Source organism: Quercus lobata, chromosome 1 (assembly GCF_001633185.2).
Source record: "Quercus lobata isolate SW786 chromosome 1, ValleyOak3.0 Primary Assembly, whole genome shotgun sequence".
Classification (NCBI taxonomy): domain Eukaryota; kingdom Viridiplantae; phylum Streptophyta; class Magnoliopsida; order Fagales; family Fagaceae; genus Quercus; species Quercus lobata.
The window spans coordinates 44,974,126-45,046,214 of NC_044904.1; the positions used below are offsets into that span (position 1 = coordinate 44,974,126).

General features: G+C 38.0%; 3 protein-coding genes across 3 annotated transcripts; 1 reads left to right on the plus strand and 2 right to left on the minus strand.

Moving 5' to 3' along the window:
• Positions 1-52,827: 52,827 nt before the first annotated feature.
• LOC115954636 lies at positions 52,828-54,171 on the minus strand. Its single transcript, XM_031072551.1, has 2 exons — positions 53,990-54,171; positions 52,828-53,527 (listed from the first exon to the last, which is right to left on the minus strand). Exons 1-2 carry the CDS (start codon positions 54,169-54,171, stop codon positions 52,828-52,830), a joined length of 882 nt encoding a protein of 293 aa, XP_030928411.1.
• Positions 54,172-55,883: 1,712 nt separating this feature from the next.
• LOC115954647 lies at positions 55,884-56,540 on the minus strand. The gene has a single exon (XM_031072561.1). The coding sequence runs from the start codon at positions 56,538-56,540 to the stop codon at positions 55,884-55,886; it is 657 nt and encodes a 218-aa protein (XP_030928421.1).
• A 1,982-nt stretch (positions 56,541-58,522) lies between these two features.
• On the plus strand, positions 58,523-59,757 carry LOC115954653 (zinc finger protein WIP6). The gene is made up of 2 exons (XM_031072574.1): positions 58,523-58,912; positions 59,275-59,757. Exons 1-2 carry the CDS (start codon positions 58,523-58,525, stop codon positions 59,755-59,757), a joined length of 873 nt encoding a protein of 290 aa, XP_030928434.1.
• Positions 59,758-72,089: the final 12,332 nt, after the last annotated feature.

Sequence of the window (72,089 nt, forward strand, 5' to 3'; positions counted from 1 at the left end):
TGGTCATGGTGCAAAAAATGGTCGGAAAGGTGATAGAAGCGTTCTCGGACTCCAGACTGGTAGTAGGCCAGGTGAGGGGCAAGTTGGATGCTAGAGATGCAAGAATGCAGGAATACCTCGGTCAAGTCAAGCGCCTGCAATCAGACTTTGAATTTTTTAATTTGACGCATGTCTCTAGGAATGGGAACACACATGTGGATTCGCTGGCCACGCTTGCCACACTTCTGCACAGGACCTACCCCGGATGATCCTTGTTGAGGATTTATGCAAGACAGGTACAACCATAGAGGATATAGTTCGAATCCATCAAGTCAGAAGGAATCCGAGCTGGATAGATCCCATAGTGAACTTCCTCAAAGATGATATATTACCTAAAGAAAAATTAGAGGTTAAGAAGATACGGAGGAATACTCCTCGGTTCTGGTTGTCAGAAGACCACAAGCTATACAAGCGCTCCTACTCTGGGCCATACTTACTATGCGTACACCCAGAGGCATCAGAATCATTGCTTGAAGAATGACATGAGGGAATTTGTGGGAGCCACACGGGAGGAAGATCGCTAGGACACAGAGTGCTCACCCAGGGATACTGGTGGCCGAACATGCAGAGAGATGCCCAAGAATATGCAAAGAAGTGTGATCAATGCCAGAGATTTACCCCAAATATCCACCAGCTGGGGGTAGTCCTTAACCCCCTCTCCAGTCCTTGGCCGTTCACTTAGTGGGGTCTGGATATTGTCAGCCCTTTCCCAAAAGCCACAGGGAACAAGCGATACTTAATAGTCGGCACTAATTATTTCACCAAATGGGTAGAGGCCGAGCCGTTAGCTAATATCAGGGATGTGGATGAAAAGAAGTTCATTTGGAAAAAAATCATTATGCTCTTCGGAACTCCTCGCACCTTCATCTCAGACAACGGCCTGTAATTTGATAGTGAAACCTTCAGGAAATACTGCTACGACTTTGGAATCACAAACCGATATTCCACTCTAGCCTATCCCCAAGGAAACGGGCAAGCTGAAGCTGTGAATAAGGTCATAGTGAATGGGCTAAAAAAGAGATTGGATGATGCAAAAGGAAGGTGGGTGGAAGAACTACCACACGTCTTATGGACCTACCGAACCACGTCACGACGGTCAACGGGAGAAACCCCTTTTTCAATGACTTATGGGGCCGAAGCTATGCTTCGCCTGGAAACTAGCTTCCCAACGTTGAAATCTAGCACTTTTACCCCAAGGAATAATGACGAATTGCTAGGGAAAAGTCTAGACTTAGCCGAGGAGAAAAGAGAAAGGGCAATGATCCAATTGGTCTATTACCACCAAAAGCTAAAGCACGTGTACGATACTAATGTAAAACTAAGGCCACTAGGGCTAGGCGACCTCGTGATGAGAAGAATTTTTGGCAGCACTGAGAACCCTTCCTGGGGTAAGCATGGACCCAACTGGGAAGGACCATATCGCATCACCTTAGTGGCAGGAATAGGTGCTTATTATCTGGAAGATCTAGACGAGAAAACTGTACCTTGCCCATGGAATGTAAACAATTTGAAAATATATTATTATTAATGAAAACAGCTATGCCTGTGTTGCGTCCTGTGATTATCGCGCATTTGTCGACTCACTTCCATCTATACATGTTTTAAACAGATTCTAAATCCTGCATGGCTCATCGGACCACAGACTTAGGGGAAATTAACAACTTATAGCATCTATACAAGTTTTAAACAGAACCTAAGTCCTGCATGGCTCCTCCGACCACAGACTTAGGGGAAATTAATAACTTATGGCATCTATCCAAGTTTAAAACAGAACTTAAGTCCTGCATGGCTCCTCGAACCTCAGACTTAGGGGAAATTAACAACTTAGGACTTCTATCCCATTCTAAGGTATGTTCATAGTCAGGCGTGATAGCATTTATTGTTCTAAGTTCATTACACAGTTCTGTTTCTTCTCATTTATTTATTTTGGTAGGGTTGCAAACATCAACTAAAGAGACAATAGCATTAACTCGGAACAATATAATAAAATTCCATCAACATCAATCATAAAAAATGAAGAATGGAGCACTTGTATTGATAACCAAAAATAATACAAGAGGTCTATGCAAAAAGCCAAAGGCAATACAACTTTCGTTCGAAGCAAAAAAGATAATATTAATAGTAAGAACCCTAGGAACTAAGCCTCAGCAGGAGAATCACACTTCTGCTCTGGCTGAGGAGGAAGAGTATCCTTGGCCTGTGAATCTGCCCCATGGTCTTTAGCCTCAGTGATTGCCTTCTTAGCAGGATCCTTAGCCTTGAAGGAGGGTTTCTTTCCCTTACCCTTGCCCCTACCTTTATCTTCCTCCACATCCTCGACCTGGCCAAAGCCCCCAGCAATTTCAGCTAAGGGAATGGCATCAGGAACGGCCATAGGCTGCTCGGAAGCTTCAGCGGTATCGGCAGGGATCTCCCGGTTCTCTGGAGGGAAGAAGACACTCTCGGGCAATCTCAAGGCAGAATCTGCAGGGATCCCTGCAACATCAAGAGCTTGAGCCCATGAAATACTGTAGTAATCCCTGCATACTTCTGGCAGCTCCTCGGAAAGTCTAGCCTCAATCTCCTCTGCCCCCAGCTGGTAGGCAGCCCTTTTTTCGGCCTCAGATGCTTCCTTGGCTAGCTGAGCCGCTTCCTTTGCAAGCCGGGCCTCTTCTTCGGCTTTCTGCAATGTTTCCTTGAGATCCAACACGGTTTGCTTTTCAGTGGCAAGGTTGGTCTCAGTCACGTACAATTTTTGGTGTTGATCTTCGGCTTGACTCTCAGCGTTCTTCAAGGCAGCCTCAGCACTCCTGCAGCCTTTTTTAGCCTCTTTGAGCTTCTCAGATAGCTCGTTATGCTCCTGCTTAAGGGTTCCTAGAGCCTTCTCCACCTCAGCACGAGAGAGAACCTCGACGTCAGCTAACTTGCGATTGTTGTGGCAATACTCCTCGGCTACAAACACTTGCTGAGTAATCTGTCCAGGAAATGACAAAATTATGTGTTAAAACATGATAGGATCTAATGATCTTACCGAGGAGAAGATGAATTTCCTTACCATCGCAAGATCTCTCTTCAAGGATAGGAAGGGCTGTGAAAATCGCTTGTAAGCCTCCATGTCCTTGGGAAGGAGCACGGGCTACTCTAGGGCTTCAACTATATACCCTGCTCGGCCCCTGTTGTACTCTCGGACTGAAGTAGTATAAGGAATGGCGGCTCCGTCCATTTCGAGTTTCGGGCTCTAAGTACGCGGAGTAACGCACACTTCAGCTCGCTCCATCTCTTTTCGGCTCTCTACAGATGGAGCCCTTCTATCCTTGTGCTCCCGAGTTGTTTTTTGCTTTTTACCTCCCTGGCGAAGACCTACCTTGCCTTCCTCAAGGGACTCAGTCGGCCTTTTCTTCTTCAGGTCGGGATTAACTTTTAAGCCGAGATCAGCAGGGAGTTGTGGAGCAACGGGAGGAAGGATAGGGGTCTGGGACTTGGAGGGTACCTTTGATGATTGCCCTTTGCCTCGGGAAGCCATCAGCTCTTGCAAACTCTTTCCTTTGTTAGAGGCCATGTTGTCCACCTCCTCGTTTGAAAAATCGTCCGAGCAGGCAATAACAAGTGGAACACCGATCACGAAATTCCTATCCGGTTCTCCCTCAGGGTCTAAAAGCTCGATTAAAGGAGCTTTTGGGATATCTTCCTCAAAGTAAAATTCATCTATCTCTTCTTCTAAAGAGAGACAAGAGGACTCAGTCTCCTCCTCAACAAATGCGACGGCCTCAAGATTTTCTTGTGGGGGAGGCAGTGCGGCTAGTTGAAGGTTTTGAAGGACAGGCAAAACTACAGGTAAGAGGTCCCTTCGAGCCAAAAATCCTGGCTTCGACACGTCAATCTTGGCCAACCTTGGACTACCAGCTCTTATAGAATGGCCGACGTCCGTGAAAGCGCAAGATAAAGGCTCGTAACCTAGGATCAAATGAGCAGCACGCAGTTGCTCATCCGTGTGAACGAAGATCTCCGGCCTTAAGAGGTAGTTTAAGGCTTGAACGTTCATAAGACTCAGCCGAGGAGCAATATGGTGTCTATTTGTAAAACAGCCGAGAAGGAAATTTGTAGTTAAAAAAAAAAAATGTTTGAATCTTCAAATGAAGTTAGACTAAAGGGCTAAACTCCCTTCCCAAGGGATTCATCCTAAAGGTACTGCACCTGGTTCTCCTGCCCGAGTTGGACAATGAAGACTGTCGCTCCACTCCCCCGAGACAATTAGGAAGTCATTCTTCATACTCTTATTGGACTTAGAAAGACAAGAAATTAGCCTAACGACCTTGGACCGGGGTTTAAGGCAGTACCCCACCTTGTCAAGATGGTGGCACTCGTACAGGTGGACTACGTCGTGCCATGTAAGGCCTAAGCCCATCTGCTCGTTCAAAACATCTATGCTACCTAAAACCCTAAATAGGTTGGGAGTGCATTGATGTGGTGTCAACCTATGGTTAAACAGGTAATCCTGAATAATCTTATGCATGGGAAGCGTCATTCCTCCCTCTATAAAAGCGATCATGGGAATGACGACCTGACCCTCTTCCCTATCGGTCAGCACTCGTTCCGGAGGACAATACTCCAAAACCACCCCCTGCGGGATGTGATACCTAGCTCTAAAGGCCTCCATGGCAGCCGGAGTATCTACTAGACACTTGAATTTACCCATCTAGACAATCTGATAGGCCGAGAAGGAGGGCCGAGATGAAAATCGAGATTACGAAGAGGAAGGAAAACTTACGGGTACCCTTACAGCAATCTCTGAAGCAATTAGGAATCTCTTTAGGGAAAGACGTCTCACGAAAATGACTACGGAAATTCAAAAGGGCTGGACTGTTCATGAATATCTGGGCGCTGGAGTTCTCCGGACTTCTTATATGATAGTAGAGGAGAAAAGCAAAAAAGAGTCTCCTCAGGGTTTTATATAGCAAGGGGAAAAAGAGAAGGTCAATTCCCGCTCAAAGATCTAGAAGAAATGTCAACCGTTGGATTTGCGCTTCGCTGTTGGATATGGGAGACATAAAGCCGCCCGGATTAATAAGTAATGCCTTGTAACTTACAACACGTCAAGATCAACTGTTCCCCACACGCGCAAACCGGAAATTAATTGGTCCTACCCCTTTAAAAGTCAAAACCCCGCTTCTCTCCTCTGATGGATATAAAAAACCAGAGTTTTGAGGGGCTATTGTAGGGGCTACGGCCCAAAATAACGAGTTGGGCCTTGGGTCCGTCCGAGGAGGCAACGTGGCTTAGCGATCCATGTTTTAAGCCTTATCACGGGAGACAAAGAAAAAAGGTCCGAGGAGGAATTCCTCCTCGGACACTGAAAACCCGGAGCAAAGGTACATCCAAACCACTGAAGCCCATTCCCTAAATACGAGAAATGAGTGGAAACACAAAATATCTTAGCAAAAGCTTGCACCACATTGAATGCACTACAACCACCTTCCTGACCACATTAATGTGGAGAAGATCCCTGAACAGTGTTACCTTGGTCACCGCAACTCACAAAGGACTGAAAGAGGCGTCTGATGGGATGAGTGCTCAAGTGGAGGCTTGGATGATCAACAAGTGTAAAGCCCAGATGGCAAAGAGGGGTCTATATAATGTATAGAAACCCCCAAAAGAGAAGGGGAGATAAAAAAAAAGGGCAAGAAGACTGGGGCATGAAAAGAAATTCTAATGTATTGGTCTGTATACATAAATATAACTTTGAATCTCCTCGAACTAGAAGATTTTTCAACGTAATGGTTTATGTTCTTGCTCATGTGTACCTTTGTCCCATGCAAGTCTTTGTCTAACTTATTTAACCTTAGTTCTTAAACCCATACTCTACTATATTCATTGTGTTGGGCTTTTTGGATCAAAACTTCACACGATTGGGGTTTGGGCTCCAAAAATTGTCCCCCCACAATATATATATATATATATATATATATACATGATTGCAAGCTTGTTTTCTATGAAATGTGGGAGTTATATGATGTAACTTTTTAGGTAATAGTCACTTTCAAATTCATGTGATGAATTTTGTAGAAACTGTGCTTGATTTCTATTCACATATCACCTCACATGTATCTCAAGCTTTTGCTAGTTGCACACACTACACAAGTTTTTCTTTGCTAAACTTTGTACATGCTATTGTGTGAGATTTTGGTTTGGCCAACCAAGTTTGAAAATTCCTTGAGTTTTTTTTTTTTTTTTTGTAAAACATGTTTGATGCTTGAAAATATAAGGGTCTTGATTGAAAATCTTAATTTTGGGAAAATTGGGTTTAAAGTTGATGATCATTCAGTTGTTGCAATAAAAGTAAAAAGATACACAAGTAGGAGTGCTTGTACTTGCTGGAGAATCTAAGAAAGAAGGAGTCCATGGTCTCGAAACTTGCACGTGGTCGTGTCAGTAAGTTTTCTATTGGTGGGTAGCAATAGGATGTTAGTGGTCTAAGTCGCTATTGTAAAACTTCGATTCTTTCATAGTGGATTCTAGTTTACCTTGAGGATAGCTAGGTTAAATCCTCCCCAGGTTTTTACCGATTTGGTTTCTTGGGTCATCATATCTTTGTGTTCTTTATTTTCTGCACTTTACATTGATATGATTATATGATTGTGTTAACCTAGATTTGGAATTTTGACTAAGTAATAACTTGGCTTGTTAACTTGGTTTATCCAATTGTGTTTTAAGGGGTCTAAAAACGTACAATATTCATAAGTTTATGATAGTTTTGTATATTGATTAGGAATATTTTTACTAACTCCATAGTTACTCTTCTAAAATGTGCTACTCTTCCTATATAAGTTGGTCTTCCAAAAAGCACACACTAACCAAAAGTGGAAGACCAGATGCAACCAACATAGGCATATATCATGACCAAAAGCTAATGAGTAAGACCAAGCACACTGAACTCATGTTGCAATGCCAACGTAACCTAAAACTCCTATAAACACACGGCTGCCGGTAATGGGATAACGCTTATCTACTACAAATCGATTAAAGGATAACTCCTCACTCCCTACAAATCAACTATGAGATAGTTCCCAACTCCAACATGTTAGCTGAAGGATAACCCCATATCCCTACAATTCAGCTACGGTGACCATCCAAAAACCCCTATATAAACATTAAGACACTCCAATCTCAAGGTACGCAAAAAATACTATTAGAAACTCCTCTCCAAAAAGTTCACTATCAGTTTCTGACTTGCCTTTCAGAGGGTTTTACGCCAGCACCACACCAGTGCTCTTTGAAGGTGTTTCTATTTTTTACAGGTTCATTATTCTTCACCTTTCATTGAAGATTGCGGGTTTGGGTGATAGACCTACTGACGATTTTGAGCATCATCAGTTGGCACTGTCTATGGGAATTTCGAGTAATAAGCCATTGCTTGACCCCTAAGACAAATGGTCATATGTTCGAAACTCAATCAATGGCATCGGTCAACTTGGAAATTGGGAAATCCCCCCACCACTGTAGAGTGGCAACTACAAATGCTCTTGGTTGCAATTGAATGACTTACGCAGTAGAGTAAAGCCTTAATGCAGCAGAACCAAGTGCTAGAGATACGAGTCAAAAAATTGTGAGAGCAGCAGCTTGAAGCCAGCAACCACCAAGAGCGTAGTAACAATCACGAAACCAAAAATGACCACCATGAAAAGGATGAGGCAGAAAGCAACATGCCCAGTTGGTAAACCAAAAAAGAAGACGCACCAACTCGCGTTCTAGATGCAAGCAACATGCGATGGAGGATGAGATAAAGGCAATGAAGGATAGGATGGACATCATGACGAATATTATGAAGGGACGAATAGCCACACTAGATGACATGGTACATCGCACTGATTCCCCTTTCATAGCACAAGTCACATCTTGCCCTTTACCACCTAAGTTTTGGATGCTGTCTTTGGAATCTTACAATGGGGTGAAAGATCTACTTGATCATCTTGAATCTTTCAAGACTCTCATGCACCTCCAAGGTGTCCCTAAAGAGATAATGTGTAGGCTTTTCCCTACTACCCTAAAAGGGTCAGCATGAGTTTGGTTCAGTAAGATCAAGCCAAACTCCATATCAACCTTAAAAGAGTTGAGCAATAACTTCATCACCCACTTTATTGGGGGACAAAGGCTCAAACGCTCGACACACACATTAATGCAGATCAATCAAAGAGAAGACGAGAGCCTAAGGTCATACGTCACTTGATTCAATAAAGAAGCCCTGCTGATAGAAGAGGTGGACAAGGCTCAAAAAAGGAGAATTTCTCTTCTCAGTCCAGAAGAATAAGCCAAAGGCCATGGCTGATATACTTTTTAAAGCTACAAAGTACATGAATGCGGAAGACGTGCTTATTGCCCGAAAGGATGAAAAGAGTAAAAAGAAAAGAGAAAACACAGAAGATGCCCGATCTAATGCTAGGAAGAGGACCTCCCAGTTCGAAAGGAGGAAGGATGACATGAGGACAAGGCCTCCCCCTAGACAAATCATCAACTTCACCCCCTTGAACACTCCCCTAGATCAAGTGCTGATGCAAATTAGAGAATATCCAACACTCAAATGGCCACAAAATCTGAAGGGAGACCCAAACAAGTGATCTAGGGATAAGTATTATTGTTTCCATTGTGGTCATAGACACGATACCTCCAACTGCTACTAGTGAAAGAGTTAGATCAAAGCCCTAAATTGCAGCGATTTATCAAAGGCAAGACCGATAAACAATTGACTCAAGGGACAGAACGCCCAAGGAGAGTGGAGAAGCGACCTAGAGCACCCCTTAGAGATATAAAAGTGATTGTATGAGGCTCGACGTCGGGTGGAACTTCTAAGACATCAGGGAGAGCATACTTGCGCATGGTACAAAGTGTTCAAATTACAGGATGACCTCCCAAGCAATGTAGGAAGGAAGACTCTCCAATTACTTTTACTGAAGAAGACGCCTAACGGCTCCATCACCCACATGACAATGCCCTAATGATCACCCTAACAATAGCTAATTACACCACCAGACGAATTTTAGTAGACAATGGAAGTTCCATGTATATTCTTTATTACCTAGCATTTTAGTAGATGAAAATTGATAAGAAGCTGCTCAAGCCAACAGACACCCCATTGGTTGGCTTTGGAGGAATGAAAGTGCACCCAATGGGAACTGTCACCTTACTCATTACCATAGGCACCTATCCAAGACTGCGAACAAAGGAGGTCGACATTCTAGTAGTCGACTGCTCATCTGCCTATAATGCTATAATCAAAAGACCAACTCTTAATGTGCTAAGGGCTACTACTTTAACATACTACCTCCTAGTCAAGTTTCCTATAGAGTATGGTGTAGGGGAAGCAAGAGGAGATCAAGCCGTCACAAGGGAATGTTATGTAGCCATGCTCGACATGGACACATAGTTGTCCACCATGATCATTAAAGACCGAAGATCAGTGGTACAGCCAATGGAGAAACTGGAAGAAGTCACTCTGAATGACAACCACCCGGAAAGGGTTATACGCGTGGGAACTCATGCAATGGACACAACTCGATTGGAACTAGTACTCACCCTAAAGAGTAACATCGACGTGTTTTCATGGAGTCATAAAGACATGCTCGGGGTTGATCCTAGAATAATGGTTCACAGACTCAATGTATCACCATCTTTTCCTCTAGTCCGACAAAAGAGGTGTGTCCTTGCCTTCGAGAGGAACGAAGCCATAGTTGAAGAAGTGTAGATGCTACTAGCCGGAGGGTTCATCAAAGAGGTTTATTATCTAGACTGGCCCTCTAATGTGGTGATGGTCAAGAAAGATAATGGTAAGTGAAGGATGTGCACAAATTTCATTGATCTAGACAAAGCATGCCCGAAAGACAGTTACCCTCATCCTTGTATAGATCAGCTGGTAGACTCTACAGTTGGTCATCAACTCTTAAGCTTTATGGACGCTTTCTCAAGATACAACCAGATCAAGATGCTTGAGTTTAATAGAGAGAAGACGCCATTCATCACTAGTCAAAGACTGTTCTATTACAAAGTCATGCCTTTCGGCCTGAAGAACGCCGGGGTTGCCTACCAATGGCTTCATGGTTTCACAACAATGCATTGAAGTTAATCCAAGCAAGATTCAAGCCATTTTAGATATGGAACCTCCTAAGAGCATCAAAGAAGTACAAAGCTTGAATGGAAGAGTAGCAGCCCTCAATAGTTTTCTATTAAGAGCAACAGATAAGTGCCTACCATTTTTTAAGACATTGAAGAAAGCCTTCAAATAAACTGACGACTGGCAAAGGGCTTTTGAAGAACTGAAGGCTTACTTGTCGTCTTCTCCCTTACTCAGTCCATTAAAACTAAACGATGAACTTTTTCTCTATCTGGCAATATCACTTATAGCCGTCAGTTCAACCCGGATTAGAGAAAAATAAAGGATACAGATGCTTGTGTACTACACCAATAAAGCTTTGAGGGGAGTTGTGGAGAGATACCCCCTATTGAGAAAATGGCACTTACTCTAGTTATGTCTGCCTGCAAGCTCAGGCCGTACTTGCAAGCTCATACCATAATTGTCCTGACTAACAGACCATTAAAGAAAGCCATGAATAGCCCTGATGTGGTAGAAAGAATGGTCCTTTAGGCCATCAAACTGAGAGAGTTTGATGTCTAGTACCAACCAAGAATAGCAATCAAGGCACAAGCTTTGGCAGACTTCGTGGCAGAATTCACACCCACTGAGGATGTAGAAGGTGTGGTATGGAGGGCAACACCATGAGTCGTCAATATTAATAGCGCTTCTAACAAGCACGTTGGTGGAGTTGGTTTTATACTGAAATCACTAGAGAATGATGTAATAGAGTGTGCTATGAAGCTTGATTTTTAGACAACGAACAACGAGGCTGAATATGAGGCACTCCTTACCAATCTCGACTTGACCAGAGTTGTCGTAGCATCGTCAATTGTCATCCGCTGTGACTCCCAAGTGAATACTAGACAGGTCAATGGAGACTATGAGGCAAAAGGAGAGCATATGAGGAAATATTTGAACCTTGTGAAGTAGCACGTGGGTTGTGACTCAGGTGTAAGATTCATGCAAGTCCCAAGAGAAGAAATTGTGGACGCTAATCATTTAGCCAAGGCTGCTTCGGCTGAGGGCATGATATTGGACGAAAGAGTACTCTCTTTCGTACAATATGCACCTGCCATGAACTCGATAGAAGTGCAAATGATTCCACCAGGGGACAACTAGATTGTCCCTATTATCTCTTACCTAAAAGAGGGACGACTCCCTGAGGATCATTTCAATGTAAGGAAGGTGAAGATTCGGGAATCTCATTTCATCTTGATAGGAGACATACTATACAAGAGGAGTTTCACTCTTCCATACCTGAGGTGTTTAGCCCTGGACGAAGCAAATTATGTAATGAAAGAAGTACATGAAGGGATTTGTGGTAATCATGAAGGGGCCTACTCCCTTATTCAGAAGCTCATGTAAGCTAGATACTACTGTACTACTATGTAGAAGGATGCCCAGTCTTGTGTTAAAGCATGTGATAAATGCCAACACTTCAGTAGCATCCCTCAACAGTCATCGAAGCAGCTCACTCCTATGACATCTCCATCGCCTTTTGTGCAATTAGGACTAGATATAATGGGTCCACTCCCAATAGCAATACGGCAGCTCAAGTTCCTTGTAATTGGCATCGACTACTTTATGAAATTGGTAAAGGCTGAGCCCTTAGCTATCATCACAGAAAGGAATATTAGGAATTTTGTATGGAAAAACATTGTTTACCACTTTGGAGTACTAAGAGTGCTGGTCTCCGACAATAAAAAGCAATTTGACAATGAAGCGTTTCGAGACTTCTATCAACAGCTGTCGATTAAGAATAACCACTCCTCACTGACACATCCTCAAGCTAATAGACAGGTAGAACTAGCGAGCCCCTTACCCAAATTGATCAAAACTCGACTCGAGCAAGCAAAAGGAATATGGCCAGGAAAGCTCTCGAGTGTCCTCTGGGCGTACCACACAAAAACATGGACTCTTATCGGAAAGACTCTATTCAAACTTGTGTTCAACACTAAAGCAGTGATACTAGCAGAAGTAGGACATACCAGCCTCAAAGTGGATCACTACAATGAGGAAAGCAATGACAACGAACTAGGCATCAACCTGGACTTGCTAGATGAAATTAGAATAGGTGTAGAGCAAAGACTGGCTTGGTGTCAGAACCTTATGACCAAGCACTACAACAAGTGGGTAAGGCCAAGATGCTTTAACATAGGGGAGCTAGTCCTAAGGAGAGTAACCCTCGCCACCAAAGACTCGGAATAAAGGAAGCTAGGCCCAAACTGGGAAGGACCTTACAAGGTCGTCAACTGCTTCAGTAGAGGCACTTACCACCTAAAGACACTAGACGGGCGGAAGCTACCTCACCCATGAAATGCCAAGCATTTAAGGAAGTATTATCAGTAGGACATCTCCTACAACTATGCTCATGTTAATTTTGTCTTTTGTTCCTTTTTTCGTACGTTACTCATGAATGTTAGGATTTGACATAATTTCTATTTCAATAATACTCATTTACTTTTGAGATTTGGTTTTATTTCCACATGAGATCATCTTTTGAATAGAATTATTTTTCGCCCCTCATGACGTATGAAAGTAGATGACCAAAGTCGCCTATAGATGGACGATCCCAACACTAAGTCGCCCACGGGTGGACAAACGACCAAAGTTACTTACGAGTGGATGGTCTAAACATTAAGTCACCTGTGGGTGGACAGATGACAAAAGTTTCCTATGGGTGGATGGTCTAAACATTAAGTCACGCACGAGTAGACATACGACCAAAGTCGCCTTCGGGTGGACAGATGACCAATGTTGCCTACAAGTGAACGGTCAACATTAAGTCGCCTACAGGTGGACAGACGACCAAAGTTACCTACAAGTGGGTGGTCTAAACATCAAGTCGCCTACAGGTGGACAGATGACCAAAGTTGCCTACTGGTGGACAGTCAAAATTAAGTCACTTTGGGTGAACACGCGATGAAAGTCGCCTACAGGTGGACAGTCTAAACATTAAGTTGCCTATGAGCGAACACGCAACCAAAGTCCCCAACGGGTGGACAGTCTAAACATTAAATTGCCTACAGGAGGACAGACGACCAAAGTCACCTATAAGTAAATGGTCTAAACACTAAGTCATTTAAAAGTGGACGAGTACGAAAACTTACTCCTAAGCACCACTAAAAGCGGATGACTAGCAAAGATGGACGAGTAAGAAAACTTACTCCTAAGCACCACTAAAGGCTGACAACTAGCAAAGGAGGGTGAGTAGAAAACTTACCTACTCCTAAGCATTACTAAAAGCTGATGGATAGCAAAGGTGAACGAGTAAGAAGACTTACTCAGCATCATTAGAACCTGACGAGTAGCGAATGTGCACAAGTAGCACTTGGTAGGCCAGGATAGAACCATTACTCTTAAGAGCCATTGATTTGGATTTGCTAGTCTTAGGTAGGTCCAACTCATAGGATTGAAGTGATCTTACAAGTTCATCAACAGGGATGGAGTCCATATCCTTGCTCTTAGTGATGGCAGTCACCTTGGGTCTAAAATCTTCAGTCAAGGATCTAAGAATCTTCCTAAAAATTTTAGATTGATCATAGATTTCACCTAAGTTATATGCAGAATTAACAATATCATTAAGTTTAGCATAGAATTCATCAAAAGATTCATCATCAGACATCCTAATGCTTTCAAATTTTGAAGTTAACTGTTGCAATTTATTTATTTTGAGAGCCTTTGTGCCTTCATGCACAGTTTGGAGGATATTCCAAGCAGTATGAGCAACCTCAACATTAGAGATTCTCTTAAATTCCTCCATAGAAACAACGTTAAAGATAGCATTCATAGCTTTGCTGTTGAACGGGGCTGCTTCTTTTTGAAAAGTTTGCCACTCACTAACAGAAGTAGTGGGCTTCTCCCATCTGTATTCGACGGAGTTCCAGACTCTCTCATCAATTGATTTCAGGAATGCTTTCATTCTTACTTTCTAATAAGCATAATTATTCCCATCAAAGTAAAGAGGAATAACAAGAGAGTGTCCGTGTTCCATGACAACAGGGGTCAAGGATCAGCTCAGTAATCAAAAGATCAACAATAAGAGAGCAACCTACTCTGATACCACTTGATAGTTTTTAGATCCCTTAAAAACACAATTGGATAAACCTAGGTAATTAGCCAAGTTGTTGCTTAGTCCAAATTCCAAATCTAGGTTATCACAATCAAACAATCATATCATGCAAAGCAGCGGAAAGATAAATAACACAATGATATAATCACTCAGGAAACCAAACTGGTAAAAACCTGGGGAGGATTTAACTTAGCTATCCTCAAGGTAAACCTGAATCCATTATGAAAGAATCGAAGTTGTTCAACAGGACTTAGACCGCTAACATCCTATTGCTACCCACCAGTAGAAACTTACTGACACGACCACGTGTAAGCTCCGAGACCACAGACTCCTTCTTTCTTGGATTCTCCAGCAAGTACAAGCACACCCGCTTGTGTCTCTTTAAGCTTCTATGGCAGCAACTGAATGATCATCGAGTTCTTGAATGAAACTCCTTCATGATAATCCTAAACTTGTGTAAAGGAAAGCTCCTCACAGATCTCACAAGAGATTTACACAAACAGCAATATGAGCAGCACTAAAACGTGGCTAGAGTTTTCCTTATATACCTAGGGCAAAAATACAAAACCCGAAATGTTTTAAATAAACTAGGATTGAGTTGGAATTCTGCAGAAAATGCATTCTGCCCGAATTTCAATTGATCGAGCCTAAGCTTCGATTGATCGAACCAGGCCGAATTGCACTTTTAATTCTGCAACAACTTAAATCCAACTTTACATAAACGAACCAACTTTGAGCAAGTCTAAACACGACTAAACATCTTGTTTTGATCATGGTTTGCCGACAATACACATTAGAGTTCTAAATACGTAAGATCCTAAGTCTTTAGAACCTAACAAGCCGGTTATCTCTTTTGGGCTAAAAAAGCTTAAAGCTTTTGGATTGAATTGGTAGCAAATCGAAGGTGATTGATTCATTGATTCATTGGGGTGAGTTCTTAATCTGATACTTCGTAGTTCATAGTGTTACTATATGCTTCAATGTTGAATTATTGTATTGTGAATTATTTGATGTTTGGTGTTTTTTTTTTTTATTGGTTGGTTGGTGGGTTCGTACTCCAAATAAATTTTTAAAGAATCACATACAAAAATAGGTTGTGGAGGTTCAATGGTTATATATAAAGGAAAATCATAATGTTAGTTTTTCCCAATTAAATAAAACCATAATATATGATGAGAAGAAGGAAAGGGAAAGTGTTGTCTTCATAGTGATTAAACTTTGTTGCATTTAACAGATTCTAAATATTTGATACTTGTGACTTGCCTCAATGGCATTTAAAAACACTTCGCCACTGTCATTTACATGATAGAACTTTCATAATTTTTCGCTTGAAAATAGAAGTTTCATGCTATTACTATGGTGATATGATATCTTTGGAAATTAATCAGGACATTCTTAAAATCTTTGGTTTTCTTTAGTGTGGCCCATTGATATATTGACTTTTGTAAAGCATATACAGGTTTTGTGTGTTGTGCTAATCTATAATTAATGACCAGTATGATCTTTTTCTAAATAAGGTCATGCACAGTGGATTACAGTTATTAAACCTAAGTGTAGTTATGGAAGCAGGGTTAAACTTTTCTGCTGGTTGCTTGTGATTCATGGTGTAGTTTGATATTATGTTTCCCATGTAAATTTAAAATTTGTATCAGTTCAGTTTTCATTCATTTCTGTAAAGCTTTGCCGTATATTTGAATTTAAATGACTGATAGCTTTCTAACGATTTACTTATGGTGAATCTTTCTTGTGTGCAGATATGCAATGCAGTTGCAGTGGCTAAAATAATGAATGCTACCTTAATTTTGCCAGTGTTGAAGCAAGACCAGATTTGGAAAGACCAAATATGAGACAGCTTGATTGATATTGTTATACATTTCTATATCTAAAACACTCACCTATTCACATAATAAGTATAGATAAATAATTGGAGTGTATAATCCTGATGGTCCCTGTTTCTGATATATGTCATGGGAATTGAAACTTACAAATTTCTGCTTCAATTTTTTTCTGATATATATGTCATTAGAGAACTTTTGGGATTGTAATATCACGTTTATATGGAAGTTGCCAGCAAGTGATATGCGTTGGCCTTGACTTTTTTTTTTTGAGTACTTGTAATGAGCACCCCCTATACCCAGCTTTTGGATCATGGCTAGAAATAAAAGCCTAGAACAAAAGAAGAGTAAAAAATAAAAATAAAAATAAAAAATATTAAAAGGCCAATTTCTTAAATAAGTTATTGGGTTTTTATTAATTACTTTAATAGCTTAGTAAATGGATTATATGAGTTTGATAAGATAATTTGAAGGATCAAAAACGAAGGGGTGCCCATAAAACCATTTTGTATTGAATTTTCTTCTTGGTTGAGGATTTTGGATTGTTGAAGCTTGTGGCTTGAGTTTGTACCAACGCTCTGTTTTGTTTGTGTTTGATTGGGGATGGTTTGTAATTACCAAGTTGTAGAATTTTTTTTTATAGATGGGGTTGTTCCAATTTATTGTTGTTGTAATTTTTTTTTAGAATAAGAGCTTTTCTTTGTTTGATTCGCCTTTTGTTTTGTCATTGTTTGTAATGGGTTTTATCTTTGGATTAATTTCTATTATATTTTCTATAGAGATTAGTGGCAAGGTTGTTGCATGTGTATGTCTCACTCTTATTATTATTATTTTGCCAATCCAGCGCTTTTTATTCTTAGGTCCACTTTTTCACATCTACTTTCATGTGATCAAAGTAAGTGAAGTTGGTGAAAGAATTAAGGTACGTACCATGTTGCTGAAATTTTTGCTTGATTTTCCTCCATCAAATGCTAAGTTGCCAAAAGATTGGTATGAGGCTAAGAAGATTAGTAAGGATTTGGGCTTGAGCTATGAGAAGATTCATGCTTGTCCTAAAGATTGTATTTTATATTGGAAGGAGAATGCCAACCTTGAAACTTGTCGAAACTATAACCTTTCAAGATGGGAAAGTAATGAGTCTAAAGTTCAACAAAGCACTAATGTTTCCTCCAAGAAAAGAAAAAGGAAAGCTACAAAAATCCTACGGTGGTTCCCCTTAAAGCCAAGATTGAAACGACTATTTATGTCTCCTAAAACAGCCAATCATATGAAGTGGCATGCCAATGGTCATGTGAATGATAGGTTAATGAGGCATTCTATTGATTCTAAAGCTTAGAAATCATTTGACTCTAAGTACATAGAGTTCTCCTCTGAGTCTCGTAATGTGAGGCTTGGATTAGCAGCTGATAGATTCAACCCGTATGGAAATATAAGTAGTACTTATAGTACATGGCTTGTCATTTTGATCCCATATAATCTCCCTCCATGGATGTGCATGAAAAGGTCTCCTTCATGCCATTATTATTGATTCTTGGTCCAACCTCGCCTAGGAACGATATAGACATGTACTTACAACCCCTAGTAGAAGAATTGAAGAAGTTATGGGATGTTGGAGTAGAAACGTTTGATGTGTTTTCCAAAAAATCATTCCAAATGCATGCTGCATTATTGTGGACCATAAATGATTTTCCTACATATGGTGATATCTCGAGTTAGAGTACCAAAAGTGCTCTTGCATGTCCCTCTTGTAACTATTATAGTTAGTCTCATTGGTTAAGATATGGAAGGAAATTTAGTTACATTGGACATAGGCGATTCTTGGATAGTGATCATAAATTCCGTAAGCAAAAAAATTCATTTGATGGGCATGTTGAACAAGATCAGCTCCTATTACAGTATCTAGAGGGGAAATCATGTTATAAATAGATTCTATAGTCGATCGTGTGTTTGGGAAGAAAACAGTTAATTTCCCAATAAAAGAAAAAGAGGGGAGGAAGCCTTAACTGTGTGGAAGAAGAGAAGTATATTTTTCACCTTGCCTTATTAGGAGGACCATGTGTTGCGTCACAATCTCGAGGTGATGCATATTGAAAGAATGTAGTTGATAATATAATTGGCACATTGTTGAACTTGGATGGCAAGAAAAAAGATTGAAAGCACGTCAATACTTAAAGGATATGGGTATAAGAAGTGAACTTCACTTGGAAAAGGTTGGGAATGATCAGACACGTATGCCACATGCCTGCTACCATATGAATGCTAGTGAAAATGATGGTTTTCTGCAAGTTTTGAAGGATGTAAGAGTGTCAGATGGATATTCTTCAAACATCTCACGTTGCGTTAAACTTAAAGAATGCAAGATTAGTGGGATGAAGAGCAATGATAATCACATCTTAATGCAGCAATTTTTTCCGATAGTAAAACGCGAATCTTTACCCCCTGAAGTGAGTAAGTAGGCATTTAATTGACTTATCTTGTTTCTTTAGGGAGATATGTTCCAAAGTACTAAATGTGGAGGAACTTAGGGCTCTTGAGAAGAGAATTGCAGTGACATTGTGTGAGTTGTAAAGAATATTCCCTTCATTTTTTCTTTATAGTGATGGTACATCTAGTTATGCATTTGGCTAACGAAGCCAAAGTTGGTCTATAGTATCCCTTAGAGAGGTACTCATATAGTAACTTGGTCTATTTGGTTTTGTTTACCTTATCAATTTCCCATTGTTGATCTTGGGCTTTCCAATAGGTACTTGTCAAGGCTTAAGTCTTACATGCATAATAAAACTTATCTAGAAGGCTCCATTGCAAAAGGGTTTATAGCAGAGGAATGCTTAGCATTCTACTCATGCTATTTAAAATTTGTTGAAACTGCATTCAATCAGCCAATAATGAATGTCGAGGAATCCATGGGTGCAGTGGTGAGCATTACACTAGATTCAAATTCATGGATCCAAGCACATCGTTATGTGCTATTCAATTGTGAAGAAATCACTCCATTTCACAAGTAAGTAATATGTCATTGCGTATCCTTTCATGGCATTCAAGTACAATACTCTAACTGAACACTAACGTGTTTGTCTACATAGTGTACACATAGTGGAGATCAAGGCTAATCTCACTTTTCATGTAATCAATGATATTATTCAAAAGCAACACATGGAAAAATTTTGCAACTGGTTTAGGGACTATGTAAGTAAAGAATATGTATAAAACTATTTTTGGTTGTAACACTTTAGATAGCATACTTATAATAAACATCATTGTCTATAATAGGTGATGTCAATGGATGTATCTGAGAAAAGGAAACTCTCTGATAAAGTCATATGGCTTGCTTGATATCCAGATAATGAAGCAAAACAATTCAAGCGTTACGTTATAAATGGTTTAAAGTTTCGCACCAAAGACTCTGAGGCAACTAGGAAAACTCAAAACAGTGAAGTTTGTGTTGTTACTGAAGGTGGTGCTACTTATTATGGTGTACTAATCGATATTATTGAGTTGAACTACTCTAATAAGTATTGATATGTACTATTCAAATGTTAATGGGTTAACGTTATTAGTGGGAGAGGATGCAAAAAAGATGAGTTTGGATTTCTACTTGTCAATTTTTCACGATTGATAAACACAGGTGATCAGTTGATTGACGAGCCTAATGTATTAACATCTCAAGTTTTACAAGTGTTTTACGTGGAAGATGTGAGACATAAAGAAGATTGGGCGGTGGTGGTCAAAACAAAACCTAGGGAGGTGTTTGACGTTGGTATTAATGCTTCACATGATGATGATGATGAAGTGGGTACCTATCTTGAGAATGTCCCTTATAATATAACTACTGATGATGCATGTGATGATGCAAATGACAACCATGCTTGGGCTCAAGTTAATGAAGAAGAAACCATTTATGATACATCATTGATCAGTGAGGATGAATTGCTTGAGCAAGAATTTATCGATGATGAAGAGCTTAGCGATGATGTTTATGAGTCTAATGATGATAAGTCCAATGATAATGACTTCGATGATGATGACTGTAACGATGATGAGTCCAGTGATGATGAGTGTAGTTAATTTTTTTGTTATCACTCATTATATTTTGCCTTAATTATTAGAGTTTCAAAACTTCTCTCTGGTTAGTTTCTTCTCCTTAAAATTATATCTCAATGTTTGTGTGTTTTTTCTTAAAGAATTCATTATGTTCTAATACAATTATTTGAGATTTGGCTGTGTTAAGATTGGACTAATTTTTTGTATTGTTGGTGCATGTCAACTATTGCATAATTGGCTTCCATGGTTTGCTTATCCCTTGGTTGCTTCCATGGTTTCCTTCTCTCCCTTTTTATTTTCAATCTTTACCTCAATTATCAAAAACCCATTTGAGTTTTCTCTCATTTTATTCGGTATTTGCAAAGTTTATTAGAACCCCATTTGAAATTTTGTACCTTTTTTTTTGTTGTTGTCTTTCTTGGTGTCATTGTGTGTGCAGGAACAAGTTGAAGAGACTTATTCAGTGGTGAAACCTGATGCTGTTCAACGTGGACTTGTAAGCTTTACTTTAATTTGCTTGCAATTCTTAACAAACCTATGTCTAATTTGGTTGCTGAGAAAGCATAGGGGAAAAGTCTAAGACTTTACATTATTTGTGACCTTAGAAGACAAAAACCTCTAATAGATTGAGGCATTGAGCCCAACTACTTGTCTTGATTGAGGGAAATTAATAGTTTCCTGGGAATTTTTTGGCTTTCTTTATATTTTGTTTTTGAACTCTTTTTTTTGTTTTGTTTTGGTTGATGTTGGTATTAATATCCTTTCAAAGTTGACTCTTACCTTCAGCATTAAAATGTGACCCAAATAGATATAGCTTCTAAGGAAGTGGGTGGTAAATTATATTTTGTTTGCTTAGGGAGCCTATTGTCTTTTTGCTCTTACAACAATTTTAATCTCACTTTCATATTATCAAAAGTCAGAACCTTTAAAAACCTAGTTTAACTCTAATTGCCCTTTTATTATTGACTTTCTTAAACAATTGCTGGTTGTTGGAGTTGTTTTTTTCTTTTTCATGTGCTGGATTTATACTTGTCAGTGGAAGTAGATATAGCTTCTAAGGAGGTGGGTGGTCAATATTTGATTAGTATAATTTTACCTATATTTGATTGGTTTCCTGAGAATTTTTTGGCTTTCTTTGTTGCCATGAAAAGTCCTAAATCTCTAAGCTTTTCTTGTCATTTTATTCAATCCATTTATATGCACTTATTAAGTAATCTTGGTTTGTATGTAGGATGTTCATCCGATCCAACAATCTCCAACTCTCCAAAAATCATCAGCTACATCTCATCAACCAAGCTACTTATAAGTTTTATGTTGGTGTTTGATGGCTTTTTGTGTACAAAGAGAACAACCACATTTTTTGGAAGTGTTGAAGAATTTGTTTAAACACTTTGGAACTTTGACTGTGGTATTAGCTTGGAACTTCGATGATGGTTATAGACAATGTTATGTATTTGATAATATATTTCTATGTTAATATAATGTTAGTTTGGAGATATTTGTGGTGTTGTTAATTAGTTACATTTGTGGTATTGTTTCAGTAGAACTAAAATTATTACAAGTTGTTTGTAATAGGACCGTGGTTTTAAAACCCAAGGTAAAAAAATAAAATAAAATAAACCTATTCCTAAAGGTCTAAAATTATGTTATAATTGGAGACCTATAGTGGCGTTTATAGCCCGCCACAAAAGCTTCAAACATATAGTGGGGGGCATAACTGCAACTAAAAGGTGCATATGGTCTGTTGTACATAAAGCCCTACAGCGGCGCTTATTGCCCACTGCTAAAGGTTGTCACCTATAGCGGCACACATATCTCACCGCTAAAAGGTCGCTTGACCCGAATTGTAACCTCATATGGCGGCAATTTTCAGCCCGTCGCAATAGACCAAAACCACCGCAAAATGGTAGATCTATTGCGGTGCTTTTGTTACCACCGCAATAGATCTATAGTGGCATTGCAACAATGGCAAGAAGAACCGCCGCAATAGCACCCATCACTAAAGGTCAAATGTACCTTTAGCGGTGGTTTTAGCCCTCCACAATAGTATGTTTTTCTTGTAGTGCCAACCCCTACACATTAGTTGAGGGATAACGCCATATCCCTACAATTCAGCTACAATGATCATCTGAAAACCCCTATATAAACACTAAGACACTCCAATCTCAAGGTACACAAAATATACTATTCAAAAACTCTTCTCCAAAAATTTCACTATTAGTTTCTGACTTGACCTTTGGAGGGTCTTAAGCCAACACCACACCGATGCTCTTTGAAGGTGTTTCTATTTTTTGCAGGTCCACTATTCTTCACCTTTCACTGAAGACTACGGGTTTGGGCAATAGATCTACTGACGATTTTGAGCATCATCATATATTATATTGGTGACCCATGTAATTGAAGATTTTGGGTCAAAAAATTTTTGATATAAAAATTTGTGCATGATTTCATTAAGTTCCCTACACATTTCATTTGAATATAAAGTTTAATTCTAAAGGGGCCATGTACATGGCCTTACTTTTTCAATGGGAATATTAAATTCTAGGTCTAGAATATTTTGTCTACTACCTTTCTCATAGTGATATGAGTTTCGATCAATGCAAGGAAACATTATTGGTTAGAGAAACTTTGCATCAATGCATGGAAGAAGGCAACCCTTGACTGGCCCCCCAATTTTTTTTTTTTAAAAAAAAAAAAGAAATTAGAATCTATGCTAGGAATTAATTTTAGCAATTTTATTCTATAAAAATTATACTTTTCCCCCTTAACAATATCATTAATTTATTTAAGAGTAATGTTATAGCCACAAATTTCTCTACATTATTTTTACAAACTATCAGTAGCAAATTTTTATTAGTTCGCATCTAGACCCATCACTTATACCTCTTTTTTACTTACCAATAATCATTCACCATATTAATAATTTGTAAAAAAAAGTTTGTAGCTCTAGCATTTTCTTCCTTTTAAAAACCATAAAAAATCTATAAATTTAAATTTTAAAACAAATTATACAAGTCCAAAAAAATTAGCCCAACAACAAAAATTACCAATAGTGAAACTAAAAATAATTAAGTCCAATCAACCAATTTTACCCAAAACAAACAACTCGGTCTTTCTAAAAAATTTAAATAAAATAATTCTATCCTTACCCAACAACACGCATCAAAGTCAAAAATATCATAAAAAAATAAATAAATAAAGACTCGATGGCTAAGCCACCGCACACAACCAGTAGCAGAGTCACCCCCCTAAGTATAAGTCATGGCTTTGTCCCTGCATCAGTGTCAAAGTGTTACTAGTCCAGCAATTATCCTAGTGAGTTAGTTTGTATAATTCAATAATCTCTATCTTTTGTGGAGGATATTAAGTAATTTCCATGGTTGATTATAGGTCCTATTTAAGAGTGTTTTGAGACTATTTGGAGGGTGTTTCAGTTGGACTTTTAGAGGGATTCAAGTGCTATAAGTAATTATGAATGATATGCACAAGTTTTGTTTAGTAGGTTCTTAAAGGTCAAAGTTTTTAAAAGTTTTGCCATTACAACAAAATGTATTTTTGATGACAAATTTTTTTCCTCACCAAAAGTTCTATATTTCATCGCCTATGATTTTTGGCGACAAAATTTGTTTTTTGGGGACGAAATTGGTTTCATCGCATATACCGCATTGCCAAAAAGGCCCGACTATTTAAAAAAAAAAAAAAAAAAATTGGCAACAAAACCATTTCATCGCCTAATGTTTTCCTCACCAAAAATACATTTTGTTCTAATGTGTTTTTAAACTTACTTTTTCTAAAGTTTATCAAAAGCATTTTTATATTATCGAAAGACAAACTTCGACTTTTAAATACTGTTTTGAACATCTGCATCTTATTTAAAAGATGGTTTCTAAACTAAATATTTTTAGAAGAGAGTCGAGTTTTAATATTAGTTTTTTAAAATGGTTCTTGTTCTTTAAATTTGTTTAAAACCATCTGATTTCAAACTCATATTTCGACTTTCCAAATGGTATTTAAAATGTATCTTTTAGGAAATTGAGTTTTCAGACTTACTCAAGAATTGTAAAAATATTTATATAAATCCTCAGTTCCTATTCGTTCTCTAAGAGAGACAAGCATCCTTTGATTTATGTTCAATTCAATATTATGATCTTCAATATACCTTCATATTTGGAATGATTGTTACTATTAAGTAAATTATTATACTTTTGTATAAACTTTTCTTTTATGATATGTGACTCAATTAATGTTTTTAAAATTGATCAACTATATTTGTAAGCCTGCTCATAGGGTTGTATGTGAGACTAAGTGTTGAGCCCTCACTATCAAGGGTTAGATGTTGGCATCTGCACACAAGATCGTATGTAAGAATATGTGATATGTGTATATGTGACACTATGCTCTGATCAATTATATGTTTGTGTTTTCGAATGATTTTGGTATTCAATCACATATGTGTTAAGTGGTTCATTATATGTTTTAGATATATCATTGAGTGGATTAATTTGTGAAATCTAAATACTAATCCTTTGCTTGACTCTATTCTACTTTGTATTGTGTATAATTGCTTAATAGATGTGTGGCTCACCCCATCGATTGTAATTTTTAGATTATGGTTTTGTTAGAAAACAGAACCTTTGGATTGCTTCATAAGGTACAAGGTAGAGTTTGGGAGTTTTTGGGCAACTTCAGTAATGATTGGTGCCTTACAAAATTTTAGTTATCTTTATTTTGTTTCAAATTTAATAACATTTGGAGATTATTTCCAATTGTGTATGTTTAGAGATTGTAAGTGGTTTATTAAGAGCATTGTTTATTTGGAGTCTTATTGAACTTTGAAATGAGTTATGTTTATTGAGATATGCAAGATCAACAAGTTAGTCATGCATTCAAATTCATGTTCCATGGATTTGGGTTGTGACACTTAAAAAATGAGTGATATTGGTCCCTTTGTCAAGTTCTGTTAGTTTCTTTGTCTATGTAACCAAATGGAATAATGATGTGGCATTTTTTTAATGAGGTGGCAATAATCTTTATTTTAAAAAATTGAGAAGTGGTGAGAAATCTATGGCTTGAACTCCAACGGCTCAAACCATATGCAACTATGCATGGGTATGCGAATTCTCTTTGTCTAAGAAGTGCTGTAGCTGGGTATTATCATAGTTGTTGGGTTAAAATAGATTTACCCCATTTACTTAATTCAACTACCCAAGTTGATTAATTAGGTCAAATTACATGCAAATCGTGGAGGCACCAACAAATCACTAAATAAACTAAATTCAATGGAAATTAAATTGACACAGTGATTTGTTGACAAATGGGGAAACCTCTTGAAAGGCGAAAACCCCACCAAGTGAATTTAAGATCACTACTCCCAAGAATTCACTAATCAATAATCAAGTGGCTACAAGTATGAGGAATCTTACCACTACTCTGGCCTATCCCAAAATATCAATCCATAGTTGAACCATCGCTTCAATACTCAATTGAATTTGATCTTGTAGCAGGCTTCTTTGCTTTGTACAAATCTTCAATCTATGACTAACTCCTTTGCACAGATCTCAGTACGTGACTAACTCTAGTAACTTGATTGATTGTTGTTGGCTGCAAAGTTCTTCACTTCATAAACGATGAAGATTAGGAAGCACTTGATTACAAAACCTTAAGGCATACAAACGCAATAGCTTCACACAGAGTATATGAATTCTAAGTCTCTGTATTTGTACTTAATGACTTTAAAATAAGCCTTATATATAACTAAGGTTGAAGAGAGAGAAACCCTAATTATTCAAGTCATTATGGGCCAAATTTAAGATCTGAGAATTCTAAAATCGTAATTCTCGATAAATCGAGCTTGTGTCAAGATTCTTCATAAATCCTCGATAGCAGCTAGTGTTGAGCTTTAATGATAGTTTTTTGTCACTTGTTTCTTGGATCAAACTTCATGTCTTTAATGATACCACCTGATATGTTTGAACAATAAACTTCTTGATACATTAAACCCAACTTAAATCTACCCAATTATAAATAAAATAAATTTTGTCAAAAAATTGGCCAATTACATAGAAAATATGACCCTATCAGTAATGTCTTTTTAACAATGGCTAGTCCAACTTGTTGATATCTCATTGTGAATCTAGGTAACAGTTGTAGATCAATTTTTGGGAATTGTATTTTACGAGTTTTGATTTGGGGAAACACACAAATAGATACGGGTCTTCCCTAGCCAATTTGTAATTTCTTATGTGTATTTTTTTTAATAAAATATTTGTCTTGTTATTATTCCATTAGATAGATAAACAAATAAACTAACAAAAATTGAAAGAATAACTAATAATGCTCATTTTTTAAACTTTAGAGACCAATAGTACTCACTTGAAACTTCATAGACCAAAAACGCTCATTGAGTAAACTTTAAGATTAAAAGTGTATTTTGGCCTAAAATTTTTCACAACGGCATATATGATCACAATTGACTTATAATAAAAGTTATATTAGTGATAGAACTCATATGAAAATAATATTGTTCCTAGTTATAATTTACCACATTAACAAATCATGAAAAAACTTATATTATTAGCATTACTCTTAAAAAACTATTTCACTCTATTTATTTTAAAAAATAATTTTACTCTATTTAAAGATTCAAATATTCTAAAAAGATAAATAGGAAATAAAAAATTTTAATTATAATTTCAAAAATGTTGAAGCAAAGAATAAAAATGATTCAATTTGAGAAAAAATGGGGGCAAATTAATGTTCAACTTCGATCAAATATATGTTTAATATATGTTTTTAATTTGATTCTCTTTTAGATTCGGGTCAAAAATCAAATCTTGACCAGAAAATGATCCGAATAAAAATCAAAGAAAATGAATGAGTAAATTAAATATTGTTGCTGTGACACTGGCACTTGCACAGTAAGTACACTTTGACCTATCATGGGGGGAACGGCCATGAAGTCTCAGATTGCACTGTTTTCTTTTGTATGTTTCCTTTCTCATACTAGACGAAGAATTGGCAATCTTATCTTTGGCTTTCCCACATGCAACTCACTCATATACCAAATCCACATACCAAGCCATGCATGAGCTGCAATTATTTTGCACTTTTTTCTAGCACGTGTCATTCGTAAGAAATATTAGGAATCTAATGGACATACTATTTGATCATAATTTTTTTTTCTATAAAAAAAGGGACATACTATTCAATGGGAATGGATGGAATAGGGATCTCTCTCTCCCTCCCTCCCTGCACTTGAAGAATAATTTCCTTTCATTTTCTTGCCTTATTAATTTTTAGGAAAATTTCACTTTAATCATTATGTTATAGGGTGATAACAAATTATATCATAAATTTTCAAAAGTACTAATTAAACCCTAAACTTTCAAAATGTAACAAATTAAATTTTGAAGTCAATTTCTTGTAACAATGTGTACTTAATGTTAACTATTAAAAAGAGAAAAAAAAAGGGAGGGAACAAGATAGTTCACACCATTTGTGGGTGGGGGGGGGGAGGGGGGTGAAGTGAGAAATATTGTATTTGGATAAAAATATAACTAAACATCATAAACTTAAAAGCTACAACAAAAATTTATTCAGTAAAATGAACAGCGTGTCAATGCCTTGGCTGAGCTATTGTTTATCAGCAAAAAATACATCTCTCTCTCTCTCTCTCTCTCTCTCTCTCTCTCTCTCTCTCGTGCGCGCAATTTAATTTGTGGTTTGAGGTGACGAAGTGGCAATTAGATCGTCGTTAGCTACAAACTTTAAAAGAAGGAAAATATTAGAGTTACAAACTTTTTTAGAAATTACTAATATAGTGAATGATTATTGGTAAGTAAAAAAAATGATATAAGTGATAGGCCTAAATGTGAACTAATAAGAATTTACTACCTCAGTAAATTAATAAGTATAAACCAATAAAGTGTCAAATATATCAAAAAATTTAATAATAGTTCACGGTTTGACCTCGGTTGAACCTTAAAAATTTTAAATCTCTCTCTTTTCCGGTTCATTAAACAGTTTGAATTTTAAAACCATGTATTTTTTAAGAAAAAAATTGAGCAGATCACCCCCATCCAAGGTCCAAACTTGGCCTCCATAAGAGCACTAGCATTGGGGGTGTAAAAACCCCCAGTTGCTATTTTGCCATCTAAATCCTTAAAGTCATACCACATCCGAGTATGCAAATCCAAAATATTTTGCATCCTAGCTATAGTAATGTCAAGTTGTGATTACAACTATTTTGTGTTGGCTTTGATTCCATGCCAAATTTGATTGTAATTATGTTCAATCTTTGTATCATGTATTTTATGTGGATTTTATTTTAAGGGTTGTGTGTGAGAGAAAGTGTGAAGACTCAAGGCAATTAAAGACTAAAGAAGTTTTCGCGGGTAGCTCACGAGAAGCCTTCCCGCGAATCGAAGCATGTGCCTAGCACATGACTAGAATGCAAAGAGTCATGATAAGATAGTGATAACTGGTTTTCACGAGTGTCTCATGGGTAAGGCCTTCCCGCGAGATACCCGCGAAACATTCTATTTTGCTATTTTTTCATATCTGATACACTATATCTCTACCCACACTATATATACTCACATTACCCACATATGTTAGGGAGTGCTTTTAAGAGAGAAAACCCTAGCCACTATCCTTAAGAGTGAGAGATTGTTATACCCACAATTCTCTACACAATCCATTGTAATTTTTCCTCAACTTCTACCTCTCCATTTCCAAATCCTTGAGAGGTTAATAGCCCAAACACTTACTACACCCATTCTGAGTGTCAAGTGAGATTTTGGTGCTATTGGGAAGCATTGAAAAAAGCCAAGTTTTGGCGGATGCAATCGGGCGTATTGCGAGATCCGAAAAGCTAAACAAGACACGGTTCTGAGAAGCCTTGTTGGGGTAGGAGCTTGGAGGGCTTAAGTGCATTGGATAGATAAGGCTTGGAGGGTCTCTTGTTATTCATGTATCCCAACTTATTGTCTAATGGATTAATTTACAGTTAGAAGGGCGATGAAGAGGTTTTACGCCGAGTACTTCGGTTTCCTCTTCATTAACAAATCAGCGTGTTATCTTGTGTTTGCATTCTTCTTCCCTACTCTTTTAGCTTTCCTTTTACTGCTGTGTTTTGATGAATATGGCTTAGAGTAGTTTTATTGTTTGTTCGCTTGCATTTACTCTATTCCTCACTTAGTTTAAGTTAGAGTAAAATCAACCGAACCGTAACTTTTAATTTGGGGGTCTAAATAGCTCTTGTGTTTTAACACATAATCGAGCTTTCAATTGGTATCAAAGTGAGTACACTTGTTGCGGTTTCATTACCTAAGTGTGATCCTAGACCCCTTTGTGATGGATCGATCTCAATCGTTCAATGCTCCACCATTCTTTGATGGGAGCAACTATGCATTTTGGAAAGTCCGTATGAGGGCATTCCTGTGTGCTATAGATGAGTTAGTATGGGATTGTGTCGAGAATGGGTATGTTAGACCCATAACACCTAAGTCCGAATGGGACAAGGCAGCTCTTGCTTTGGCAAATGCCAATAGTAAAGCAATTAACGCTATTTTCTGTGGTGTGTCTACTGATGAATTTCACAAGATATCGCATATGGAAATTGCCAAGGAAGCTTGACTGATTCTTGAGACTATCTATGAAGGTACCAAGAAAGTCAAGAACACAAAGCTCCAAATGCTTACCACTTGATTTGAAGAGCTCAAGATGGGTGACAATGAGTCATTTGATTCATTCTATGGGAAGCTCAATGAAATCATAATTGCCAAGCTCAATCTCGGAGAGAAGATTGAGGATGCTAAGGTGGTGAGAAAGATTTTGAGGTCCTTATCAGAGAGCTTTCGTGCAAAGGTCACAGCTATAGAAGAAAGCAATGATTTTGATGAAATTAAGATCCAAAAACTCATTGGATCTCTCCAAACATATGAGCTTAGACTGCCTTCCCACAAGTTGAGCAAATCACTTGCTCTCAAAACTATCAACAAGCGAATGGATGACTCCTTCGAAGAAGATGATGTGGAGAAGGAGGTAGCATTCCTTGCAAAGAACTTTCGAAAATTTTTGAAGATCAAAAATAGTGGAAAGTCGTTCAACAAAGGAAAGTTTTCATCCCCTAAATGTGACAGGAAGGAGTTCAAGAAGAAAGATGTGAAGGATTCTCAAACCCCTCAAGGAATCGTGTGCTACGAATGCAACGGTCATGGACATCTTAAGAAGGAGTGCCCAACTATTTGAGAGGGAAGGGTAAAGTGTTTGCCACTACCCTTAGTGATTCTGAAAGCTCAAATTCAGACACGGAAGGAGAATGTGATAGTGAAGGAAATTATAGGGCCTTCATGGCAATTACCTCCGTTGATTCAAAGGATGATTTGAGTAATTTGGTTGATGAACTTGGTGATCTTTCTAAGGGTAAGGAAATTGAAGACTCGGAAGATGAAGATGTATGCCAAAATGAAGGCGAGAACAACCTTCAAGAAGCATATGATTCACTGCTTGAAGATTGTGGCAAATACGCCAAGGTTGTGAACCTTGCTGTGAAAAAGATGAAAAAGATTGAAGAAGAACATAGGTGTATATTTGTGCAACTCAAGGAAGCGAAGTGTGAAGTAGAAGGACTCAAGGGAGAGTTGGTTAAAGCTTACTCTAAGATCAAGTTTCTTGAACTTGAAATTATCCAAGCTAATGTCAAGGTTGAGCGTATCTCCACCAAGAAACTTGAAAATGTGCTGTCCTCGCAAAAATCGTCACATGATAAGATTGGTTTGGGCTATAGTAGAGAAGGAAGATTTAGTAGCGAACCCAAGAGGGAAGTAAGGTTCATATCAGCCAAGAATGAAGAGAAACTCAAAGACGTGAAGCCTGAGATTAAGACCCCTACTGCTGTAAAAAGAACAATTGGTGCAAAACCAAAGGAAAAAGGGAAGTCATTACCCAAAAAACAAAGGGGTCCTCAAGTGAGGCATGTGTGTTATCATTGTGGCATACAAGGGCACACAAGGCCAAATTGTTTCAAGCTTCATGCACTCAAGAAGGCTGACTCTATGCATGGCCAAGAAAGTTCAAAGAGAAGACCAAAGGGAGCATAAGCTAAGGGAGATAGTAAGGGACATCTCATTGGAGACGTTATGGAAATGTTGAAGAACATATCATTATGCGTTGCTAGTTTCACTCCAAGGTTTGAAAGTTATGTTGGTCGTACACCTCCGTCTAAGGCTCTCACCCAAAAAACTCATAAAGTGTGGGTAAAGAAGGGTACTTATGCATGATCACTCTTTATGCCCATGCATTAATACTTCTGATGTTTAGGGTCATAGGTTCATGCATCATGACATACATAATACTCTTGTGTCATTGCTTCCGGTTTATAGCATGTTTCTTTTACAAGTTTTGCTTTGTACTTGTTGTTTTGTTGATCTTACTTTATATGTTCTGTTTTTGAATGTGTTGAAAAATTCAAAAATCCATAAAAATTGAAAAATCTCTAAAAAGATTGATCACTAGTGTTGTGTATATCACATGTGAGTTTGACTTAGTACCTTTGTACTAATGGCGTAGTGCATTTATGAGCTTAGCTTGTTTTGTATGCCCATCTATCTTTGTGGAAGAATCTTGAAATCTATGTGTGACTGTTATAAATCAATCTTCAAGTTTGTCATGAATGATTGGTCAATAGTCTTGATGATTTTGATACATGCATAGACTTGTGCTTATATATCTTCCCACACATACTAGTATTTGACTAGGAAAAAGGGAAAGCGACATGTATTGAAATGTATGGTGCCCATAAAGCCAAAGGATTATTCTCAAAATTGAAATATAAAAAATTTCAGGCACCGATCTCAAAATGAGATGTATTGTTCAAAAATATTCAAATGTTATGAATTGAAAAGAAGCCAACTGAAAAAGCTTCAAAGATTTTGTAATCATTTTTGTGGGAGGTCATATATGTTCATTTTTATAATTGAGATAGATCACTTGACCTAGTACCAGTTGTGTATAACTTGATTAAATTGATCATTGAAACTTCACTTTGGACTATGGACTATTCCACATTTGATACTCACACATAACACACACAACTTTTGTTCAGTGAATGCTTATTTCATTTATGTGATTGTACATGATCAAATGTGATGTATATACTCAAATGCTTGTCAATCAAACCCAAAATGATTTTTGAGTATTTTATATGTTTTTGAAAGTATTTTTATGCTTTCATGTTTTATGTTTTTATTTAATTGCATTTTTCATGTTTTTCATCAAAAACTTCTTCAGAGGGATTTTGGCGAGAAGCTCGCGACTATGGGTTAAGGCAAAATAGTGAAAACACAAAATTCAAACAAAAACTTTTGTGACTGTATCACGACTGTTTTGTGAGTAAAGTCTTCCCGCGAAAAGTTTTGTGCTTCAGAGGTGTTTTTCGCGAGTAACTTCGTGAGATGGTAACTCACGAAAAACGCGTGTTTTCAATTTTATAGGGCTGATGTGATAGATTTTCAAACACATCCTATTTTCCCTCACTTTGCCTCCCTCATGCCTCTCTTAACCCAAAACCTTATTTCACTAAAAAACCCAATCAAATTTCAAAAGAAAACCTCCTCAAATCTATTCTAAGGTATGTCTATACAATCTTTTCTCTTTATTTCCGTAGATTATGCAGAAAATTTCTAGGTTTTTCTTGAATTGGGTATTTTCGAAAAAGGGTTAGGAACCTATGATTTTGTGAAATTTTTTTTCAATTTCTTGATTGGGCTCTATCCCATTTGATCTGTTTGTGTTTGTGTTGGCCCCGTGTGGCAATTTTGACATGTATTTTGGCAATTTCCACTCATGTTCATGCATTGCCCACATGTTAGTTGTATTGGTGCATAACAAGTGTTTGACAAAATGCTCAAATGACACTTTTGTGTTGTTTTGGACTCCAATGAGTAACAAATTTTGGGGATTACCATGATTGAACTTGTTTATCATGTTTTGATCATTGGTTGTGTGTTTTACACACTTTGACCCAATTGTGCTTAAACATGCCTTGCTCATGCATTTCATAGGCATACCTCATGCACACTTGATGCACACACTTGCATTTGTCATGTTTTGCATATAAATCATGTCAAATATTTGTTGCTTACATGTTTAGCACTGTTTACATGATTTTGTGACTTTGTATATGTTCTTTTTAGGACTTTGTGCTTACTGTTATGGACTAACTTGGATCTAATCAAGTCTGCGTTCTTGTTGCTTTGTGCTTCATGTCTCTCTTTGCAGATGTCTCCTACTAAGCACTCTATCACCAAGAAATCCTCAAAGCGTCCATGAATGGACTCAGAGAATTTTTGAACCATTGAGGCAAACAAGGCTTACAATAATTTTTACAAAAAGGCAACAATCATCATGGAAAGGGTGGTAAGAATGGAAACTCTTGAAAATACTACCATTCGTGAGATATTCAAGGAGAGAACTTGGACAAAGTTGCTGAATCCAAGTGGAAATGTCTATGGTGAACTCATAAGGGAGTTCTTCGCAAATGCCACTGTGGATGGAGATCACATCAATGGATGGGTACAACAAAAAGAATTCACTATCATAAGGGATTCCATTCAAGAGTTCTTAGAAGTTCATCCACCATCTCAATCATTCTCCATACAATATGATGATCGATTGGATTCTCTTGAACCAATGGTGGAGCTTCTTGTTGGTTCTCTTAAGAAGAAGTCAATGAACACCATCCCGTTCAATGCAGAGATGAGGACATTGGCTTATGTCATGATTCACAACCTCTACTTAGTGACGATCTTGAGAACTGTGTCCGCACCAAAAACCATCTTCCTTTATGATCTTTACACACATAAAGAGATCGACATATTTGGACACATATTTCTAGTCTCATCATGGGTCTCATTGCAAAGACAAGACTGAAGGTTCCAAGCGGTCATACCATTGTGCCAAGAAACTATCCCATTGGTGCTAACGCAGTAACTCGAAGCAAAGCACATATCACCGGATCAAGAACCAACGTTTCTCAAATCCCAAGGGATAATGTTGAGGAAGAGGGTGGAGACACTGAGGAAGAAATTAATAGGTTCACCTTAGCCCCAAAGGGCTCTACATAGCCATCTTCCCAAGCACAAGCACGGGGGCTCGACCGCCTTGATCACCTTATTGCTAGGATAGAGCCGATGTATGGCATGCTCAAATCCCATGTGCAGCACAACGCAGACCAATTTGCATATATCCAGGGCCAGATTACTGCATTATCATCATAGATTGAAGACATGACGATGGTGCAAGGATCCGACTCAGAATCTGAGCAATTCTAGCTCCTTTGGCCATTCCGGTCAAAAAGGGGGAGAAAGTTTTGAAAGGGAGTAGCACATTTTGAGGGGGAGCATAGCGTAGCACATGCACATCATGGATATTATTGGTTCATTTTGGTGGTCAAGTGGTTTAGTGGTTTCATTTTATAACTCTTGGTTATTTACATTGCTTTCTTTTAAAGCTTTAAGTAGTATGGTTTAAAAAATTTCAGTTTATATTCAATACTTCCTTTTATATTCTTACTTTATAGCATTTTTTTAAGTACTTTTAGTACTACACACTTGTGCCCTTGTTGGATCTTGTATCCTTGATGCAAATACTTCTTGTATTTTTCATTGGTTGTGTGTTGGACATGCAATTGATTTCTGCATTGTTCTTAATTGCATTGCATGTCCGAATGATCATTTACTAGTTAAATGCTCATTGTAGTCATTCTTTAATGACTGTTCTTGTATGATCAAGATATGCTTAACTATTTATACAGTGTTTATTACCTTGATCACATTTTACTTGCTTATATACGTACCATGTATTCAACTTGTCATAAGCTTAATCAAAGTTTTGTTTATGTGCGAGTGTTTCAAGTTACAGGTATATACATGCAAGTGCTTCACAGCTTCTAAATTAGGTGTGAGTGAGTTTTTCCACTGTTTCCAAACTCATGTTTAAGTCTAGAGTCTGTTTTAAGGGTTTTGTCACGGAATAGCCAAAGGGAAGATTGTAAAGTTTTGATTTACAACTATTTTGTGTTAGCTTTAATTCCATGCCAAATTTGATTGTAATTATGTTCAATCTTTTGTACCCTGTATTTTATGTGGGATTTTATTGTAAAAGTTGTGTGTGAGAGAGAGTGTGAAGACTCAAGGCAATTGAAGACTAAAGAAGTTTTCGCGAGTAGCTCGCGAGAAGCCTTCCTGCGAAGTGAAGTATGTGCCCAGCACATGACTGGAATGCGAAGAGTCATAACAGGATGGTGACAGCTAGTTTTCGCCAGTGTCTTGCGGAGAAGGCCATCCCGCGAGATACCCACGAAACATTCTGTTTTGTTATTTTGTTATATCTGATACACCCTATCTCTACCCACACTATATATACCCACATTACCAACATATGTTGGGGAGTGCTTTTCAGAGAGAAAACCCTAGCTACTATCCTTGAGAGTGAGAGATTATTATACCCACAATTCTCTACATAATTCATTGTGGTTTTTCCTCAACTCCTACCTCTCTATTTCCAAATCCTTAAGATGTTGATAGCCTAAACACTTACCACAGCCATTCTGAGTGTCAAGTGAGGTTTTGGTGTTGCTGGGAAGCATTGGAAGAAGCCAAGCTTTGGCGGATGCAATCGGGCATATATCGGATCTGAAAAGCTAGACAAGACATGATTCCGAGAAGCCTTGTTGGGGTAGGAGCTTGGAGGGCTTAGGTGCATTGGGTAAATTAGGCTTGGAGGGTCTCTTGCTATTCGTGTATCCCAATTTATTGTCTAGTGGATCGATTTATTGCTTGGAGGGCGGCGGAGAGGTTTTACGCCGAGTACTTCGGTTTCCTCTTCGATAAAAGATCGGCATGTTATTATGTGTTTGCATTCTTCTTCCCTACTCTTTTAGCTTTCATTTTATTGCTGTGTTTTGATGAATATGGCTTAAAGTAGTTTTATTGTTTGTTTGCTCACATTTACTCTATTCCACACTTAGTTTATGTTAGGACATATGTGATTCACTTATTAGGAACATATGTTACTATTTTATGTAATTGGCTAATCCTTTGACAAAACGCACTTTACTTGTAATTGGGAAGATCTAGGATATGTTTAATACTTTAAGAAATTGTGTTTCAAGATCAAGTGTTAAAGTCATGCAAGTCTATCCAAGAAACAAGCTGAAGAAGTGTTGTTCATTAAAGCTTGACAGTTAGCTCGATAGGTAGCTATCTATCGAGACCTGTAGAGTTGTTAAAGCTCGTAGCTCAACAGCAGCTCGACAAATAGGGTATTTGTCGAGGTTTATGAAAAACAAAATTTCAATTCTGTTTTAACTCCAATCTATGATTATGTGTTTGGGCTTTTTTTTCTCGCAACCCTAGACATATAAAAGGATTATTTTAAGGACCGTCAAAGAGTTCACAAGTTGCACAAGTGTTAAGAAAAGTTTGTTTAAGCAAATTGTGACCGGAGACAAAATTTGCCCTAGTTCATCATTCTTGTGAAGAAGTTGCTGTGTTTGTGCACCGTAGGGTTTTATGACCAAGCATCCTCTTGATCTTCATCGTTGGGATGAACTAAAGAACTTTGCAACCAACAAACTTCTCTCTAGTTGGTGATTGAAGTCACGTACTAAGATTCGCACAATTGGTTAGTCACATATTGGGAGCCGTGCATCAAAAGGAGAATTTTTTACTATAGAAAAAGTCCAATTGGGTATTGGGGTAAGGGTTCAATTGTAGGTTGGTATAAGATACTATGATTCCTTTACTTATAACCACTTGTTGTGATAATAGTGAAATTTTGGGAGTGGTGACCTTAAAATCACTTTGTGGGGTTTTTGCAGTGTTGGTTTTCTCTATTCGTAAACAAATCACCATGTCAAATTTATTTTTTGCTGCATACTTAGTTTATTGGTGATTTGTTTGTGCCACCATGCGTTTGCATGTTAATTAACTTAATTAATTCACTTGACTAAATTAATTGGTTAATTTATCATAAGGGGTCAATTCTTTTTTGGCCTATCAAGTGGTATCAGAGTAGGCACACTCTGATTAGGGTTAATCGTTGCTGTATTGATCCATTAACCCCTATTTTGTCATGGATAAAGGATAGTCATTAATTATACCTCATTTATTTGATGACACTAACTATGCATACTAGAAAGTACGTATAAGAGCTTTCTTGCAGTCTCTAGATGAGAAGGTGTGGCAAGCTGTAAAGATAAGCTGGACCAAGCCAAAGGAAGCATCGGCCGATTGGGATGATGCCAAAATCAAGGTGGCAAACTTCAACAGTAGGGCATTGAATGCTTTATTCAGTGCAGTTACTAATGAGGAGTTCAAGAAGATATCCTCTACTAAAATTGCTAAGGAGGCATGGACCATCCTCCAGACAACCTATGAAGGAACTAAGGCTATCAAGGATTCGAAATTTCAGAGGCTCACTACAAGCTTCGAAGAGATTAAGATGGAGGAGGATGAGTTGTTCGATGAGTTCTATGCTAAGCTCAAGGACATAGTGAACTCAGCCTTCAATCTTGGGGAAACCATTCCTGAACCCAAGATTGTGAGGAAAGTGCTCAGATCACTGCCCGAGAGATTCCATGCAAAGATCACGGCAATCGAGGAATCAAAGGATATTGACATGATTCCTTTGACAAAGCTGGTTGGCAATCTACAAACCTACGAGCTAGGGTTAACTAGAATTGGCAAATCGAGTAAAGGCAAGAGCATGGCACTGATGGCCAAGAGCAATGACACGGATGAGTCTTCAGACAATGAAGATTCTAAGATGAAGTCCTACATCACCAAGAAGTTCATGAAGAATGTCAATGGGAAGGGCTTCAACAAGGACCGTAGGCAATCCAATTCTTCTCAGTTCAAGAGCTAAGACAAAGGGAAGAAGGATGCTAAGGATGGCGGTCAGTACACTTTTTCCACAGGACCTAAGTGCTTTGGATGTCAAGGTTTCGGTCACATGAAACAGAAGTGTCCTACATATCTCAAGAGCAAGGGTAAGAGCAAGGCACTCGCTGCTACTTTGAACGACACTAAGCTTGAGGATGATTCCGACAATGAGGATGACAGAATCCCAAATGCCTTCACTGCCACTGTCAATCCTACTAAGGGGATTATTGAAGATGTGGATGAAGAAGAGGAATTGGTGGAGTCCAAGTTTGAGAAGATGGATGATCAAGATGATATCCATACAGCCTATGAAAAATTATACAAGCTTTTTGAGAAATATGAGAAACTTTATAGGCTGACCACCAAGAAGTTCGGTGATGTGGAACTTGATCGTGAAAAGCTTTCCACAAAGTTTGATGAAACTAATCAAACTATTGGAGCACTGAGGTTCGAGAACAATTTCTTAGCTGAGAAGACTAAGAAGCTTGAAGCGGAGTTGTTTCAAGTTAGAACTCAATTGGAAAGGACTTCAAGTGCAAAACTTGATGAGATGCTCAGTCTTTAGAAATCTGCTTCTGATCGAACAGGTTTAGTGCATGGTCTTTCTTCTTCTAATATTGCTTCTACTAGTACTGCTGTTTTTGTTCCTCCTAGTAATAATGTTATTAAGAACAATGATGTTAAAATTGATATAGCTAGTGAGAACATAGACAAAGGTAAATCTATTTTAGGAGAACCCCCTAAGTAAGATAATAAGGAAGCTAAAAACTCTAAGGCTAAGAAGACTAACTCTCAAAAGCTTAAACAGAAGAAGCAACATCTCTATCATCATTATAGAGTTGCCGGTCATACTAGACCAAATTGCTATAAGTGGTTAGCCACTCAACAGAGCAACGGCATGATCGCATCTGGAAGTCAGAATCAACTTCAATCCTCTCTTGCTCCACTTGGAGATCTTCTCAAAGCCCTCATATTCCTTTCGAACTTGAACGGTTTCAATTCTTCCCCCTTACCGCCGGTTCAAGGGTTCACTCAAAGGAAAGCTTTTTCCAAGACGTGGAAGGAAAAGGGTTTCAAGTGATTCTATCACTTTTCTCTTTCTCTCTTCTTGTTTTTGTGTGTGCATTGCTTGTGTGTTTTGCTTTCAAGTTTTGAGTCAGTCTAGTTTTATGCTTTACTTTGTTTAACATGTTTTTGTTTGTTTTCAATTTTGTTTATTTTTTTTTTAATATAAAAATAAAAATAAAAATTAAAAAATTGAAAATCAAAAAAATACAAAAACAGTGTGTGTTTTGTGTACATTGGTACTTGTATACCTTGGATGACCATTGAAACAAAGTTTTCTAAACTTTGTATCTCTTGTAGTTTAGATGAGCATCTCTATGCACAACTAAGCAAGTGAGTTTTGTGACTCTTGTTTGTGATGAGTAAGATTAAGTAATCTCTTGTACTTAACACTCATATCACTCTTTTTAACAAGAAGAACTAGAAAATCCTAAGAAAAAAGCATAAATAACCATCTCATCACTGTTGCCCGTCAATCATGAAATGACATTTATGTGCTTCGGCATAGCAAAATTGGAATGTCAAAAGCTTAACATAATTGGGAATTTCTTTTCTATCTCTTATATGCCCATGCATGATTTGCTTAAAAAGAAAAATATGCAAAGAAAAATAAAAAGCAAAAAGATCAAAATGTTTTAAATATGATTGCAAGCGTGTATTCTAGGAGATGTGGGAGTTATAGGATGTACCTCAAAGGTGATAGTCCCCATCAAACAATTATGATTGTGTGTGAGTTAGAGTGATTTTCTCATATCTTAAATCATCATAACATGTATACACTTATGCAATCTTGCGATATTTTTTACACACAACATGTAATATTCTTTGCTACTCTTGATACATGTGCAAGTACAATGTGAATTGGCCATCACAAGGTTTACATGTGTTAATGTATGCTCACTAAACTGTCTTGACTTGTTTTTTAAATATAAAATTGGTTAGACTTGTTTAGTGTGTGTGTGTGTGTGTTTTTGGGATCTATGTGCTTAAAATTGTTATTGAGAGATGATTTTGAGAGCTTAAAATGTTGATTGGATCCTTGGTTGAGTTGCATGCTTGATTGCATTCATATTTGTGTTTTTCCCTTCTTGAAAAACTGATTTTAAGCAATCTCTACACCTGGCTATTGCTTGCTCACTCCCAAGTGCAGGAGATCGTAACAATATAATTCTCGAAGTACCGAGGTCGAACCACAAGGAGCAGGGTAAATTCAAAGACAATATAATTAAATAACAATTTGGGTGAAGAAGAAAAATACTTTTGCTTGGTGATTGTTAACAAGAATAATAATAAAAACTTATCTAAATCAATAATGTAAATACTAGGGCATCGGGGTGTTTCCCTATATCGATATGAAATTCTTTATGATCTAAAAAAATATCTATTTCATAGTTGATTGTTCTTATACAATTAAAAACTTATGATTCGGTTGAACTGAGACAATTCAAGAATGCATGATAACCTCGATTAATAATGCAATTAGAAAAGTTTTCAGAAAAACTCATTCACTTTAAAACCTGATTTCTATTTGAAACTATTAGAAATCCATCTAAACAATAAGAAAAATATGATTGAACTTATTGAAAGCATGGAAGAACTAATACATCAAAAGAAATCTAATTGAACAATCAAATATGTTGTTAATAAAATCCTAGAAAGAATCACATTGAATATTCATACCGTATAGAAAAAACATAACCCCTAGCCCTAGCAAAGAGTTTAGGCTGCCATTAGAGAAAGAAAAATACAAGGTCTTCTCTGCCAAAATTTGTTCTACCAGCCTCCCTTTTAACCCTAATGTAAAAAGTGTCCAAAGAAAATAAAACTTTTACTATTTTAATTTTCGACCAAGTTTACAGCAGTAACTTGTGAGTTAATTTTGGCATTCAAAATTTGAGAATTTCGAAAAACTCAAAACTGGAAAGTTGTAGATATTGAAGTCACAGTTCCAACCCATCTAGCCTTGTGTCAATTGGATTTTTGAGAAGAGAGATACGCCCAAAATATTGATCAATGCTCAAATCAGATTTTTCCTTTTCAGATTCTGCCTCTTTGATTTCTTTCCTTATTTGAAGCTTCCAATCATGGTAGACAATCCAAGTACTCCAGCTGCACCTCCTTAAACATTTAAGTATGGTCCTTTAGCTCCACTTTAATTCTAGTTTGGCCTCCATTCCCTCACAAATTCCTGTAAACTCATCTTTCTCACATGATTTCCTGAAAGTAGAAAATTACACACAATGAATAGCATCTTATTCAAGAAATTATGTAAAAATAAACAATAGGGACTAATGCAAATCATGGATTAATTATACAAATTAAGCATAGTAATAAGGAGATAACGCCCATATAAATATATAACAAGTATATATTTTAAGGCATTATCAGCTATCAGTCGAGCTCTTAAGCTGTTTCTTATTGCAATCTCAACACTTCCTCGATAACTAGGTGGATCGATCGAGAAAGTTCCTGGATCCTCGATAGCCTCTTGACAGCTACATCTGTCAACGTTGTTTTTCTCAACACCTTCCTCGACAGATGTCTCGACACCTCTCAACGCCTCTATCTGTCGAGATTTACTAACCTTCTATATAAAGGTCCAGTGCGATCCGGTTCTTATTTTTCTCGATCTCTCTCTCGATAGCTTCGTGTTCTCTCCTCCCAAACCTCTCTCACTCACTCCAAAATTCTTCCTTAAGGTTTCTTTAAGCTTTTACTAGTTTTTCTTCACTTGGTAAGCTTCGAATCTCTCTTTTATTTATGCATTTTCATGTTTTGAAACCTAGGTTTTGAGGTTTTTGAAAATTTTTGGGGTTTTTCAAAATTGATAAAGTTTTGGTGAAATTTTTGGGTTGGGATTTGCTTATGTGATCTTAAAACTTCATGCATTGCATCTCATGTGTATTATAATAATATTATCATGCATTTAGATGTGTGCAAATTGATTGTGTGCTGGTAGGATTGGATTGGGTTGAGCCCATGATGCAAATTCTTTTGCATGTCACATGTTCATGCATTCCCCATGCATATGTAATCCTTTTTTCAATATACTTGCTATATTTGAAATGTGTTGGGATTTTTCTGATTGTCTCTTTCTCTCCCTCTCTTTTTTGTTTACGTTAGTCATGTCTATGGCACCTAAGCGTAAGTCAGCTCTATCCCAGAACCCTTTGCATTCTAGGACATCGTCTTTGTCTTCTGATCCTACTCCTCATATTCGGTTCAGTGATGAGGATGCCTGAAAGGACTTCTCGGAGAACTTTTCGAATATATGTGATTCACTTGTTAGGAACATATGTCACTATTTTATATAATTGAGTAATCCTTTGACAAAATGCACTTTACTTGTAATTGGGTAGATCTAGGATGTGTTTAATACTTCAAGAAACTGTATTTCAAGATCAAGTGTTAAAATTATGCAAGTCTGTCCAAGAAACAAGCTGAAGAAGTGCTGTTCATTAGAGCTTGATAGCTAGCTATCTATTGAGACTTGTAAAGCTGTTGAAGCTTGTGGCTCGACAGATAGGGTATCTATCAAGGTTTATGAAAAATAGAATTTCAGTTCTGTTTTAACTCCAATCCATGATTATGTGTTTGGGCTTTCTTTTCTCTCAACCTAGACATATAAAAGGATTATTTTAAGGGCCGTCAAAGAGTTCACAAGTTGCACAAGTGTTTTGGATTGGGATTTGCTTATGTGATCTTAAAACTTCATGCATTGCATCTCATGTGCATTATAACAATATTATCATGCATTTAAATGTGTGCAAATTGATTGTGTGCTGGTAGGATTGGATTGGGCTGAGCCCATCAAATTCTTTTGCATGTCACATATTCATGCATTCCCCATGCATACGTAATCCTTTTTCAATATACTTGCTATATTTGAAATGTGTTGGGACTTTTCTGATTGTCTCTTTCTCTCCCTCTCTTTTTTGTTTACGTTAGTCATGTCTATGGCACCTAAGCGTAAGTCAACTCTATCCCAGAACCCTTTGTGTTCTAGGACATCGTCTTCGTCTTCTAATCCTACTCCTTCTCATATTCAGTTTCGTGATGAGGATGCCCGAAAGGACTTTTCGGAGAACTTTTCGAATATATGTGATTCACTTGTTAGAAACATATGTCATTATTTTATATAATTGAGTAATCCTTTGACAAAACGCACTTTACTTGTAATTGGGTAGATCTAGGATGTGTTTAATACTTCAAGAAACTATGTTTCAAGATCAAGTGTTAAAATTATGCAAGTTTGTCCAAGAAACAAGCTGAAGAAGTGTTATTCATTAAAACCTGACAGCTAGTTATCCATTAAGACTTGTAAAGCTGTTGAAGCTCGTGGCTCAATAGTAGCTCGACAGATAGGGTATCTGTCGAGGTTTATGAGAAATAGAATTTCAGTTCTGTTTTAAATATAATCTGTGATTATGTGTTTGGGTTTTCTTTTCTCTCAACCCTAGACATATAAAATGATTATTTTAAGGGTTGTCAAAGAGTTCACAAGTTGCACAAGTGTTAAGAAAAGTTTGTTCAAGCAAATTGTGACCAAAGACAGAATTTACCCTAGTTCATCATTCTTGTGAAGAAGTTGCTGTGTTTATGCACCGTAGGATTTTGTGACCAAGCATCTTCTTAATCTTTATCATTGGGATGAACTGAAGAACTTTGCAGCCAACAAACTTCTCTAGTCGGTGATTGAAGTCGCATGCTGGGATCCGCACAATTGGTTAGTCACGTACTAGGATCCATGCATCAAAAGGAGAAATTGTCACTACAGAACAAGTCCAATTGGGTATTGGGGTAAGGGTTCAACTGTAGGTTGGTATAAGGTATTAGGATTCCTTTACTTGTAATCGCTTGTTGTGATAATAGTGGAATTTTGGGAGTGGTGACCTTAAAATCACCCAGTGAGGTTTTTGTCGTATTGGTTTTCCCCATTCGTAAACAAATTACTGTGTCAAATTTATTTTCTACTGCATACTTAGTTTATTGGTGATTTGTTTATGCTACCACACATTTGCATGTTAATTAACTTAATTAATTCACTTGGTTAAATTAATTGGTTAATTTATCACAGGGGGTAAATTCATTTTTGGCCTATCAGTTTAAGTTAGAGTAAAATCAACCGAGTCGTAACATTTAATTTGGGGGTCTAAACAGCTCTTGTGTTTTAACACATAATCGAGCTTTCAAGTAAGGTATATGCAACCTTACTATTCACAAATTGTATAAATAAATAATATTATTTTGTCTCCCACTTCACTCTCTCTCCTCTGACTCTCCCTCTTCTCTCTATTTCTCGGTATCTCCCTCTTTTCTCTTCACTGTCCCTCCCTTTTATCTCTTTATTTATCTCTTCTCTGTTCCCGCCTCTTCTATCTAGTCTCTTTATTTCTCTCTAATCTATCTCTTCTCATCTGTGGTGGCATTTTGATGGTGGAGTTAGGTATTAATGGATGGAGTTTCAGTGGTGGGTTTTGTTTGTTGGTCTATTTGAGTGGTGGCAAGTTTGTGGGTTTGTTTCAGTGGTAGATCTCGCATCTGTGGGTTTATTTCGCCATCAGTTTGTTTCGATGGTGGTGGGTCTGTATTGATGGTAGTGGGTCTGTTTCATCTGTGGGTTTAAATCGATGGCTGGAGTTAAATTATTGGTGGGTTTGTTAAGTTTGTGGGTTTAAATCGGTGTCTGTGGGTCTGTTTCATTTGTGGGATTGTTTGGTGGTGGGTCTATTTGGTTAATCGGGGTTTGGGGTGGTGCCACTAGGTCTGTTTGGTTGATCAGGGGTTTGGGGTGGCAGTGGGTGGTTTTTTTTTTTTAGTATTCTGTATCGGTGGTGGGTGGTGCATTGGGTTGCTCTATGGTGGCAATGGGTGGTTGAGAGAGAGATAGGAAGAGAGACCAATTAAAGAGAAGAGTGAGGGAGTCAGTTTTTATATTATTTTATTGTGTAGTTGATATTATTTTAATGGGTTAGATGTAAAAATAAAAACTGAGTTCTATAGTGTATTGTAAAGTGAGTTGGTATAATAAATAAAATAACTTTTTAGATGGTAAAGTAGAGACTAATTTACAAACCCGCATACTAGTGCTTTAATGTTATACCACATAAGAGTCCGCTTTTACTAGCAAGATGTACTCGATGTTTCATTTCCATTATTTATGAGGAATCTTAGCTGTCACATTCTACACTTTTGAAATTCATGAGATAGGATGTTCTTCTAAAAAAAAAAACAAAAATTCAGATGAGATGTGGAGCTGTGTGGTTAACTTTATGAAAATATTATTAGCTACAACGTTGTCACCCGACCGGTTTCTTATCACATCAACTAGGCAGCATAAAAAAACTAGATCAAGCCCATGCTGTGAGAAGTTATTCTGTGTTTCCATTGTTGGAAAAACTAGTTTTGCATCTCATACAAAACACATAGCGGAAGCAACAATCACGGATCTACTTCATTCATGAGAGATAACATGTAACCTTGAATTTTAGAACAAAGAATAGAAAGTGTACCTTGATGCTGTGAAATTCAAAATCAAGACTTGAGAATACCTTTCATCTTCATCTCAATTCCACATGGTGCCCGAGAAGAGTGGTCTCTCAATTAATCTTTTTGTACGTTGATTCTCAAAGAAAGTTCTTCTTCTCATTGTAGAGAAAAACTGCTTTCTTTTCTTTTCATCTTATGTACATTCTAACTACCTTGGTAGTTATTTTATTTAATAACTCTTATTAAATAAAACTGATTATCTAATTGGCTTAGCCTTTTGGGCCTACCCAATTGGACTTTAGTTTGTGACTTGAGATGGGACCAAATGAAACAAATAAGACTCTAGCTCTAATGGGCCTTGGGCTTTTCTATCAACTCTTGACAAGTCTAAAGTTACCATTAATTATATTTAATACCACTATATAAATATAATTGCACTCTAGGCCTTATTAATAAATTATATTCTAAGACTCTAATAATATCATTTGACCCCTCCATGAAATATCCATAGTGAATAAAGTCATAACAAACTGTTACTTTGTAAACAACTATTTTATCCTTGAGCACCTAGTTTAATCTTTTAGTTATACATATTTATTGAAATCCAATTTCAATAAATATAAGTTTTAGTAACTCCTTACTAAAGTGGGCGCCTTGAATAACTAGTTCCCATTAAACTTATCTAAAGGGATATTTCATGTCTCTACAAAGAGATTATGGATTTCATCTTGAAAATATGTGTTCCCTCAACACTACATGTGGTTACCCAACATACTAAGGTTTTGACCATGAATATTAGATCTCACTCCTGATATATCAAAGTAACCTACATTTCATGATCAGGTTCACTACCCTCTCAAGATTAAGAGTCTATGAAATTAGAAGTCATGAGATTAATTATTCAGGTGACAGTTGTTGATTGAATAATTAATCTCACAGTGGTCCAGTTCAATATGTCTTAACTCTTAAGACACATCAACGCATCAACTAGAGGTCTCTACTTCCATGATCAAGACAAATCATCTTAGTTGATGTGTTATAGTCTTCACAGATGAAACGCCCAATTTTCATCACCAACTACGAACTACATTTTAAGTTTACAAGGAACTTGTGATTTATATATTCTGTGACTAAATCACATAAATAACATACAATACATCTCAAGGACTATGATAATATCCCATTAGTTCATTTATAAATAGTCTCATATAATTAAACAATTTAATTATTTATGACATGCCACTAAATTGGATTTTAGGACATGAATCCCAACATCTGTTGCATGTTTCTTCTCCCTCACATGAGGGTAGATTCCAGGGGTCTACCCTCATGTGAGGGAGAAGAAACATGCAATGAAAACAGGGTGATTTTATCCCTGGAATCTACCCTCATGTGAGGGAGAAGAAACATGCAATGAAAACAGGGTGATTTTATCCCTTCTTAACAGACCTTTTGAGTTGGAGTATCAGAAACCAGCACATTCATAGGATGGTATATGATATATGGAGAGCAATCCAGCAAAGCTTTGAGTTTCTGCCTATGTACTCTCTATGTACTACAATATTCAAAGAAATGGCCCACCAACCGTTTGGTTTAATTAGCTCATTAATGTTGTCCCTTCAATTAATATAATGCCATTATAGGATTTGAGAAAAGTGATAGATGTTCAGAGTAGTGTTGTATTAATTAAAAAAAAAAAATTGTAGGGTTGGAGCTGTAAGATGAAGAATCTGTCACACATTTCTCTCACCTTTTTGCCGTACGGTGAGAATGTTCACAAAATATATAGAGCCTTGATAGCACTTAGAAGTTGGCATGACTATATATAGTCTATAGTGTGATTGTTGAAAGATTATATATATATTGATGATGCCGTAAAATCACCAGTGAGCTACACGATCCACGCTCGCTCAAACTAACAACCTGCAAGAAGAAATAAGTGATCTCGCCAAGGGCACCGGTGTGGTGTCGGCCAAATAACCTCCGACAGTCAAGTTAGAATTGTTCTCAACTCTAGAGTGCTAGAGAGGATAAATTATGTGTACCTTGATTCGCGAGGGTATTGAGGCTTTTATAGTAGTAGGTTGACCTCTCCTTCTTGATGTGGAAGTCTTTTCCTTATAGGAATCCTCTTGAGTAATCCCAAATGTGATGGACAAGACATTTCCTTGTAGAGGGGATTAACGCGTGTATCTTCCAGAATGCTCTTTGCGCTAGGTTTCTGATTTCCTTGGAGACTCTACGTGTGCAACAAGAATATGGAACTGCTTTAGGCCCCTGGGCTCTACTGTTGCCGACCCATGGGCTCGGATCCGTCAGGCCCAATGTGGTGAAAGTCCATTGCACTAAATTTTGCCCCTTCAGTTGCCCCCTTCACCCTATGGGTCCGTCACTACTTATATGGACGGACCCTTAGGATGACGGTTTGGTATTATTTGGGGTTGACGGTCAAAGAAAATTTAGGACGGCGGTTTCAGATTACTGAAGTTGACGGTTCTCCAGGAGAAGATGGATTGCGACTATTTGATGATAGGTTGTCAAGCATTTATGAGCATGCGTGTCGCTTTTCGATTGGATTTTCTATTGGATCGAAGCGTTGCTTCGTCTTCCGTGCACTTGAGGTTCATATATAACCACTTCTCAATCCTCATTTCTTCATTTTACAGCCAAAACACATTGTCAGAGCGCCACCGGAAACCTTGTCAGAGCCATCCGTCGCCCATACAAACCCGTCAACCATACAACCGTCGACCTTCAGTTACTTCAAAGAACGGTGAGTATCGCTATTCTCATTTACAAGTCTTGTATTTGGCAATTATATTTAGCTAGATCTACACAACCGTCAATACTCTTAGACCCGTCAGTCTTAGGTTTTACCGTCAATTGTAGGAAATGTCTAGTGCGTCAAGTAATCAGTCAGTGGTTTGTGACGGGACGGAATACGAGAAAGTATACCCGTCCGGTCATAAAGACCAAGAGAGTCCTGGCGAAAAGAGGAGTCCGTCCGCCTCTTCCTCGTCCTCAACAAATGAGGATATGGAGAGGTTGAAGTAGAAGAAACGTCTGTTGACGTTGAGGATCTACCGACGGGACCCGTCGTCTGTGCTGATGGACTTAGGGAGTTCATCATGCTACCAAAGTGGACGGTGCATAAATTCAATTCCGTCATTAAGGAGAAACATTTCAGCACATTTAGGGTTAACTTTCAAATTCCAGACTACATTCCAATCCATGTACCCTACGTATCAGAGAAATGCTATTACGACAGGGTAGAAGGTGTCGGAGTGTATGAACAGATGCTGAAGGCGGGACTTAGGTTTCCGCTAAGTACATTGCATAGAGAGCTTTTAAAATATCTGGGTCTGTCCGTCAACCAGATATCCCCAAATGCTTGGAGGGTCTTCATAGCCATGGAGATTCTCTATGGTACAATGACAAACGGTGCACGGAGGCTGACAGTGCGTGAATTCCTTCATTGCTACCGTCCAGACGAGATTGACAGGTCAAGGGAAATTTATAGTTTTGCCAGTAGGAGCCTGTTGCTGAAGGTCATTTTTGAAACACCTGATTCAAATAAAGACTGGAAGAGTCGTTATTTCTTCCTAGAGGGTGACGGATGGATGAGCCGTCCAGGAGAGACGGAGTTTATGCCCGTCGACACAACTTGGGGGGTTTTACATTCATCTCGTATGCATCCGTCACTTTTGCTTAATATTTTACATTTGTCTGCTATAGTTGTTTTCTTTAACCGTCTATTTCTTCTGCAGGTAGACGGCGCCCCCAAGTCAATATTGAGGAGTTTAGTTTCCTAGAAAGGATTTTTCAGAAGACGAAGCCGGAAGAAAGGACTTGGGCGAAGTTGGTAAATCTGAAAACAATCCATTGGTCTTGTGACGGTCCCGAACCTACCCGTGAAGCCATCAGATACGACGAAAGAGTTCGCAGACGTAAGTCCGTCATCTTTTACTTCGCATAAATAGTTTTAATTTATGTAAATAACTTCATCCGTCCTGTATTACAGAGATGGACGACGCAAAGAGGAGGGCACTGATAAAATCACAGGCCGCCAAGCAAAAGGAGTCGGGCGAGGTTATGGTTCCTAAGGGGACGGTGTCGTCGGTAAAGAGGAAACAGCCGTCCAAATCTGATCGTCCACATAAGCAACAGGAGGTCCCTTTGGAACCCGTCGTGGGGTTGATGGCTGAGGGTGCGAAGACTGTCACCCTAGCAAAACAAGGGTCTAGCAAGGGCTTAATGAAGGCCCCGTCCACTAGCCAAGAGAAGCCTCCTCCTCTTCTCCATGACGACTCCAAATTTGTCTTGGAGAAACTTTCATCAATTATTTCCTCGGAGGACTACGAGGACTTGGGCAATCATTCGACGAAGGCAATGGGGGAGATAGGTCTCTTTGCCGTTGCACAGGTAACTTTTATCCGTCGATTTGAGTTCGTCTATTTTGCTTAGCTTTTTGTTTAAAACCTTTTAACTTGTTTATTTCAGTCCTTGATTATGATGAAGGGCCTAATGGACCGGTGTCTGAACCGTGAGGCAGCTCTAGAACATGTACGAGCAAAGGCAGAGCAGACGGAGGATGAACTTGGTCAACTTCATAAGTGGAAGTCTACAATGGAGAAGAAGTTTGACCTTTTAGAACAGGCGAGAAAAGAGCTTGAGCAGAGGACGGAGGAAGCTGGGAAAGCCTTGGGAGCCAAAGAAAAGAAGTCCAAGACTTGAAGGAACAGCTCCGTCAAGCTAAGGAGGTTGCGGTCCGTGAATACCGTGATTCCAACGCTTTGTTGGGAAAGCTGGGGGGATCGTTCCTTCAAGGATTTGATGATGCACTTCATCAACTTAAGAAAGCCTACCCTGAACTGGACATGTCAATGATAAATGTCAATGATCAAGATCAGACATCTGCTTTGCCTGTTGCTTCAGAAAATACAGAAGACCTCTTTGGTGAAGATGCGGTTCAGGGTGACGGAGAATCAGTTCCAGCGAAGGATGTCCAAGATGCCGACCCAAAAATGTAGATCAATATTACATCTTTTTTTTTTGTATTTATTTTGAGAACGATCCGTCCTTTATTTTTGTATTAAACAGTTGCCCCCTGGGGGTTTTATCTGTCATGAATGCTTTATCTTATTTTTATGCTTTCTAATACTTTTTGTTTGAAACTTTCTTAAATATTTGTTCTCTTTATGAAGGAGAGATTGAGAAAATACCCGTCTATGTTAATTCTTGTATAAAGGTGTTGATGGTCTGTATCCGTCTACATGGATTCTCATTATCCGTCTAACACGAGTATTTCCAGCCAATGTGTGATCCGTCCACTTTGTGGAGTTTAAATTATTTTCACCCCTTGGGTGATCCGTCCACTATGGGCTAAATTATTTCAACCTTTGATTGATCTGTCCACTCAATGGACTGTAAAAAGTCTTCACCCTTTGGGTGACCCATCCTCTTTACGGACTAAGTTATTTCACCATCTTGGTGATCTGTCCACTTTGTGGACTAAGTTATTTCACCCTTTGGGTGATCCATCCACTTTGTGGACTAAGTTATTTCACCCTTTGGGTGATCCGTCCATTTTATGGACTAAGTTATTTCACCCTTTGGGTGATCCGTCCATTATGTGAACTGTAAATTATTTCACCATTTTGGTGATCCGTCCACTTTGTGGACAGTTATTTCACCCTTTGGGTGTTCCGTCCACTTTGTGGACTAAGTTATTTCACCTTTTGGGTGATCTGTCCACTTTGTGGACTGTAAATTATTTCACCATTTTGGTGATCCGTCCACTTTGTGGACAGTTATTTCACCCTTTAGGTGATCCATCTACTTTGTGGACTAAGTTATTTCACCCTTTGGGTGATCCGTCCATTTTATGGACTAAGTTATTTCACCCTTTGGGTGATCCGTCCATTTTGTGTAGTATATACATTCGTAATAAACATCCATGTGGAAAATCAAAGCTGTGTCTGAATATTCTTCTTTAAAAAAAAATGCATTTGTAGAAAAAGTACCTGCCCCCTTGGGCTTAAAAAGGCACAAAAAGATTGTAGCAAAAGTCAAAGAAAAACTAGTAAATTGTAGCTAAAAAAATAAAATAAACTGGGAAATCGCTGGTTTCTCATATTCTCTCTACTAATAGTATTTCTGAAGATGCTCCGTATTCCAAGGGTGCTACAGCTTTTGTCCGTCCATTGTCTCGAGGTGGTAGGTGCCCTTCCTTTGCTATGATGCGATCCTGTAACCTTCCTAGTTAGGGCCGAGTTTTCCTTGTGAAGGATCTCTAGCGGCACCCATTACTTTCCGTAGTACAAGATCCCCGACCTGGAAGTCCCTACGCCTCACTTTGTTGTTGTAGTGTTTCGCCATGAGATTCTGATAGCGCGCCAACCTCTGCTCTGCTGTCGCGCTGACTTCATCCACTAGATCGAGCTGGAGGCGTATAGCCTCTTTGTTCTTATCTTCGTCGTAGCTCTCCACCCGATAGCTCGTGAGCCCCACTTCTACGGGAATGACAGCTTCGGTTCCATATGCAAGTCGAAATGGTGTTTCTCTAGTGGGTGTTCTTGCTGTGGTCCGGTATGCCCATAGGACGCTAGGTAGTTCGTCCGGCCAGATACCCTTCGCCCCCTCGAGACGGGTCTTTATTATTTTGAGCAAGGACCAGTTCGTGACTTCGACTTTCCCGTTCGCCTGTGGGTGTGCAGGTGACGAGTAGTGATTCTTGATCCCTAGCTCTAAGCAGAAGTCTCTAAACACGCTGTTGTTGAATTGCTTACCGTTGTCAGAGACCAATACCTTGGGTATCCCGTACCTGCAAACGATATTTCTCCAGACAAAACTCCGGATGTTTTTCTCCGTGATGGTGGCTAAGGCTTCCGCCTCGACCCACTTAGTGAAGTAATCTATGCCAACGACCAAGAATTTCAGCTGTCGGATCGCCGTCGGGAATGGGCCCATGATATCAAGTCCCCATTGTGCGAACGGCCAGGGTGCCGTCATAGGTGTCAGTTCTTCAAACGGCTACCTGATGAGATTGCCGAACCTCTGGTATTTGTCGCAAGACTAGATATAGGCTTGGGCATCCTTCATCATTGTAAGCCAGTAGTATCCTGCTCAGATCAACTTGTGTACAAGTGATCGTGCGCCCGAGTGGTTCCCGCAGATACCCTCATGTACTTCTCTCATCACGTAATCTGCTTCCTCTTGGCACAAACACCTCAGGTACGGTCAAGAGAAACCCCTTTTATATAATACGTCCTTTATCAGCACGAACCGTGATGCCTGGACTTTCAGCTTTCTTGCGGCGCCCTTCTCGTCTGGTAACACCCTAGCCTTTAGGTAGGAGATCAATGGCGTGGTCCAGTTATATTCAGAGTTTACCACCTGTATATTTGTTCCATCATCGATAAGTGAGGAGATTTGGACGAATGATAATACCTGTTCGGGTACCAGCATGAATTCGGCTGACGCAGCTTTTGCTAGGTGGTCAGCCCATTCGTTCTCTTCTCTTAGGATCTGAATGAATTCGACTTCGAGGTTGCTGATTCGGTATTTCACTTCTTCTAAATACCTCTTCATTCTATCGTTCTTGCACTCGTAGTCGCCATTGATCTGGCTCGTCACCACTTGTGAATCGCAGTGGACAATTATGTTTTCTACTCCCGCGGCCTTTGCAAGGTCTAGCCCTGCGACCAAGGCTTCATACTCTGCCTCGTTGTTGGTTGTTGGGAAATCCAGTCGGATCATACATTGTATCTTGTCCCCCTGCGGAGTTTGGATCACTACTCCGGCACCTCCGGCTCGTCTGTTTGAGGATCCGTCTGTATAGATATTCCACTGTTCTTTCTCTTCTATCAATTGGCCTTCCCCGTGTGTGAACTCAGCGATGAAGTCAGCTACTGCCTGCCCTTTTATGGCCGTCCGCGAGCTGTATTGGATGTCGAATTCGCTTAGCTCTATTGTCTACAAAGCCATTCTTCCTGCTGCTTTTGGGCTATTCATAGCTTTTTTTAGTGGCTTGTCCATTAAGACAACGATTGTATGCGCCTGGAAGTATGGCTTAAGTCTTCGTGCGGCGATTACCAACGCGAAAGCCAACTTCTCCATTTGAGGGTACCTCTCTTCTACTCCACAGAGTGCACGGCTGGTAAAGTAAATGGGTTTCTGTGTTCCGTCCTCCTCTCTAACCAAAGCCGCGCTTACTACGACTTGCGAGACGGCCAAATAAAGGTAGAGTTCTTCGCCTTACACGGACGGACTGAGCAACGGTGGAGATGAGAGATACGTCTTCAAGTCGTTGAAGGCCATTTGGTATTCATCCATCCACTCAAATGATTTTCTTAGAGTGCAGAAGAATGGTAAACACCTGTCCGTTACCCTTGAGACGAACCTGTTTAGAGCTGCGATCTTTCCATTTAGACTTTGGACCTCCTTAACCGTCCTTGGTGGTTCTAACTCCATTATGGCCCGCACCTTCTCCGGGTTGACCTCTATTCCTCTTTGGGATACCATGAAACCCAAGAATTTTCCCGCCGTTACTCCGAATGCGCATTTGTTTGGATTCAGCTTCATGTTGAACGATCGGAGCGTATCGAATGTTTCTCTAGCTTGTGACGAAAGAGGTCTTCTCCTGATCAGATTCATCCATCCTGATCTAGTTGTAACCAGAAAAAGCGTCCATGAAGCTTAGGAGCTAGTGTCTTGCAGTCGAATCCACCAGGGTATCTATCCGTGGGAGCGGGTAGCTGTCTTTGGGGCAAGCCTTGTTAAGGTCTGTGAAATCTACGCACATCCTCCAGTTTCTGTTGGCCTTTTTAACCATAACGACGTTCGCCAACCAGTCGGGATAGTATACTTCCCGGATGAAACCTGCCTCCAGTAACTTTCAAACCTCCTCGGCTATGGCCTTATCTCGCTCCTGGGCGAAAACCTGTTTCTTTTGCCGAATTGGAGGGAAGGAAGGCGACACATTCAACCTGTGGACCATGACTGAGGGGTCGATTCTTGGCATGTCTTCATGACTCCAGGCGAAGACATCTTGGTTATTTCTTAGGAAAGTCGTGATCGTCTGGCGTACTGGCCAACTGGCTAGTGTGCCAATTTTAGTCGTTCGTTCAGGCCGCGTGTCGTCAAGTCTTACTTCTTCTAGCTCTTCAACTGGCTCTGCTAATGCTCACTGCTTCCCGATACACATCGTTTGCTGCTGATCCTCCATCTCTAACATGGCAATATTGCATTCTCATGCTGCTACTTGATTTCCTCGCAGTTCTCCCACCCCATATTTCGTCGGGAATCTGATCATCAGGTGGTATGTTGAAGTTACCGCCTTCCAGGAATTGAGAGTGGGTCGCCCGAGGATGGCATTGTAGGCGAAAGAGCAATCGACTACAAGAAACGTTATCTCCTTTGTTATCTGCTGAGGATAGTCACCCGCCGTCACACGAGCAATCGACTACAAGAAACGTTATCTCCTTTGTGATCTGCTGAGGATAGTCACCCGCCGTCACAGCTAGTGTTATTGCGCCCAAAGGGAACACCTTCGTACCCCTAAATCCCACGAGTGGGGCGTTTGTTGGGGTCAACTGTTCCCTGTCGATCCTCATTTGCCGGAATGCTGGATAGTACAGGATGTCTGCTGAGCTGCCGTTGTCGACGAGGACCTGGTGCATGTTATAATCCCCTATCTGCAAGCTGACCACTAGCGCGTCGTCATGAGGATGGTAAAGTCTCTGAGCGTCATCCTCTGAAAATTTTATGACGGGGTTATCTATTCGCGGCATCTTTGGTACGGATCCTGTGAGTTGGACGCTATGGACCATCCTGAGGTAAGTTTTACAGGCTTTTTTGGAAGATCCGGCTGTGGCTGTGCCCCCTACGATCATTCTTATGTCCCCTATGGGTGGTCTAGGGCTCTCGTTCTCCCGTCGTAGGGCCTGTTCCTCCAGTGTATCAGTTCTTTCTCTGCTGACGAACCTCTATAGCTTCCCCTGCCTGATTAGGGCCTCAAACGGCTGCTTCAGGTCGTAGCAGTTGGCTGTGTCATGCCCGTGGTCGTAGCAGTTGGCTGCGTCAATGCCCGTGGTCTCGGTGAAAGCGACAATACTTGTCTCTTGGTCTTTGTTGGGATCTCCCTTCAACTTTCCAGGGAAAGTCAATGCTCCTTCATCTTTGATTTGCATCAATACTTGGTCGATCGGGGCGGTTAATGGGGTGAAATTGGTGAATCTTCCAGTGGGGGGTCTAGGGCGCTTTTCATCACGTTGATTCCCTGTTCTAGCGACCTTTCACCCCCTATTTTGTCGCGTGTCCTCCTGCCTCTCCCTCTTCTTAGGCTTTTCCTCGGGGGCTAGCAATGCATCCTCTGCATTCATGTACTTGGTAGCCCTGTAGAGAACGTCCGTCATGGTCTTCGGGTCATTCTTGTATAAGGAAAACAAGAACTTACCCTTCCGTAGCCCGCTAGTAAATGCGGCTACGAGTATCTTATCGTCAGCTTCGTCAATCAAAAGGGCTTCTTTGTTGAAACGAGTTATGTAGGCCCGCAGCGTCTCGTCTTCTCGCTGCTTGATGCTCATTAAGCACGCGGTGGACCTTTTGTACCGATGTCCGCTTATGAAGTGTGAGGTGAACTGGGCGCTTAACTCCTTGAAAGTATTGATGGAGTTTGGTGTCAACCTACTGAACCAAACCCTCGCAGGCCCCTTTAGCGTGGTCGGGAACGCCCTACACATGATCTCATCTGGTACCCCCTGAAGGTGCATTAGGGTCTTGAAGGTCTCTAGATGATCGAGGGGGTCCATGACCCCGTCGTAGCTTTCGATCTGGGGCATCCGAAACTTCGGTGGCAGGGGGAATGAGTTGACGGATGTGGTGAATGGTGAGTCGGTTCTGTTCACTAAATCGTCAAGATCAGAAGATACTCGTCCCTTGAGGGCATTCATCATGACCTCCATCTGCTCCTTCATCGCCTAAATCTCTGCGATGATAGGCGAAGGGGCAAAATCCATGAGAGACGGAAGGCTTATGTTTTACCGCTCTGGTCGGCTTGGGGCGTTGTTGCCCTCTGGCCTCTCCTGCTCCCTTTGTTCGGCACTATTACCTTCCTAGTTTTCCTCCTGAAGGTTAGGTCCTGCATCCCTTTGGCGTAGCTGCTCCTCCAGATCATGGTTCTGCTTTGTAAGTCGTTCTACTACTGCCATGAGAGTCTGGACCTGCCTTTCTAATGCAATAGATCTCGGCAACTCGTTTTCTTGAACGTTGTTGGTGGTAGCCATCGAGCGAGTGAGTGCCATGTGACTCTTATGTCCGAGAGGCGATAGTCTGGCTTAAACTCTTCGCGTTCCCACAGACGGCACCAATTGATGATGCCGTAAAATCACCAGTGAGCTACACGATCCACGCTCGCTCAAACTAACAACCTGCAAGAAGAAATAAGTGATCTCGCCAAGGGCACCAGTATGGTGTCGGCCAAATACCCTCCGACGGTCAAGTTAGAATTGTTCTCAACTCTAGAGTGCTAGAGAGGATAAATTATGTGTATCTTGATTCGCGAGGGTATTGAGGCTTTTATAATAGTAGGTTGACCTCTCCTCCTTGATGTGGAAGTCTTTTCCATATAGAAATCCTCTTGAGTAATCTCAAACGTGATGGACAAGACATTTCCTTGTAGAGGGGATTAACGCGCGTATCTTCCGGAATGCTCTTTGCGCTAGGTTTCTGATTTCCTTGGAGACTCTACGTGTGCGACAAGAATATGGAACTGCTTTAGGCCCCTGGGTTCTACTGTTGCCGGTCCATGGGCTCGGATCCGTCAAGCCCAATGTGGTGAAAGTCCATTGCGCTAAATTTTGCCCCTTTATATATATATATATATATATATATATAGCATCCAAAATGAAAAGTTATGAAACACCATGCAGTTGGATCCCATAAATGTTGTCTCCGCTGCTCCCTTCTACTCATATTTCGTCCTAATTCTCAACCATGTCACCTTACTAGGGACAATCTCATATACTGAGACCCTTTTAATTCTTATACATGACATATTTGCCCTTCAAAACTTTACCATGACATTGGTAAATTGTTTATCGTAATAGTTTTGGATTTTTCCTATTTAAATTTTGGCGTAAAGATGAAATCACGCTCTATAATGTTCACACCATCACTATCCCTATATATCACTATCACCTTTTGTTTTAAATATAAAAGTGGGAGAGAAAGACTCACGCCTTCCGTTCTACAGTTCTCCATGTCTACATAGTGTATGTACATCTCTATCATCACTCCCACTCTCACTTTGATTTAGAGAGAGAGAGAGCAAATGTGGGCAGAAGAAGAAGAAGAAAAATGAAAACACTAGTAGTAGTCTAGTAGTAGAAGAAGAGAAGAGATTAGTAGAGCTCGGGAATCGAGAACTTGGTTGAGAGAGAGAGAGTGTGCGTGTGTTAGAGTTGGTACACTATTCTATGTGTTCTTTGCCCCCACTATCAATCCTCCTTTACCGGTTCCGTGTCTCCTCTATACCCAAACACGCCAAAACCCAACATTTCATTTTGCATTATATCAATATCCCTCCATTCCACGTGCACTCTCCCTCTTTTTTTCTTTTGTTCTTTTTTTTTCACTCTCCCAAATTCAAATAAATACTGCCATTTTGAAAAACCAATCTAAACATTGTAATGTAAACCCTATTCCTATTGTTGTTAATTAAGCATTTTCCCCTTCTTTATTTTTTTTTTCTAGCCAAAAGCATTTTCCTATAGAAAAGAAACCCATAACACAAATCCCAAATACCCACAAAATTTGTTTATTTATTGCCTCTTCTTGTCCCTTCTTACCTTCTCCACCAAGACTCAAAATCACTCTCTCTCTCTCTCTCTCTCTCTCTCCCCCTGATAATATAATAGCTAGCATCAACATCACCATGCAAACTTCCTCCTTCGCCTACTTATCCTCTTGTGAGAGTGCCTATTTGGAAGCTGAAGACGAAGATGAAGATTCTATTTTTCTTTCTCTTGGCCCCCCTGGCCAACACATCCCCAAGAACCCCATCTATAATAATAATATTCCCTCCTCAAACCACAATTTTGTGAATCACCAAAACCCTTCTAGCGAGGGTGGTGTAACAGTAGCCCTTCATATTGGTCCTCCAACTACTTCAGGATCCAACGACTCTAGCATCCCTACTCATGACACTACTGCTCCTCTTCCAGCCCAATACTGGATTCCTTCTCCAGCTCAGATCCTTGTTGGCCCAACACAGTTCTCTTGCACTGTCTGCAACAAAACATTCAACAGATACAACAACATGCAGGTTACAATAATTTAAACAATATAATACTATATTTGGTCTTGTCATGATAACTAATTGATATATATTATATTTTTGTTAATGTTAGTTCCAAATTCTTCGAACAACTGACTATTTTTCTGGGTGTAATCTTCCCATCCTATGCACCAGTAAATTCAAGGAGAAATCTGTTAGTGACTTTTAGCCAATTTCATATATAAATGTCACATTATCACATATATGCTTATATTCTCACTTTTCACTTTCACTAAATAGGAATTTACATTCATCTTATTAAATTATTTTACTTTTCTTGTGTCAAATTCTTTTCTTTTCTTTTCTTTTTAATATATATATATATATAATTTTTCTTTTGGGTGGTATAGATGCACATGTGGGGGCATGGATCACAGTACCGGAAGGGCCCAGAATCATTGAGAGGGACAAAACCCGCTTCTTCCATGCTGAGACTGCCATGCTATTGCTGTGCTGAGGGTTGCAAGAACAACATAGAGCACCCAAGGTCAAGGCCTCTGAAAGATTTCAGGACCCTTCAGACTCATTACAAGAGAAAGCATGGAGCCAAGCCGTACGGCTGCAGAAAATGTGGGAAGCCTTTTGCTGTACGAGGTGATTGGAGGACTCATGAGAAGAACTGTGGAAAGCTCTGGTTTTGTATTTGTGGCTCTGATTTCAAACACAAGAGGTCTCTTAAGGACCATGTTAGGGCATTTGGGGATGGGCATGCTCCTCACACCATCACCACGAACATGTGTGAAGTTGAAGAAGAAGATGATGATAATGATAATGAAAATGATGATGAAGAAAATGACATTAATGGAGGCCGTGGGTCCTTTTGTTTTTTGTAATACAACACTTAGGTGTTTAGGCTTTGTTTGTGATTAAAGTTTGGTAATTAGTGACAGTTTCTATGCTGTGTTCGAATGTGAGAGGGAGAGGATGAAGACAAATAGTACAGTGAAAGCTAAAATTCTATGCGTTTAGGACTTATTTGATACATGTGTTTAAACACATGTTATCAGTTTCTAAGCAACATTATACGTATTTCTACACATCTTTTTACTTACACATCTTTTTATTTACACGTCTTTCCAAAAAATACAAACAATATTACTAGATAACGTTACCAAACAGATCTTAATATTTGAAGTAGCAATTAGATTACATAATTAAAGGCCTCATTTTCGTCACATTTGTTTTTGTAGTAAATAATTAAATCTCCCTCTCTCAATATATATATATATATATATATATATGAGAGAGAGAGAGAGAGAGGAAGAGAGAGAGAATCACTATGTGGTCAAGTGAATTCAGTGATTGCAGATATGCAGACAAGTGTACACAGTAGAGTTCACAGATTCTACTGTTCAGTAAAACTTTGCATTTGGCTTTGCCAATTGCCACACAGAGAGAGAAAGGGCAAGAGAGAGAGTTTTTAGTTTCTGAAGGCTCAGTGAGTCTGGTTTCGACTACCACTACTAACACTTTGATCGAGCCCTAGTGACTGTTAGTGGGGGTAACGAGGGACCACAAAAAGATTACTGTTTTTGGGGTTTCACCCAGAGGGCTGTCTTTTTCCTTTTCAGACTAACTACAAACAGCTACTACCCATGCATTTTCAGACGCCCCTACTTTGCCCAAATATAACACTCGTATATACTATATAGTAGATTCTCAAATATATATATATATATATATACACACACTATATAGTGTTTTTTTTTAACCAATAGTTAATGTGCATGCATGGTATGGCCTTTTTCGGTTGCCTTTACAGTCCCCTTTCTTCATGTTTATTCTCCATCTTGTCTTTACAGGGAAAAGTGGTGGGAAATATCTGCTTCTTTTCTTGTTTATGTACGCATGAAAAAGAAATAACAATGAATATTAGTTTCTAACCTATGCAATATTATGCATGAAAATAGCTATTGGACGAGTTTTAGAAAAAAAAAAAAAACAAAACAAAACAAAACAATGTTGTTTTATTTATTAGTTTTTTGTGGAAAGAAATAAAAGGCATAATGTTGTGTCTTTAGTTTAGTTTGCGTTGTATATATAGATATGTAAAAGATATGTTATAATATATGTGCTAAAAAGTGTTTATTGAAATGTCATAACCATTTAAATTGATATACCTAAAAGTATACATTGAACGAAAAGTTGCCTGTTGAACGAAAATGTGCCTCTTGACAGAAAATATGCCTATTGAATGAAAAAATATCTATTGATCAAAAATATACCTATTGAATGAAAATGTGCATATTGACAAAAAATGTACCTTTTGAATAAAAATGTGTCTATTAACCGAAAATGTGCACATTAAATAAAAATGTGTCTATTGAAGGATCATAATTATTTAGGTATAAATAGTGGTTTATATTCATTTAGTAACTTCTTCTCTTTCATCTTTTTACAGAAATATAAGAAACCTGTGGATATTCTTTAAAATTGCTATTTGTAAGTCGGGGTGTTTTTTTTTTTTTTGGTTAAATAGTGAAAATGTCTAGGAATCAAGCCACACCAATGGTAGCAACAATAATACTGAACAATTTCTTCATTTAGTAACTTCTTCTCAATTTCTTCTCTTTCATCTTTCATAAAAACACAAGAAACATAGAAGTTTTCTTCAAAATTACCATTTGTAAGTCTTTTTTTTTTTTTTTGGTTAAATTGTGAAAAGGTTCAGGAATCAAGCCAGACTAACGATAGCAACAATAATACTGAACAATTTCTTTACACGTCTTACGAATGTCATTCTCCTTAGACTTCTCATTTAGTATTTTTCTCAATGACAATTTTTTGTTTTAATATATACATCTTATATAAAACGATGTGTAGATACCGAAACTAAAAGGGCAAAATGAAAAGGCACAATTTTTTGGTGTTTTTAAATATACACGTGACATATATTTGTATATCCATGTGGCGCAATGAGAAGTAGTCAATAAAAAGTCAATCATTTCATTTTTATATTATATATAGATCAATGTGGGGAAAACTTAGGTACAACAACTTCTTTTATTTAGTAGTTAAGTGGAAGATTTGAATTCTAAATATCTTTATTGAAAAGATATAAGAATACCAGCTAGTTGAATTATAAGGCTTTTAACTAAATATAGTAGTTAAGTACAATACATTAGGTTAGTTAAATTCAGGTACATAAATGTATTGAATTAATAGTCCTCATGAATAATAACACTGTTTAATTATACTTTAATCATCAATGTAACCAAGCAAGTATTTAAATTTAATAAAAGAATCTCATGTACTACACTCAAGGGAACGCGACTAAGTTTTATCTATTAATATATATGGCTGTGCACCAGTTGAATCAGATGAAGGGCTTTGTTCTGAATCTCTCATAACTCATTTGAGCTTTGGATCCGAGGCTATTGACTCAGTTTGACTGACAGCTTTAAACTATAGTTATTACTTGGGTTGAAGCCAAATACTTTTCTTTTTGGAGGAAAACCTTGGCCTTCTTTTTTCCTGAACAAAACATTGGACCTTTCTGTCAGGCTACGCACTTAGTAAGTATTTGGATGAGCTATGCCTCATGGATTTTACTTCAGCAGATGTCAATAGGTGCAATAATTCAATGGTAATAAATGTAACTGCATATACATACGCATTGATGTCCCATATCTAGATACCTTTTTGATTGTGTATGTGGGTTCAATTCTTTGCTGCCCCTTGCAATCTTATCATTCTACAACGGATAGAGAGTGAAATATGGTTAGATGATTAATGTGTGCCTAAGGCCATATATTAACCGGACTCATACAACTCTCTAATTAACTAACGGCTAGTAACTAACTATACGCTAACTGTGGTGAGCCAATGACAAGAGGATAGGTGTTCTTCCGGGTAACAATAATACAACCCAGCAATAATACAATCCAGAATAGATTAAACGATTTGTAGTAGTACTTAGTAATCAGTAAACTGCAAGTCATGCAACTCTCTGAACCTTCAACATTAGGCCAGCTTCTTGATTCAAATTAAGCTTTAATACTCCCCTGAAGATGGAGTTGCAAAGTAGATTATGGAACTGTTGAAGGTCAGGGGGTTTAGTAAAAAGGTCTGCTAATTGATGTTTAGTGGGCACATGGAAGGTTTTATCAAGCTGTCTTTTATTTTCTCTTTAACAAATTAACTGTTGGGATATTGACTCAAAATTCCAAATTGTTGAAAAGTTAAAAGAAGGAAAATTAATTTGAGATTTTTTAGTGTGGAAGGAAAGACTATTCTTTGATATGAAAGGAAAGTTTATTATTTGTTAAAGGAATAATATATTCCTTATCCAAGAAGGAATAGAAAAAAAAAAAAAAAAATCTTCTAAATAGATAATATTACGAAGAATTTGATGGATTTAGCTCAAGAGTCCTCCAATAGGGAGAGGGAAAATAGAGTGCGAAAAAAAAAAAAAAAAAAAAAAAAAAAAAGGCTTAAGAAATAACTTAAAGAGAGAGATAACAAGGTTTGGGTTTTGTTAACAACTTTTTTTGTAAAACACATAAAGAGATAACAAATGAGAGCTATGTGGAAAAAAAGAAAGAATAAAAGAAAAATGTTAGAAAAGAGAGAGCATAGTGTTACCGCCTTCGACAAAGGTGGAGCTAGGGGGCCATGATCCCTTAACTTTTTGAAATTTCTATTAGAGGGCGCGATAAAATTACAATTTAAACAAAAAATATACCAACCGGCCCCCCTAAAATTGTGGAATTTGGCTTTATCAAAATTTAAAATTTAGTTCTATCACAAAAGGAAAAATAAAAATAAAAAACCTTTAACTTGTCATAATTGATCCCTAAAACTTCTGAACCGGTCCATAGAAACCCCTCAAAAAAAATTAAATTGGTACAAATATAGCAAACCCAACTAATCTATATATATATATATATATATATATAAAACCGAAGCCTCTGCTGACACCACATTTTTCCACGTCAGCACAATATTTAAAAAATAAAAAATAAAAATAAAAACATTATAACACCTCAAAACCCTAGCAACCTTACCCCTCTCTCAAGTTAAGAAATATAAAGCCACAGTTTCTGCAAACTCTCTCTCTCCAAACATAAATATCAAATTCAACCCCTTTAATTTCTCTTTATATTTTTTAGGCTTCTATAGAGTTATAGTGAGTTATGTTGATTTTGTTTTTTGTGTGTGTGTGTGTATAGATGGTCATAATACTCTGGCATTCCAAGAGAAGTTTGTGTTTTCGTTAATTGAAGGCCTTAGAGAGATAAGTGTTGCAGTTTGGAACAACAATACAAAAGACGATTTCATTGGCAGCGGAAAGTAATTACTTTGTCTCATATTTTTGTTTTTGAATTGATTTTGTGTGCTTTTTAGACCCTTTTGGATCAATTTTGTTAATTGGGTGTTTTTTTTTTTTTTTTTGATAGGGTCCAATAGGGGAAGGTTCTTTCAAAGGGTTACGACGACCGCACTTGGTGTATGTATACTAATAGTGGGAAGTAAGTGCTATAAATTACTAACCCTTTTAAGTGTATAATTTATTTCTAAAATTATCTATAATATTTTGTCCTCCGAAAATTTTATCTCTTTAATTTTAGTATATTGTGTTTCTTAAGCTATAGATAGATTTTCTTTGTTTCTTATTTTCAATAATAAATCATTTTATTGCAATACCGGTAATTGTTTGAGAAATCCAATATGTTCATATCTCTATAGAATAGAGAATAGCAAAAGCCAATTTTATTACAACTACTTAAATTGGGTTGACTTAATTCCATACAATTACAAAGTATAGCATAAAAGATATGTTTTTATTGTTGATGAGAAATTAAGGCTCAGTTGCACAATATGTGTAAATTCTTCAAAAGACTACTTTAAATAGTAAGTCAATGTGTCTCTTACATTTGGGTATTAGTTAGAATTATTTTCAAATGATTGTACCAATAAAAGTGAATGTGTATAAATTTTGTTTAACTATCCCGTGCATCGCACGGGTTAGCGACTAGTAATACAAAATAATAAGGCCCTAATGAACAAAAAAACTATAAATAAAAAAAAAACAAAAAATTCTTCAATTACAAATCCCTAATACCCAGAAAAGGAAAAGTAAAAGCCCAGATGGTGATCACCATATTGCCTCTATGCCCTGAGCAGCACCACGACAGCCATTGATGACTACCGTTGGCTTGCAAGACCCTTCACGGGATGATGATGCTCACTAATAGGCAAACCAAATCATATGTCTCCCTCTCTATCTCTATTTGTGGTACTCTACATGTTTGAGTTTACAATAGTAGTTAATGGCTTTGATTTGTGCTGCATAGTGATTTGTGTGTGCTTGCGGATTTGTGCTGCATGAAAGGCTAGGATTTGTGCTTCTGTATGAGTGGCTTGTGGGATTGTGCCATTGGATATAATATTGATTCTTTTATATTTAAATCTATTATATACGTATGGATTATTTGTGCTTGTGCTGGTCTTTTCTTCTTCTTCTTTTTGGCTAAATTAATAGTGCTGCTTCTTGAATTATTTTAATATGTATGAAGTTGTTAATAATGGTTTGAGTTGTTCAATTATCATCTTAATACTTTTTAAGTGAATTTATATATTTGGTCAACAAAAAAAAAAGTGAATTTCTATTGGTATATATAGAAAAACAGACTAATAGGAAAATTTATTTCAAATTCAATTATAAATTATTGTAATACTATGAAAGAATGTATGAGACAACTTTGTTGGGGCAAATTTAATTGATGGAATAAAAGTATTTTCTTAAGTATAATTTTGTTTGTACTTAAGAATTATGTTATATTTAGATTGGCTCCCCTAAAAAAAATTTCTGGCTTCGTCACTGGCCTTCGAGATATATAATTAGTGTGTGAGAGTAAAGAAAATAAGGAGATTTTCTTTGGCCGTGAGACATACACTAGAGGTTTTATTATTGTATTTGGTGGATCTCAAATTAGGAGTAAACTTGATAATTATTATAATTGAGTTGATAATAATGAATTGATTCGGAATTTGTCTCATAGCTTTTCCCTTCAAAGAGAAAACGTTTTTCAAATAGATATTTGTGTGATTGCTATTTTGAATTGATAATTTTAGTGATAATATTATTTGAGCCCCAACAGTAACAACTCAGCTCAATGCATGTGTTTGATCTTTTCATGGTAAACAGTGTTAGCATCAATATATATTGGCTATCACAATATAGAAGAGAAAGTTTGGAATGTTGTATTTTAAAGTTCTTAAGCAAATTAAGCAACAAGCCAAACGACCTCACCACTGTGGCCATAGCTCGATAATCTGACACTACTGAGTACTAAGACACAACCTGTTGTTTTTTGGATTTTCGAGAGATTAAAGAATCTCTTAAGAATACACAAAAACTAGTAATTGACCTTCGGATGTTAGGACAACCAACCCATTTTGTATCACAGTGTGCCTTTAGGTGTATAGATTCTATAGAAGAAGAAATTAAGAAGAATAAACCTTGTCCTGGACTACCTTTCTCATACATGCAAATTATATAGATTGCATTCAAATGAGGTTGCTTGCTAGAAATTGGCTTAAATGGTGGACACTATAGCTGATATATGGTCTTGTTAGTGTGAGATACAGTAGTTTTCCAACAAGTCTTTTATACAATGGGTCCTCTAATAGATAACCTTCATGTGCTGAAAGCTTAAGGTGTTCTTCCATCAGAAGCTTTGATGGCTTAGATCCCAACTGACCTGACTTAGCAAGTAATTCTAAGTGTTCCTTTGACAAACATCAATGCCTTTGGATGACCTGCAATCTCAAGACCTAAGAAATACTTAGTGGTCCAAGATCCTTCAATTTAATCTGATCATGAAGGAATTGCTTGAATTGGATACCGCATCCAAATCATTACTAGCTACCAAAATATCATCAACATAAACCAAAAAGGTGATGATTGAGGTGCCTTGGATTCTAGTAAACACAAAATAATTAGCTTGGGATTAAACAAAACCTTGGCAGATGATTGTGGTGGATAATTTTGAAAACCATTGCCTACTTGTTTGCTTAAGCCCATGTAAATATTCAGGAACCTTGCCAACTAGATTAGGTTCCCTTTGTTTCCAAACGCTGGAGGAGGAAGCATGTGTACTTCTTCTAACAAGTTTCCATACAAAAATGCATTATTATTGTTAAGTTCTAAAAGTTTAGAACAATTGGAAAACCGTGAGCATAAACTTGTCTAGATATAGATTCCTAAGCCTATAGGATATATTAGACAATGCTCAGGTGTTACAAGTCAAAACACAAGAACAAGGAAGCTGCAGGTTCAAGAAAACAAAATTTGCCAGGTTCGACCAATTGAGAGAATAGGTTCGACCGATCGAGACACAAATTTGCAGAATTTAATTTCGACCCAACAGTTCATTAAGCCCATTAAGTGATTACGATTTTAGATCAAATTCTTCTAGCATTTAAAGAAAACCCTAGGACATGTTTTATTATGACTTTGGAGCTTCTCTTTTGAGATCTAAAAGGTACTGTGACTTCTCCATTAAAAGCCATTACCGGAATTCCATTTACATACTGTAAGATTGAATTTATTCAATCATGTGTTGACTTTATTCCGTGCCAAATTTACTTCTAATTTAAAAATTAGATATCCTGTATTTAGGTGGAAATTATGTAAGAGTAGTGTGTGAGAGAGTGTGAAGAAAGTTCAAGAAATGTGCACTCAAAAAGAGCCTTGTGACTAGATCTTGCGACTGGCAAGTCGCCAGAATGGCACAGTGTGAAGCATGTAGGGGGAGTTGAAGGGTCACGCCAACTGTTGCACTACAGGACAAAACTTTCAGTTTGGCCAGGCAGTTAACTCGTGACTCAAACTTGCGACTTGTTCTAGTCGCAAGGTCGAGTCGCCAAAATGCCTTGTTTGATGAAAACTGGCCTTTTGCATTCCTCATATACCCTACTATAAATACCCTTATACCTACAAAATGTAGAGAGCTTTTAGAGAGAATTTTGAGAGAGAAACCCTAGAGAAAAACAAGATTAACTCATCCACAATCTTCATCTTTTGATTCTCCAAATTCCTCTACTCTCACCCTCTCCATTAACATATCCTTGAGAGATACATTTAGCCAAATTCTTATCTCACCATACCCATATCAGTGAGGAGGTATTTTGGTGCTTGGGAAGCAGTTTAGAAGGGACCAATTCATTTTAGTTGATGCAATGGGTGATTGAGGGATCCGATAAACTAGAAAGGACAAGGTTCGGCATAACCCTGTTGGAGCAAGAAGCTTGGAGGGTTTAGAGGCACTGAGTAGATTAGGCTTGGAGGGACTTCTGCTATTCATGTATCCCAACTTCATTCTCTAGTGGATTATTGACTGCTTACAAGGCGGTGGAAAGGTTTTTCGCCGAGTACTTTGATTTCCTCTTCAATAGCACATCACCATGTTATCTTTATGTTTGCATCTTTCTTCCCTTTTTCTTTACCTTTTAATTATTGCTGTGATTGTAATTAATTATGGTTTAGAGTGTGTTACCAATTTGGTTATAGTTTATATTTCATATTTCACACATATATTGTTTGATTATAAGCTTGTGTTGGTATTTTTGTATTTGGGGGTCTAAACGTTCATAGATATTTTACACACTATTTGAACTTTCAATTGGTATCAGAGCGGATGTACTTGTTGTGGTTTAAATACCTAAATGTGATCCTTGGCCCCTTGTGTTTATTTGTCACGGATGGTGCTTTGTATGCCTCTATGCATGTTTTGGATGTTGATGAATGTAACATGCCACGTGTTTGTGAAAATGCCTCTATGAGTGATAATCCTCATAATTGTGATGTTATGTTACATGAATCTTTGGGTATTGTTGATATTCCTAATATCAAACTCTTAAAAAAAATGCTAAGAAGTTTCAAAAGAATTTGAGCAAATTATTTTGTGAAAATGATAATTTGATTGCTAAGCTCAATGAATCCAACAAATTGGTTGAAAAATATAAGAAACTTGCTAAAAATTCTCTTAAAAAGCTAAAAGAGTTTGAATGTTTGAATATGGACTTGAATGCTAAACTTGTTTTATCTAACAAACTTGTTGATGAGCTAAAATGTGAAAATGAATATCTTAAGATGCATGCCAAGTGTTTGAATGCTAAACCTATTGCTAAAAAAGATGAAAATATTTGTTGCAATTATGTTGTGGTACCTGATTTTGTGCCTATTTTATGTTCTACCTTAATGGATAAATCGATGTACATTTCTTCACACAAAAGAAATCAAAAGGTGGAGAGAAAGACTCTTAAGTCAAAGCCTCCATTTATATCTCAACCTAAGGTTTTGTATGGATTTAAATCTATTCCAACTTGTCACCATTGTGGTGTGATTAGTCATATAAGACCTCAATGTCATAAGTTGAAAAGAGAACAAAACCATGTTGTTAGATCCCTTCACAAAAAGCTTAGTGGACTTAAACACATTGTATATCACCATTTTGGTGCCTTTGGTCATTTAAGATGAATGCTCGAAAATATGTGAAAACATAAGAGCTATTTAGACCCCCAAATTAAAGTTACGACTCGATTGATTTTACTCTAACTTAATACTGAGTGCGAAATAGAGTAAATGCAAGCGGATAAAAAAACAAACTACTCTAACCCATAAACATTATAACATAGTAGTAAAATGAAAAGTAAAAGAGTAGGGAAGAAGAATGCAAACACAAGATAACACGCCGATGTGTTATTAAAGAGAAAACCGAAGAACTCGGCGAAAGACCTCTCCGCCACCCTCCAAGTTGTAATCGATCCACTAAACAATCAGTTGGAATACATAGGTTAACAAGAGACCTTCCAACCTAATCTACCCAATGTACCTAAGCCCTCCAAACTCCTACTCCAACAAGGCTTCTCGGAACCGTGTCTTGTCTAACTTTCTGGATCCTACAATAAGCTCCATGTTACATCTGCCAACCTTGGCTTCTTCCAATGTTTTCCAGCAGCACCAAAACCTCACTGAACCTCTAAAAGGGTGTGGTAAGTGTTTGGGCTATCAACCTCTCAATGGTATGGAAATGGAGAGGTAGAAGTTGAGGAAAATCCACAAGTAATTGTGTAGAGAAATATGGGTATAACAATCTCTAACTCTCAAGGTTTGTGGCTAGGGTTTTCTCTCTAAAGCACTCCTCAATTTTTGTGAGTAATGTGGGTATATATAGTGTGGGTACAGAAAGTGTGTATCAGATAGCATAGTTTATCAAAACAGAATGTCTCGCAAGTGTCTTGCAAGAAGGCCTTACCCGCGAGCTACTCGCAAAACACAGCTGTCTCCATCTGTCCTGACTCTTCACATTCTAGTCATGTGCAGGGCACATGCATCATTTCGCAGGATGCTTAGTCACGAGCTACCCGCGAAAACTCTTCTGTCTTCAATTGCTTGAGTCTTCACACTCTCTCTCTATCACACAACCCTTACAATTAAATCCCACAATAAATACAAGGTATAAAAGATTGAATAAAATTACAATCAAATTTGACACGGAATTAAAACCAACAAAACATATAGTTGTAAATTACAACTTTACATAAAGTCTCAATGCTCTAAATTTCATGCTCTTGAAAGAATCAAAATAAAAGAGAAATTTGAGCCTCTTGGAAGCTGTGCTAAAAAGGGTAAACCGAATTTGAATGAAAATATCATGTTGTTAAAGAAAGTGTTTAATGCTCGTAATTCCTTGTCTATGTGCATCTTCGGTTCTTATTCTTCCAACACTCGTCTCACTTCTCATGAGACACTCATTCCAAACAATCGTTGTGTTTGGATGAGAAAAGATTCCTATGGTTGAGTTTTTGCTCTTTTAGTCCTTGATCTAATTCTTTCGATCTTTGTAGGACCCTTCATGCATCGAATGTCATATCTTCATGCATTTTGTGCATCTTGCATTTCTTTATATGCATTGTTTTGTTTTGATCTTACTTTTATGTTTTAGTTTTATGTGAGTACAAATTCCAAAACCACATAAAAAGTAAAAAATTCAAAAAGTTTGATTGTATATGTTTGAGCACATATCACATGTGAGTTTAGCCTTGTACCTCCACACTAATAACTTAGTGCATTTATGAGCTTAGCTTGTTATATATGCACCCATATCATTGTGGGAAAAATTTTGACATCTACGTGACTGTTGTAAATAGATCTTCAAACTTGTCATGAATGATTAGTCAATGGTTTTGTTGATCTTAAGACATGCATAAACTTGTACTTATATATCTTCCCACTTGTTTATGTTTTTGCTTAAAGAGCTCAACAAATCTAAATCTCAAAATGAAAAGAGATAATGAGTTGCAAAAGTCATCGCACATACTGGTATTTGAGCACATATCACATGTGAGTTTAGCCTTGTACTTCCACACTAATGGCTTAGTGCATTTATGAGCTTAACTTGTTATATATGCACCCATATCATTGTGGAAAAAATCTTGACATCTACGTGACTGTTGTAAATAGATCTTTAAACTTGTCATGAATGATTAGTCAATGGTTTTGTTGATCTTAAGACATGCATAAACTTGTGCCTATATATCTTCCCACTTGTTTATGTTTTTGCTTAAAGAGCTCAACAAATCTAAATCTCAAAATGAAAAGAGATAATGAGTTGCAAAAGCCGTTGCACATACTAGTATTTTACTAGGAAAAAGGGAAAGCGACTTTTATGAAAATGTATGACGCCCAAAAAGCCAAAGGCTTGTTCATCAAATTGAAATATAAAAAATTTCAGGCATCGATCTCAAAAATGAGATGTATTGATTCAAAAAGATCAAATGATATAATGTGTATAAAGCCAAATGAAAAGCTTTAAAATTATGTTATTAAGTTTTGTGGGAGGTCATATATGTTCATTTCTATAATTGAGATAGACTACTTAACTTAATACTAGTTGTGCATGATTTGATTAAATTGATCATTAAAGCTTCACTCTAGACTAAGGACTATTCCACATTTGATACACACACACAACACACATGCCTAATGTTCAATGAATATCTTATTCATTTGTTCGATTGTACTTGTTTAAATGTGATGTGTGTGTACTCAACTATATATAGATCAATCCAAAAAAAAATTTGATCATTTTATATGTTTTTGGAAGTGATTTTTATCACTCTTTGTGTTCATGTTTAATGCTTACTTTTTTTTTTA

Excerpts from the sequence above, each read along its gene's own strand:
- LOC115954636 (XM_031072551.1), bottom strand. The coding sequence starts at position 54,171 with ATGAAGCTGAATCCAAACAAATGCGCATTCGGAGTAACGGCGGGAAAA. Across the intron at positions 53,528-53,989 it reads AAGATCGCAGCTCTAAACAG|CTCGCGGACGGCCATAAAAG; the intron begins GTTCGTCTCAAG and ends CATCCAATACAG.
- LOC115954647 (XM_031072561.1), bottom strand. The coding sequence starts at position 56,540 with ATGAATGCCCTCAAGGGACGAGTATCTTCTGATCTTGACGATTTAGTG.
- LOC115954653 (XM_031072574.1), top strand. The coding sequence starts at position 58,523 with ATGCAAACTTCCTCCTTCGCCTACTTATCCTCTTGTGAGAGTGCCTAT. Across the intron at positions 58,913-59,274 it reads ACAGATACAACAACATGCAG|ATGCACATGTGGGGGCATGG; the intron begins GTTACAATAATT and ends TGGGTGGTATAG.